General features: G+C 33.3%; 4 protein-coding genes and 1 long non-coding RNA gene across 9 annotated transcripts; 1 reads left to right on the top strand and 4 right to left on the bottom strand.

The window, feature by feature from the left end:
- Positions 1-11547: 11547 nt before the first annotated feature.
- On the bottom strand, positions 11548-12932 carry LOC133691791 (transcription factor TRY-like). 3 transcript variants are annotated; one of them, XM_062112382.1, is made up of 4 exons: positions 12739-12932; positions 12353-12476; positions 11876-11990; positions 11548-11740 (listed from the first exon to the last, which is right to left on the bottom strand). In XM_062112382.1, exons 1-4 carry the CDS (start codon positions 12791-12793, stop codon positions 11729-11731), a joined length of 306 nt encoding a protein of 101 aa, XP_061968366.1. In that variant the 5' UTR covers positions 12794-12932; the 3' UTR covers positions 11548-11728. The 3 variants fall into 3 exon arrangements, with proteins under 3 accessions (XP_061968366.1, XP_061968365.1, XP_061968368.1); XM_062112381.1 differs by having other exon boundaries at positions 11548-11990; positions 12739-12929; XM_062112384.1 differs by having other exon boundaries at positions 11548-11990; positions 12353-12440; positions 12739-12928.
- A 10119-nt stretch (positions 12933-23051) lies between these two features.
- Positions 23052-24862, bottom strand: LOC133690804 (uncharacterized). Of its 3 annotated transcripts, none has more exons than XR_009841506.1 (3): positions 24576-24862; positions 24351-24433; positions 23052-23492 (listed from the first exon to the last, which is right to left on the bottom strand). It is a non-coding gene; the product is annotated as an uncharacterized LOC133690804 (long non-coding RNA). The 3 variants fall into 3 exon arrangements; XR_009841505.1 differs by having other exon boundaries at positions 24530-24862; XR_009841504.1 differs by having other exon boundaries at positions 24351-24862.
- A 749-nt stretch (positions 24863-25611) lies between these two features.
- Positions 25612-29658, bottom strand: LOC133692393 (rhodanese-like domain-containing protein 4, chloroplastic). The gene is made up of 8 exons (XM_062113291.1): positions 28836-29658; positions 27937-28039; positions 27747-27833; positions 27277-27351; positions 27072-27146; positions 26506-26586; positions 26212-26412; positions 25612-26071 (listed from the first exon to the last, which is right to left on the bottom strand). Exons 1-8 carry the CDS (start codon positions 29474-29476, stop codon positions 26024-26026), a joined length of 1311 nt encoding a protein of 436 aa, XP_061969275.1. The 5' UTR covers positions 29477-29658; the 3' UTR covers positions 25612-26023.
- Positions 29659-39310: 9652 nt separating this feature from the next.
- Positions 39311-41533, top strand: LOC133690461 (protein WHAT'S THIS FACTOR 1 homolog, chloroplastic-like). Its single transcript, XM_062110680.1, has one exon. It carries the CDS (start codon positions 39542-39544, stop codon positions 41138-41140), a length of 1599 nt encoding a protein of 532 aa, XP_061966664.1. The 5' UTR covers positions 39311-39541; the 3' UTR covers positions 41141-41533.
- Positions 41534-58574: 17041 nt separating this feature from the next.
- LOC133692328 (abscisic acid receptor PYL9-like) lies at positions 58575-61391 on the bottom strand. Its single transcript, XM_062113191.1, has 3 exons — positions 61065-61391; positions 60493-60708; positions 58575-59307 (listed from the first exon to the last, which is right to left on the bottom strand). The coding sequence occupies exons 1-3, from the start codon at positions 61188-61190 to the stop codon at positions 59089-59091; spliced, it is 561 nt and encodes a 186-aa protein (XP_061969175.1). The 5' UTR covers positions 61191-61391; the 3' UTR covers positions 58575-59088.
- Positions 61392-72089: the final 10698 nt, after the last annotated feature.

A 72089-nucleotide genomic window follows, 5' to 3' on the forward strand; every position in this document is an offset into this window, starting at 1 on the left:
ATTTTTAATAGATTCTAGGAAAAATATGATTGAAAAGAAAAGGCTTGTTGTGAAGGGCAAAGTGATTGCTAAAAAAACTCAATGTCAAATTCTTTATTTAAGCCTATTCCACCAAGTTTGAGAACATAAATGAGGTAGTAAAGGAGGAGCTTATTTGCAGTTGTCTTGAAGGGTCAATCTGATTAACAATTTTGAGTAATAGTGGGTTGATATTTGTGCTATAAAATATGTTTATGTTATTTTTTCATGTATAAAGAAGTAGATGGTGAACAATTATTCATTCATGAGGATTTTATCAACCTCAAAATTCAATGAATTGTTAGGAATTAGTTCTGGACGTTAGTCTTGAATTATTTCAACTCCATTGAATGTTTTCATATTCCTTGGTTAACTTAATGAATCATCAGAAATTAATTCTAATTGATTCCACATCCCTAACCTCCCGTACAAAATAAGAGGTGGAGGGAATTCATTCTTTAAAGTAGAAATGGGAGTAAAAAAGAAGAAAATAAATAGAAAATTTATGCTCTGTCTTATTTACTTTTGTGCTCTTCTTTCTATAACTTAGGTTTTGTTGTTGTAGAAAGAGAAACTAAGTAAGCTTTCTAGTATGAGATATTATTGTTGAAATTGTAGGAGACAAGTTGCACTAAGAAAAAACATTTGCAACATTAAAAGTCAAATATAGCTTGAAAGACAAAAAAATTAAAAAATTCAATATTTGATACCAACTTTCTGCCATATTGTCTTGTCTTTTGACTCGAAATTCTACTATTAGCATTTTATATAATTGTACTTATTTTTTTGATCTTATTCATATTTTTATATTATCTTATAAATATATGATTGATTTTTATTTAAAAAAATAAAATTCAATACTAGCTATATGAGCCCATTTTATCCAAAACGACACAGAACAATATTTTTAATTAAAAAACAGGCAATGATATTTGAAATAATATAAAAAGTTATTTTATAAATTTTATCTATTTTAAAAATGGCAAATTAATGTAGAAAATTTCGCATGATTTGCATACTCAAAGAAACAAGTGTGAACAATTTTACCAAGTTGCCATTATTGCACAAATGGAAAGTCCTGACCAATTTACGGGGCAGGACTTTCCATGAAGCTACTAAGATACAGCCCCGAAAGCAGGACTGAAAGGGAGTGAAGGATGTGTAGGTGTGAACGATTGAATAAATCAACCAAGCGTAGAGAAATTGTTTCCCCTCGGTTTTCAACATTTCGAGTGGACTTACGTAGCATAAATTTAATAATTCTTTGATTTTCTTGTCAATCATTATAGCAGCAGTGCAATGTTCTGAGGAAGCACGAATTCTAGAACGAAAAGGTCACGATCCCGCCGGCCAATGCATGACTTCTCGGCTTCAAATTATTAAAAAAAAAAACTCCATTTTGAACTTGACACTTGACCACATGGAACCAAGGCCACAATCTTCCAGGAAGATGGATCATCACTTCAAATTATATCCACCGGCCGGAAATGGATAAAAGCATTTTATTCAGGTAGAACTGGTCCGGCGGTACTCATTTAACTAAGACGTTGTTGTAAGAAAAAATCATTATTTATACCAAATCATACCCTTTGTAGCCATATCATGTACTCATGGAACATAACTTTCATCTCACATAATTTGTTCTGGAATGTTCAAAACACTTGTCCACTTTCTATTAGTCAAACCATCAATTACTTGATTTTTTTTTACCACACCTCTAACTAAAACTTCAACTGTTTTTATTTAGATATTCTATAATATTATTTGTACGTACAGGATATTCTGACCCGCCCCCCTCCCCCTCCTCTTCCTAGTTCAACCATTTAGCTTTAAATGTGATTATTTTAGTATTATACAATGTGTATGTGTTCTAGATTTAACGGGTTAATTTAATTAATTATAGCTTTTTTAATTGGTAATTTTTTTAATTTTATTATTCAATATTAGATTAATTAGAAATTAGATTTTATAATTTATCTTATATTAACTTCTATTAGATTACCTCAGTCTCTTGACCATAGTCACAAGTTTTACAAGGTAACCTGATTTTACTCATGTCGTTTTATTATATTTTTTTTTGTTGATTCTTTTTTTAATCTCATTGTTCAACAATGGTTTGATTGGAAATTGTACTTCATAATTTGTTTCAATTTGTTTTATATAGAGTTATCCTAGTCTTATGTCCCGAGTTACGGGTTTGGAAGAGTAACTTAAGTTGTCATGGGTTATTTTTTTAGGTTATCCCGGTCTTTTAACTTGAATCATGGGTTTAGCAGGTTAACCTGAATTAACTATCCGATCATTTTTTGTGTCTTTTTTAATTGATTTTGTTTTTCAATTTCATCCATCAATATTAGATTGATTGTATAATTGGACATCATAATTTATTTTGATTTACTTTTGTAAGGGGTTACCCTAATGTCATGACTCGAGTTTTGAATTTGACATGTTAGCTCAAGTTGACTTAGGTTTTTTTATCTTTTTTTTAATTATTATTTTTCAAATTCATTATTCAATATTGGGTTGATTGAGAATTGAACTTTATAATTTGTTTTGAATTGTCTTATATGGAGTTATTATAGTCTTATAATCCAGGTCATAAATTTAAAAAGTTAACCAAAGTTGACCCGGGTTAATTCAATAAATAGTCGTTTCAGTATTTAATAAAAACAATTATCTTGAATTTTTTTTTTGTTTAGCAACTATGTTTTTACTAATTATTTGGATTATATTTAAATTTGTCAAGCCAAACACGGGACATCAAGTAACATCAACCTCTATATTAATTTTTTTATTATTAGAAAACACATTAGCAATGGTTGAATATCTTTTTATGTTAAAATAAAAATTGATTCAGCCCGCAGCATAGCATAAATCAACGATCTAGTCATCGTGAAATCAACTCTAAAAAACCACTAAAATAATCTTTTCAACATCTCAAACAATATTGATATCAAAAAAATCATTTTTAAAATCAAATCAAACTTAAAAATTAAGTTTCTAGTTTTCAATTTGAAATTTTAAAATCTTAAAATAATCAATTCCGGTGATGGATGGGTTTAAAATTGGTACAAATGAACCCGTATTGATTAAAAATTTCATTTGATGGTGGTATCATCACTAATATTGGCTTTAAACCTAATAGAAGGGGCCCTGATCATAGTTCGAGTATTAAAAAGAAACAGAGGGTATCAATTAAAAAAAAAAGTGTAAAAATACATTACAATTTTTTTTCATGAAACAAATGAAAATAAAAAATATAAAAATTGAGTTTATTTGCATAGTTATAAAACTCAACTAAGCTCGACAATCAAAGTAATAACCTGTTGACTTGAAGTCTGGTTTATTGAATTAACATGGTGACTTGTCAACTTAAAATTTAACACGAGTCAGTTTCATATCGAACTGTTATTTTTTTTATTCAAATGATATTATTTTGATTTTTTAAATTAAAATAATATTATTTTAATTGTTTTTTTAATTAAAAGCTCAAATGAACTCACTGATCAACAAGAATCGACCTGTGATACTGATCCCAAGCCAAGTAGCATCTTGTAGTTATGCCTATTTGCATGAAAGATTTTCATTTTTAGGTTAACACACGTGTGGAATCAAAACTGGTCGAAAAAATCTGTAAATTGTAAAACAAGAAACACCAGCTTCTTACTCTTGTTATATTAACAAACTCAGCAATGTCATACTTTATCAATTTAGAGTATGTTTGTTTTATATTTTTAAAATAAAATTAGTATTTTTAGATCGTTTTGATATATTGATATTAAAAATAGATTTTTATAAAAAAATATTAATTTAATATATTTATATTAAAAAAATTTAAAAATAAAAATTATTACAATATCAAGAAGCTTTCATTCAATAATTTAAAGGTATTCCATGATGTGTTGCAATATTGCCTTAAAAAGTAAAAGACATTAAAAAGAAAAAAGAGTAAGAACCGTGTCAGGAGGCCGGGTCCATATAACCTTGAATTGGAAAATGATGGGTTCTAGTGGTCAGTGACTCAGAAAATATTCAAAACGTGGGTCTCGTGGATGCGTCTCCGCAATAGAGGCTGTTCACATTAATAATTGACTCGTTAAAACTTGAATCAAAATATCTCAGCCACCCTCTCCGACGACCCTTCCTTGACGTTCGGCATCTCGCTGCTCTGTAAAAATCCTGTGGTTCATCACGAGCTGCTCCAGATGCTATGATGGAATACTGTTAATTTTAAAATTGATGCAGTTATTAGACTCAGTTTTTTTTTTCAAGAATATTTTAAAAATTTTAATTTTAATTTTTTTATATTTTTAAATTATTTTATACATTGATATTAAAAATAAATATTATAAAATAAAAAATATTATTTTAATTTATTTTAAATAAAAAAACACTTTAAAAAATAATATTATTATTTTTTCTCAATGAAAATATTGTGTTCGCACAAGACCCAAATAATTAGCATTGAGGCATTTTGGTCTTGCATCACCTTGGACACATAGAGTACGATCAAATTCAATTATATACAAACACGTTTTGATCTATTCATTACTGAAACAAATTAATTAAATTATAAAAATAAAAAATCTTAATTGTTAATTAAACAATTATCAGTTGGGTATTTTATGCAAGCTACTATTTGAAGTAGAAAAGTTTAGGCCCTGGGCAGGGAGTGTAGCCCTTTTATCTCTAAATCTCCGCGTGGATCCATTGCTAGTCTCTTGCGACATGATTCCAATTTTCAGCATTTTCAAATAACAATTTCGCTAAAAAAAAAGAAAAGGAAACGAAAAAACCAAGCATATAATATTCAACTCTAGTTGGGTTGTGACAATGTTATAAAAATCACAGGGAATATTTTAGAATGAATTATTTTTAAAAATTCTCATACATCATTTATGGTGAATTCAATGACCTCCACTTCAAGACTACGTAATCTTTTCCTTGGGCAAATCTCTCTCCTGGGGAAAATAAAACTCTTCTGGGATAAATACATGCACAAAGTCCCTCGGGAGTGTTGATGGGAAACCCTCTGAAGATCAAGTCAATACTAGAAATATTTATGTAAAGAACGACATTAATGAAGTTATTAAAGAGCTTTTATGAATGTATAGAAAAGGTTGGAGAAGAAGGTCTAAAGGTTAGGAGAAGAAGCTGAGAATCCATCCTTTTCTTATCTTCTTTTATATCACCTAATTTGAACTACCTCATGTAACGTATGAGGGGTAGAAAAGTAATTTTGTATGATTAAGATAATATTATTTTACTGCTCGTACCATCACATCTAATTAATGTAAGCATGAACTGCTTGTTCGTATTTAATGAGATTATAATGGGTATCATAATTATTAACCCAGGCTCAGGGTATGGGAGGTTCAATGTAGAATGACCATTCAATCACGTACCCAATTTGAGGGACATTAGGCTCAATTCACGCCCTGAGCCTAGGAGGAATCAGGCCCAACTCTTGACTGTACCCAGGAATGGTTAGGAACTATTGTGCTACTGCCCAACAAAAAGCTGGGTGTGGTTGCGTCCTTAACCTATCACGGGGTTGGCCGCGGACGCGCCCCAGCCCAACACGGGACTAGGCGCAGACGAGCCCTCGCCCAACGTGGGGTGGGCGCGAACGAGCCCTTCCCCAACGTGGGGTTGGGCACGGACAGGCTCAAGCCCGACACGGGATTGGGCGCGAACGTGCCCTCGCCCAACGGGGGGGTTGGGCGCGGTCATGCCCCTTCCTAACTTAGAATTGGGCACCGAGAAAGACATAATCTCATCTTGGGTTATGACTTTCATGTGTTGTCTTTTAAATGGGGTCAATTTGTAAAAACCATTACTCATCAGGTTGAAACGATTATTTGATATGGTATCAGAGTCTTGCTAAAGAAGCAGTCATGAGTTCAAATCTCATCACTCTCATTTTATTTGATAAAAATTAAGTATAATGTAGTGTGAGTTTGTACAAATTTCAAGCCCAGAAGATTTTCACTTAAAATGTGTATTGGAGAATAATATAAATCATAATTTAAAGTCTCACTATCCTATTTTCGCACAACAGGGTTATGAAAATCCATGCGAAGCAACTAGTCGTATTGTATGCGCCATATTGAGGTTCCATGAGCGATACTTCCTAATACTATTTTGAAGTTGTTGTTCAAATTTCTTATGATATGCAACTAAAACAAAGTTTTTGCTAATAGTAAAAACAGAGCTTTGAATGTAGGAGTTGTTTTTATTTTACTTGAGAGGTTTGAAATAGCTACTCCCGTTATTGAATTAAATTGATTCTTTGATATAAAATTCATTATATATGAAAAATTTGTATAACTTTTTTTAACGACACGTGGGGGCAAAGACAGAAAATTTAATGAAATTTTTTTCTATCTTTTTCCTTGTAAATTTTTTATATTCCAATTCATGCCTTGCAAATCAACCCTAACTATTAATTTTGCATAGATTATTTTTTAGTATTGAATTTGATTATATAAAAAAAGTAAGAAATATAAAATTAAAAATCATTAAAAAATAAAAGATAAAGAAAAAAAATTGTTGAAGGAACCAGGCTATATCATCGGTACATTAAATCACTAAATAAAAGCTCTTATCATAATACATTCATTGTTATTAAAATTAAACCATTTTATAATCAGAATAGAGATATGATGATTTGAATTTTTAAATTTATAACATTTAAATTTGATTTTTGTGTTAATTTATTATTTATAAATAATTTTTGTGCTTAGATTTGTGTATGGGAGGCTTCAAGAATTGTTTAGATGTATATTTTTTTATGAAAAATGAAATTTTCTTGCAAGTTTTAACATTATAATTGTCGGCTCGCCAAAATCTAAGAAGATTGCCCGAGTTTTTTTTTTTAAGAGAGTTGGCGAAGACTATGCAAGAATGACGTGATGTGTCATCCATTTATGAATTCTTTGAAGAAAAAAATAAGCGAGCCTACACCTAAGCGTAGGTCGCCTGGACATAGTGCACGTGTGTGTGTGTATATATATATTTGAGTTTTGAGTTTGTAATTAATTTTATTTATTTATATTATGCATATAGTAAAATATAGCAGAATTCTTTTTTATGTGTTTTTATGAATGTTTTCATGTTATTTTTATATTTTATTAAATCAATAGATTTTTTTCTTATACTATCATGTTATTAAATAAATATAATTTTTCATGTTATTTTATTCATATAATATCAAATTATCAAATCAAAATGGAAGAAAATTAATTAATAAGAACAAAGTATAAATTTATATATGTATTTTTTGATAATTAGATTGAATGAAAAAATTAGCTTAAGTGAGAAAATATTAGAACTAGTGAAGAATATATATATAATAAGTAAAATGTAAATAAAATTAAAAACAAAACCTTATCATCACATTATACTATACTTTAAAAGGGGTGAGAAATTTTTTATTTTCGCACAACAGGGTTATGAATATCCATGCGAAGCAACTAGTCGTATTGTATGCGCCAATTGTAATTTAGCTAATATGCCCGTGGGTATTGAGGTTCCATAAACTATACTTCCTAATACTATATTTGAAGTTGTTGTTCAAATTTCTTATGATATGCAACTAAAACATTCTTGCTAATAGTAAAAACAGAGCTTTGAATGTAGGAGTTGTTTTTATTTTACTTGAGAGGTTTGAAATAGCTATTCTCGTTATTGAATCAAATTGATTCTTTGATATAAAATTCATTTTTTTGTCTTTAACCCTTAGACAAATATATGAAAAATTTAAAATTTATGTAACTTTTTTAACAGCACACGTGGGGGCAAAGACAGAAAATTTAATGAAATTTTTTTCTATCTTTTTCCTTGTAAATTTTTTATATTCCAATTCATGCCTTGCAAATCAACCCTAACTATTAATTTTGTATAGATTATTTTTTAGTATTGAATTTGATTATATAAAAAAGATAAGAAATATAAAATTAAAAATCATTAAAAAATAAAAGATAAAGAAAAACAATTGTTGAAGGAACCAGGCTATATCATCGGTGCATTAAATTACTAAATAAAAGCTCTTATAATAATACATTCATTGTTATTAAAATTAAACCATTTCATAATCAGAATAGAGATATGATGATTTGAATTTTTAAATTTATAACATTTAAATTTGATTTTTGTGTTAATTTATTATTTATAAATGATTTTTGTGCTTAGATTTGTGTATGGGAGGCTTCAAGAATTGTTTAGATGTATATTTTTTTTATGAAAAATGAAATTTTCTTGCAAGTTTTAACATTATAGTTGTCGGCTCGTCAAAATCTAAGAAGATTGCCCGAGTTTTTTTTTTTAAGAGAGTTGGCGAAGAATGACGTGATGTGTCATCCATTTATGAATTCTTTGAAGAAAAAAATAAGCGAGCCTACACCTAAGCGTAGGTCGCCTGGACATAGTGCACGTGTGTGTGTGCGCATTTGAGTTTTGAGTTTGTAAGTAATTTTATTTATTTATATTATGCATATAGTAAAATATAGCAGAATTCTTTTTTATGTGTTTTTATGAATGTTTTCATGTTATTTTTATATTTTATTAAATCAATAGATTTTTTTCTTATACTATCATGTTATTAAATAAATAGAATTTTTCATGTTATTTTATTCATATAATATCAAATTATCAAATCAAAATGGAAGAAAATTAATTAATAAGAACAAAGTATAAATTTATATATGTATTTTTTGATAATTAGATTGAATGAAAAAATTAGCTTAAGTGAGAAAATATTAGAACTAGTGAAGAATATATATAATAAGTAAAATGTAAATAAAATTAAAAACAAAACCTTATCATCACATTATACTATACTTTAAAAGGGATGAGAAATATATAATGTATATAAAACTCATTGCATTGTGAACCACGCTATAACATAGAATTTTTTATTTTTATTTTTTTTTTGTGCTGGGGGCCATATAACTAGTTCTGCCGCTAAGGAGACAAGGAGCTGATCACTGTAATAAATGGACCTGAAAGGGATGGTCGTCAATCTCGTAACAGTGCTTTTTTGGATGGGCTCTTGGGCTTCAGACTTATGGGCTGGTCGTTTTTCCATATCCAACAAGAAAAATACACTTTCTCAAACCTTCTGTTCTAGCAGCTGTATTCATTATTCAATGGTTCATCGATATATATTTTTGTCAAATTCATTACATGAGTTATAAAATTAAAATAATTTTAAAAAATAAAATAAAAAACTAGTGATAAAAAAAATTATTGCAATAAATGGTGTTCTAGCATATTTGCAAGACAAGTAAAACTAATATTTTTTATAAAAGAATAATATAATAACACTTTGTTTAGCACTATTATTGAAGCCTATAAAAAATTCAAGTGCTAAAAATAATATATATTTTTTAGCTCCTCGTTTGGCATCTCACATCAGAGAGTCGAGCAGTGGCTTTTGACGCAATCTCAAAGCTACACGGGCATTCTGTTTGCCGTACATTCCTTGAGCTGGCACAGCACCATAACCAAGGACTGCGGATATGGATCTATTTTGTTTTTGGGCTCGAAGACAAATATATAATGACGTGTGGTTCATTATCTATCATGTTCAGTTTTGGCCGCCGCTACAAGGAGGAGAATTTCTGTCCCTCTGTTCTTGGTATCTTTCAACGTGATCCCTTTTATCTTTTTTTTCCCCCAACATTAATAACATCATTCTACTCTTGTCCCACTAATAATTTAGGATATAGTTGTTTTTTAAAATGATTTTTATTTAAAAATATATTAAAATAATTTTTTTTATTTTTTAAGAATTATTTTTTATACCAGCACATTAAAATTATCTGAAAATATAAAAACAAACAAGCTCTTAAACTCTCTACCATGATGATCCTAAGAAATTGAGATGATGTAAGTTTAATCACCCATAATATTTTAAATATAGCTTTGAAAAAAGACGAATTTACATGAACACCTTCTGAATTATCGATCATTTATATGGAAAAGATGAAGACGGGTACCAGAGAAAAGAAAGAGTGACGCAAACCATGTACACGTAGCCCTCAACTACCACTCCAACAATGGAGGTTGGAAGGAATTTATGCCAATATGATATTTTGCGTTGGTGGGGTCCTTCTTGACGGGAAAGTATGGCAAAGGGCTTTTAAGATCTCAATGCTGATGTTCTTGGTTTCAAATTTGATTTAATGTTGTTTAATATTAGATTTTGGTTTTCATGCTGTTATATGGGAATTGTTTGAGTTCTGGAATCTTAAGTTCGAGAGGGACATTATGGTCTTTACAATAAAAAAATAATAAAAAAAAAATTTTGAATTCACTTTCGTCTCTATGCAATTATTTCCTTTGGACTTTTTAAAAAAGAATTGACCACTCAAGTGAATTATGTTTCTAAAAGTCAAAAGGAGTAACTTGTACTTAAAGGAATTAAATTATAATAAACAAAAACCTGGAAATAAGAGGGGAAATTATTGTACTTTCCTTAAAAAAATTAAAAACTATGTTTTCTCCCCTTTTTTTTCTTCTTTTTTCTTTTAATTAAATCTTTTCATATTATATTTATTAAAAACTAAATTTCATAATTTTTTTATTTTATTTTTTATGAGGTTAGTAATCTGATTTGACGAGTTAAACTATTTTTTCTTTTCTAGTTGATTTTTTAAAAAATTTTATCATTTAATATTAGGTTAATTGAAAATTAGGTTTCGTAATTTGTTTTGGTTTGCTTTCTACAAGGTTATTCCCTTCTTATGACTATTGTTACGAGTTTAGTAAGTCAACCTATATTATCTCAAGTTGTTTTTTAATTAATTTTCTTTTAATTTTATTTTTTAACACTAAAATATTGATTGGAAAATAGATTTTTTAATTTGTTTCAATTGGATTTTCCTGATCTCATAATCCAAGTAGCGAGTTTGACAAATTAATCTAAAATAATTTGAGTTTTTATTTATTTATTTAAATTTTTTTAATTTCATCATTTAATAATAAACTTTTTAGAAATCAAGTTACATAAATTAAGAATATATTATCATCCGCCAACATGGTTACAACATTACAGCATATATATTTATCAACCCATTAAAAATACATGTCCAAATTCAGTAAATTTATCCTATCAATTTGTGATGTTTTATACCTAAACAGTCTAAAGTCCTAAATATTTTTTATTTAATAGAAAGCATCAGAATTAATTTTCGTTATTCAAAATTAATTATGACAGTTCTAGTTTCGGCTAGGGGCTATCATTAGTAATTGGAATAAACAAGCATATTTTTTCAATAACATTCTACTTTCAAGGATAAATGATCGAGTTCTTGACAAGAATATTTATATTTTTCGTCTGGATTTTTTCAACAAGTAAATCATATTTACTTTATTATTATATTTAAAAAATTAAATTTAGTTTAATACTTTATGTTTTAAAGGAAGAAGGAAATCCGAAACCCAAAATGAGAATATTTTTGGCGAGGCAGGAGATTTGGTTCCTCACCATCCCCGCCCTCTACAGAACAGAAAGATATCAACAAATGGACAAGAAATTTATATTTCTTTATTGTGAAATTATAAAAAATAAAATCCTCGATCTTAAATTCTGGGGAACAGCTTGCGGTTTCCTACATATGATTTTGGGTACAATCATGGAATAGCTGTTCAAATGTTCATAATCAAAATTAGGGCCGATAGGCGAGGGAAATCACGATCACTGTCACTATGACATATACTGCATATATAAGAAGTCCATTAATGGCAGAAAAGAACATGATAAAGGGAGGGAGGGAGGGAGGGAGAGAGAGAGGGGCACAGGTACATTTCCAAACAAATTGATACAACCTAATCAAGAGGTATTAGGAATTACATCTCTTTTTTGTTCCTTTCGTCGACTGGCAAACCCTTCACAGTGTCTCATAATCCAATATCTCTCTATTTCCTCAGCTTTGCGGCCTGGAATTCGACCTGCGATCAAAGCCCACCTGTAATAAATCATGAATAAGAGAATTCCGATTAATCTTACAAAATGGAGAATAATACTCTTCTTTCTTTTTCTGTGAACACATGCACCCAAAGCAGCAGCTAGCCAACCTAAAAATTCTTTTACTCGGTTTCTTTTGTGGTTTGTGTTTCGGAATATAATAAAATTATTAAGCATTTTGGGACCATGTTTACATTATATAAATAGAAATTTAAACTATGACTGGATCGGATCCATCACACACGCCACACAGGGCCCATCGATTAATTGAAGAAGAAGAAGAAGAAGAAGAACTTTCCGGTTTGCATTGCGAGAAAGAGAGGGTAAGTTTCTTGATATACACTCTTAAAAAGGATGCTTTACCTGTCTCCGACCAGCTTATACATTCTGTAAATGAGATCTTCTTCTTGTTCTGACATGTTGATGAATTCCCATTCAATGCTGCTTACCTCTACCAAATCACCACACAGAAAGAGCTGTGAAGTAGCTAGAAAGAAAACGAGAAACTGTAAAGAGAAACCATTGGCATCGCAAGAAAGGGGGAGACAAGGGATCGAGAACTCAGAAAAAAAGTTAAACACGAAACGTACGTAAGAGGGAAAGGAAGAAAACGATCTTAATCTTTGAGAAGGTAAAAGAGAATCCATAAAGGGAATTATTGCTTGGTTGAAGCAGCAAAAAGAGGAAGGAAAGAAACTCATTGGATTTGAAACACCATAACAAGTATAATTAAAGCGTAGGAAGCTCACCTTGATCAGAGCAATGAGGAGTTGTCTTGGCTTCCTTCTTGCGACGTCTATCCATTTTTTTTTATTTTTTTTTTTGCCCCTGAGCAGTTTCAGTGAGGAAAAAAATACAGGGAACGAGCTGAGACAGGGGGGGTTAATTAATAAAGAGAAAGGCAACCCAACCCAACAGGATTTTCGAGCGTGAAACGGTGAAAGTGAAAGAGCCGACAGTGTATTAACAGTTTTTTAGCAAGACATATATATATATATATATATATATATATATATATATATATGTTAAATTTAATATCCTTTCCTTTGGGAGTAGGAGCTTTCATTTTTAAAAATATATTTGTTTTAAAAAAGTTTTAATATTTCTTTTAGAATATTAATTTTGCTATTTTTTTTTTATAAAAAAACTTACCAATAAGCAAAAATAGTGGATAAGATACAACAAGAAACTCTGTAGTTAAATGAATCCAGCATGTTTTGAAAAGACCAATTTGTGCGAGGAAAGCGCGACGCTGTCCCTTTCATGAGTGGTATAATTGTCTTTTCAGCAAAAGGAGAGCTCGAAACACAGGAACTTGGACCTCGGTACAATTTGTATTTTATTGGTAGGACCTGTGGTTTGTTCATCTCCCTCTATCCACGCAACACAAGAGCGCATTTAGCCCATGATGTTTTGGTAGTGTGATTTATAATATTTTTTAAAATATAATAAAAAAAATATTTTTTTAATTTTTAACATTGTCATATTAAAATTATAAATAATTTCTAAAAAAATTATCAATACTTTTTCAAAGAAAATATATTTTTTAAAAAATACCTAAAAATACAAGCTATTGTATTCTTAACAGCCAATCAATACTAAATTTAACATTGTCAGCTCGGTTGGGTTGGGTTGGGTTGGGTTTCCTTTTATTAATTAACCCCCTCTGTCTCAGCTAGTCCCTTGATCTTTTTTTCTCATTATTTTTTCCTCACTGAAACATAACACAATTTGCTTCTTGGTACGTTGTTGCATTTCATGAAAAATACAACAGTCAACCTTATTGCTATTTCAAAATGAATTGTACAAATTATGAAGAAGAGAGAAGAAAAAAGAGAGTGAAAAAAATATAAAGAAAAAATATCTTAAACATGTAGAAACTTTGATTATAAAACTAGCGGAATTATAAAAAAGATCTCGATAAAATAAATACAACTACATCAAAAAATATCATATACGGTGATCAAAATAAGCTACACTTGTTGACCATAGATGACAAGTGGCTCACTTGCCTACGGTGACCAGTGTGATCCCCTCCGATCATAGTTGATTATCTTATTTGATATTGTTATATTCGTCTTATCGATATCTTTTTAATAATACTAGTGTCGCAATTAAAGCTTTGGTATGCCTTTATGATTTTTTTTCTTCTTTTATTTCTTCACAAATTATAACGAGGAGAGATTAGAAAAAAAATAAGGACTCTGAAAGCATATAAAAATTCTAATTACAACATCACTAATATTATCAAAAATATCTTAACAAAATAAATTTAACAATATTAAAAAGATAATTAATAGTTATTAGAGTAGAGTAGAGACTACACTTACCATCAAAGACAAAATAAGCTACACTTGTGTGTGTGTGTGTGTGTGTGTGTGTGTGAGAGAGAGAGAGAGAGAGAGAGAGAGAGAGAGAGAGATCCTTCCTTTTAGGCTGCAACACAAGGAATGGTGGCATACTCAGGAAGAAAAAAAATTTAAAATCACCAAGTTATTCTATTGTTTATTTAGAGTTGTATTGTTAAGGAGTTTTTATTGTATTTGAAGATGGTTTTTAAATTACATTTGAATTAATAAATTTTTTTATTAAATTTCATGTTTTTTCAAAAAAAAAATTGAATGATTCTAATTTTTCAATTCAAATAGAACCTATGTCATATTATCAAACATAAATTTGAGTAGTTTACTGTTGGTTTTTAATGTTGCTGGCTAGTTTTTCATTCTGTAGATATTTTCACCATAATAATCACAAATGACTTTTCAAAGTGACAAATTTACACATCTTATGGTATTATTTGTATAAATGTTTGTAAATGCTGAGCATGCAACATGTCCGACCATAAATTTAAGGCAAGTCTAACTTCCTCCTATTTCATTGAGAAAATAAATAAATAAATAAAGCGCTGCTAAAAAAAAAATTAAGGCATGTGTAAATTGCATAAGAGCAGGTTTCATTCTTAAGAAGTATATCAAATAAAATCATGGGAGTAGAGCGTTTTGATTTTATGATTTGGCACTGAAATGACAGTGAATGAACTGCAATAAAATCCTGCAATATATGCCAATATGGAAGTAAAATCCATGAAAAGAATATAATTCATAGAATTTACAACTCAACTTCCAAATCAAGTTTTAAAATTATGATAATATCCACTTTTATTCTTATATTAACTCGGGTCAACTCTTATGATCCATGACCTGCGTTTTGTCTCGGATCGACCCCCGAGTTGAGTTTTAACTATTATAAAAATTATTTTTATTCTTACATGTCTTAGTTGGATACTTTTGGAATTAAAAGTTTTTTACAATGATATTTTAGAAATAAAAAAATAAATATTGTCTTTTAAGTCATGTCTTTTTTTTTATCTCATGTTTTGAAAGTACAGAAATTCATTCTAAAATTATCCCATAGATAAATTTATTTTTATGTATCTATCTTTGTCTTACTATTATTATTTCTTACTATTATTATCCCTCAGTCAAACATATTTTTGTCTTACTATCTTCATTCCTTCTATTCCAGGACAGTAACCAAACGCCGTCTTAGTTTGCACAAACTTTAAATTACTAATATCCAAGTGAATTAAACTTAGAGGTTCATTACTTTTTTCAATTGAATGAAAAAAAAATTCCTATGAATTTTGATTCTAAACAAACCTCACAGTTATGATTTTTCATACTAGGTAATAAATTAAGATTTATTAATCTTTATATAGAATTATAATTCTCATGATTAAACCTTACATGCTACGTATCACAAGTCTTAAGCAGAAAAAAGAATAGACATTATTATTATTATTATTATTATTATTATCATCATCATCATCATCATCTATTGTTATAATAATCATGTATTAATTGCTGTGTTGGTGACCGAGGAGGACTAGAAAACATAATAATATAGACAATAATATAAACAAAAAATTAATATGTTCATTTTAAAAACTTCATCAACAAAGTGATTAACCTCTTTGACACTGGCTTCAATAATCATACCATTTATTGGATTACTTTGTTGAGCTCTATTTATGTAATCATTGGTTGGGTACATTGTCTTGTTGCATACATGTTTAGTTGCATTAGTGTAAACACACTACTATACAAAATTTTTAATCAGGCTAACTTCATAAATAACAATAAACATGTTCATTTTTTAAATTTCACTAGCGAGGTGATCAACCTAGTTGATATTAACTTTAATAATTATACCATTTCTTGTATTAATTTGTTGAGCTCTAATTCGGCAAACCTTGGATGGATTCCTTGTCTTGTTGCAAATAAAACACTTGTTATTAAATGTTCTGACAATACTTTTTCCTTTCTTATTAAGCATTTTATTTAGGAACTTCACCACTTGTTTCATAAAGTTTGCTTTGGGGACTATATTAAAAAAGTTGGCTCTTCACTGGGATAACTTATTGTCTTTTTCTACCCTTAGCCTCAATATGAGGTTTTTAACTCATATTCTTGGTATTATGCTTAAGGTAATCTTTGAATTTTTTCCAAGATGATGATAATTTCTTAATAATTATAACCATTTAAAAGTATTTACTTATAAATATATCTTTAGCGTAGATATCATGCAAGGTGAGTTGAAACACTTGAACTTGACTTATAACAATCTTGGAGTCAATTATCTTAAAATCTAAAATTTTATCAACTATGAACCTTTTCATACCAGCAATTTTAACCTTGAACTTTTTATCCAAAATTTTTCAAAGTAAATTTGTTTTCTTGATTGAATTATACATATCATTTTATGTATTATCGGATCTAATCATGATATAGTTCTTACATACAAAATCACTATGATTCCATATATCCTAACCTACCATAACAATGAAATTATATTTATTATATGACAAATTTGAAGTTTGTTCTGTGATGAACTTTCTCGAGTTTGACATGATTTTAATTGGAAAAACCTAATTCTAATTGAAGACTAAAATGACACTGTTTTACATTAAGTGAAATGATGCATTTTGTTCATGACAAACAAGTTTTGAAAATCCAAACAAAAAGACATCATTTTGTTCATGAATCTGCAGAATTTCTAGGCAAAACAGGATCAGACATCATTTTGTTCATGAATCTGCAGAATTTCTAGGCAAAACAGGATCAGCCGACTCCCATGTGATCCTTGGACTTTAATTGATGATCCTAATTGATTCTCTTGATAGCATATAATGCAAGGAAAGTAATCCACTTCAAATTTCAAGCCGAACACACCCACACACACACTCAATCAACATCTTTTCCGGGCCATAATTCAGCCTTTCCATTATTGTTAAAGCCAACCTTTTGTGGGGAACTGTACATCCAACTATAAAACAAAAGCACAGAAGGCAGCTTTGGCTATTGCAGGTTTTATATTCACGAAGCTCTTAGCTTTTTGGGCGAAGGAAGGAATCCAAGTGACCCCTCAAGACAAAAGGACATCGATTTATCAGTGCTACCACAAGTATAATAACCTCTTTTACTCCATCCCTTTCACACCCTCTTATGGCTACTGCCTCTTCGTTAATCACATGCATGTTATGGGTCTTGGTGCTTGTTTCTCTTAACATGTAATGAAGGCAAGGCAGCCTCGTTTCCTCTTTTTTTTTTTATGCATATAATCTGCTGCTAAAACAAGAAACCCGCCCTATACCTTTCGTGTCGAGAAAAGCGAACCTTGCTCCCTGTTTCCTTTCTCTACAGAGAAAAGTGTGACCCGTGCTTGTCTGTTTGCACGTCACCTTGTGCGTTCCCTTTTATAAGGTTGTGATAGTTGCAATGGCAGGAGGTCGTATAAAGCTAAACCTCTCATTTTCTATCCCTTTTCATTCAACAAACAGGCATGGGCTTGTGTTTTGGGGCTGTAATGATTACCTGGTTGGGGTCAAGTCTTCCTTGATAAATGTTGATAAGTTTGGTCTACGGTATGACAAGCTTGGGCTATTTTGTATTGGGTTGTACTCATGGCTTTGATGGGTTTGGGTTAAGCACACTCATGTTAAAAAAAAAAAAAAGAGGTTTATCTAATGTAATAGGTGCTTACAATCGTAGGTAGGATTCGCGTGTCGGGGAAATATATATTATATCAATATAAAAGATGAAATTATTGGGTGTTTTTTTTTAAATATTTTTTATTTTATTTTTTAAAAAATTAATTTTTTTATGTTTAATTTTTTTATGTTTTGGATTGTTTTAATTAACTGATGTCAAAAATAAAAAAAATCATTATAATACATTTTAAAATAATAATAATCTGATGTAAAGAGAGAAATTAAAAGGAAAGTTATTTCAAAACGATGAAATGACTCTTGTCTTTATAGTGTCGAATGACCATCAACTAATATTCTATCGTTATTTGCCTTGAAAGTGCAATGATTCCTTAAAAAATCACGGCCTAGTTAGGTGAGGTTGGTGACATAGGGGTGCCTATCAAATTGGATGTGTGTGCTCCCCCGAGGAGAAGATGGCCCACTACATTTCTTTTTTTTTTTCTACAAAAACATTGAATCTAATAATTTAATAAACATAATATTTATTAAATATTGTTATTTTAATATTTATGATTATCTTATTATGTTTAAAAATAATAATATTTCAGTAAATATAATGATTTTAAATTGGGGCAATAAAAAAATATGTTATTTTATGAAAAGCTTTTTAGAGCGTGTTTGACAGTGTGGTTGCAGGTGCTTTTCAAATAGCTTTTCGTGTCGAAATGCATGCCAATGATGTTTTTTTATTTTTTAAAAATTATTTTTGACATCAACACATCAAAACGATCCAAAAAATACAAACTGCACTCAATTTTAACAAAAAAAAAATTTAAATTTTAACAAAACACAGGTAGAAACACAATACCAAACGTTCCCTTAATGTTGTAGCATTTGTTGTTAAAGCTGGTGTTTCCAGCATTATTACACTAAGCTTACTTACAGCACATTCGGCAAGTATTGATAAGAACATAGGTAGACCACCCACCACCAGAGCAATCATTCACTGAAATCATACGATTCTGACAATTGAACCGCAACAAGACAAGACAAGACAGGTGATTATTTCATTGAAAACATAAATTTCGTGCTGGTCCAGTGATCATCGATCTCAGCCTCTCGGGCATTGCATTTATTTATTTATTTTTTATTAATAATATATTCAAATACTAATCTCAACAAATTTAATAAGCTCTAAAATTAATAATGATATAAATATTTAATTATTTTTGAAGTTTATAAGATTTTAACTAGAAATTAAATCTAAAATCTAATTAATTGAGCTATTATTCTTGTGGATTTAATTTTTCAATTTAAACAAATATAGAAATTAAACTTTTGCATGAAGCCATGCAATCAAAGCAGTATTTTTAACGTCATGGAAAATGTTATTTAAAATGTTTTTATTTATAAAGAAATAAAAATAATGCTATTATTATTATTTAATATTTATTTTTAGTATTATCATATCAAAATAGTTTAAAAATATAAAAATAAATTAATTTAAAAAATAAATTCAAAAACAAGAATGAATTCCAAACAAAAATGATTAAAAAGAAAAATATATTGTAATATCTAGAATGATTGAATAAGGAAAAAAGGTCAAGGGTATTTTTAGTAACTATCTTTCATTTTTCAATTTTAGTTTTCAATTTTATTTTTAGTTTTTATTTTCTAATAAAAAATAAAAAATCTCGTTCATATATTATAGTTTCATAATATTTTTCATGAAATTGAAGAATATGTTCATTTTCTAATTACAATCATAAGGATTAAATTGAATAAACTCAAACTTTAAAATTAAATTAAAACCTTCCATCTTCAACTTTAGAGTAACAAACCTGCTTAAAGTGCATCTATTTGCAGAAATCAAGATCACCTAAACAGATAACCTTCATTTTCAACATGATTTCATTAAATTCTTATACAATCAAATTAGTGACAATGTAAATTTTTATCCACGTCTTCAAAACATAATAAATTTCATGTTAAGAACATAAGAAAAAAATAAAGAATTAACCATATAAAAGGGTAAATAAATGGGAATTAACCATATAAGAGGAGATAGTTTATTTTTTAAATTTCTTTTTGCAAAGCTCAATATAAAATAAATGTGAAAGCACTTTTCTATTGAAAAAATACAGGTGAAAATTTGAAGAAAATAAAAATGTTCTCCCAAGTAAAGAACAAAAGTGAAAAATGGAAAAACATACTTTTCAAATTTTCTTATTAGAAATTTTTGAATATGGACAAGAAACTCTTTTTCTGTCTTTCTTTTCATGTTTTTCTGAAAATTAGAACATATCTTCAATACTATGATGTCGTCAAAATAATGTTCTGTCTTCGTGCCCCTCTCAAGGGTCAGTTCTAAAAGGCAAAGCAATTTTTTACATGTTATTCTTGAAGACAAGGTTCAGTGGCCTGGCAAAAAGTAACTTCGATACGCGTTGTGCTTGAATCTAAAGAAATGTTGATCAAAAAAAAAAAATTAGGATTGAATGATAAATTAAAAATAAAAAACTTATACAAGAGGATCAAAATCAAAATTAGAAATCAAAATATAAGGATTGGAATTGAAATACAACAATAAAAAGGGTCAAACCTTGATTTTTAGGGGAAGAAAGAAAAAAGAAGAAAAAAAGGCTCATCGACAATAAATTGAACTACCATCAGAGACACGCGTCACATCAAAAGAAAAAAAACACAACAACGTGTCGAACAACATGGTGGAAATGTATTTTTAGATGTTAGGAGGCGTCGCACGTGTCGTCTAAAATGTGTGAGCGCCTCCCACGTGCCTCTTGGTGTTATACATGTGCACACATCTCTTTTTTAAGCAAAATATAGAATTAATCTTAAGCTGACTCTGTGATTATAAAAAAAATCATTGTAAAAAGGTGAAAATGCCCATTGACTCCAGGTTTTTTATTTTTTATTTTAAGGGTATTTTCATTCTTCACTTTGTACTTTAATTGTTTATATTTTTTTATTTGGTCAAATACCAAATTGCCTCTCAACTTAAATTAAAATAACAAAAAAATATTGTAAAAATATAAAAATATCATTTGATGCCAAGTTTAATTCTTTTATTTTCAAGAGTATTTGGGTTATTTTACTGTGCAATCATGATAGAAGAATACTTATTTTTCCCAACTCTACTTGATAATGATAAATGGATCATGTGAAAAGATTTCGATGCCCCAAAAAACTTGTGTTAAGTTTTTTGGATAAAGGGGTAAAAACACAATTATACTATTCCATTAAAGAGTAAGAATGAGTCTAGTGCTACAATATTTTTTCAAAAAATTTAGCTCTTTTTAATTAATGTTGATAAATTCTCTATCCTCTTAAAATTTTCTAAAAAAGAATAAATATAATAAGCTAATCAAATTTATAATTATCACAAATTACCATTTAGCTATTCATAGTCAAGAAAATGACAAAAATTAACTATAAAAAGAATATAAATATACAAGAAAAAACGCTACATAACCAATATAATTCGGTTATCACATTTAAATTAGAAATAGTATTAGGTTTAGGATTAGAATTAGAAAAACAACTAGAAGAGCTAGATGTTCATTCTTATTTGTCTTTTCTCGATCATTTTTATTTGTTTTTTTTTCGGTCATTTCAATTTTTTTGAAGAAATAACATAGTTTATAAAATATTTAGGAAGTAGCACAATTTAGAATCACATATGACAGATGTGAATCGTATCACTTGCAACTCTCTTAAATTGTTAAATGACTTGCAAAATATTACAAAGAGAAAAGAGAAGAAAAAAAGAGATATTAGAGACACACTAAAGCTCCGATGATAACAATATCAGTATCATTAGAAAGATCTTGACGAGATGAATACAAGGACACCATGGAAGGCACCAACGGTGATCAGAGTGGGTCACATGAGTCGCTTAAAGGTAGCAAGGCTTACTTGTCTTTGGGCTGGTCGTGTAGCCCACTTCGATAATTGTTGGTGGCCTCTCATGGTGTTGTTAGATTAATCTTGTTGAGATTTCTCTAATGATACATGTAATGTCGTTATCAGATATTTCATGTGCTACCATATTTTTTTTCTCTCCTCTATCTTCACAAATTACAAGGAGGAGAGAGGCAGAGAGAAAAAACAAACAAAGAAAGAAAAACCCTAAGGCACATTGATGATGAAACCAATGGTGTCATAAAAAAATCTCAACAAAAAAATTCCAACGACACCCTAGAAAGGTCAATAACAATGAGTAGATTAGGCTACATAAGCCGCTTAAAGGCAACCGATCCCCTACCACCTTTAGGCAGCTCCTGTGATCCACTTTAGTGTCTCTTAACTACTTTTTTTGATGTCGTTAGATTTATTTTGTCAAGATCTTTTTAAGGTTATCAGTAGTGTTATTATTAGAGTTTCGGTGTGCCTCCGAAATCTCTTTTTTTCTCACTCCTCTCTCATAATTGAATTTTTTTACCAACCATGTAACAATTTAAGAGAGTCAGATTCCATATTTTAAATTATGCTACATCTCTAAATATTTGATGAGATGCTATTTCCTTTATTTTTTTTTAAAATGTGCTAAGGTAAAAAAAAGAAGAAGAAAACTCTATTATATCAACGGTGAATTTTATAGTTCGTTAGGTTTGACCACATATGCCTGTCAAGAAAAAGAAAGATTTCACTCAACAAATCACTGGAAGATGGAATGGCACCTGGAAACAAGTCTCCATGTGCAATCGTACCGAATCATAATCAAATCTGTCGGTCACATGGATTCAATTCTATTCTCGAAATTTGAAGCTCGAATTCCTGGTCAGTTCCCATTTTCAAAAGTCAAGCAGATTTTTTCGTAATGGTTGTTTCCATTTGAACTCATCACCATTCACCGAAGAAACTCGAGGACATGTTCGTGGTCATTCACTCAAGAGGGAAAGAAGAAGAAAAAAACATAAAAATTTAACCCAATAACTTAACGCGTGACGTCTATCTAATATGTTCCAATTTTCACATCAAATAAGCAATGCAAACAGATTAAAATTGCAAAACATATACGCGTCCAAGACGACAACGCACGGCAGCCATTAGTCCCCCTTCAAAACAAGCATTTTCAATAATAATAATAATAAAACCTGACAGTAGCGGGAGTAAATATGGGTGCTGGACATGCTTACAGTAAAATAAATGGCCATTTCTAACCGTAGTATGATTTGTGGATTCCAAGGAAACTTTGACATGGGATCTACCTTCTCTATAATCTAAAATATCATGGACCACAAATTTTCTGTGTTCGTAAATTTCTAGACGCTGCCACATTGCAAGTGGAGTGAAATGGATCGAGACTGCTTCTTGCTTGCTAATTGCATACCAGTACACCTGCTAAACAGCTAGAAAGCGATGGCTGCCAAAGAACAACCGCATAATTACATAACAAGTTGGTTACAATAAGTGATGCTCTTTTACTGTCATACTCTCACCAAGGTTGTCCCTTCCCTCCAAGCCGCTGAGCCAGCTCAAAATCCCTTTTCACTGAGGGAATAAGGCAAATAAAAGTTCTTTACTGAATAGCTAATATAAAATTCAAAAGCAAGATTGAATGAAATATGAATTGGACAAAACATTATAGGCATGGTGCTATGGCATCATCAATAGGAAGATGTATAGTACTGATGAATCCAAATAATTGTGCACAATGAGAACACTGCAGCAAAGCACTTTTGAACATCCCGATTGTTATCCATTTGTATGTACTTTCAAATGCAATAAAAAAGGGTGCATCATCGCTGGCATAAGGAAAGGAAAACAAAAGGCATGGTCTTCTGAGTAAAACAGCCAATAATTACTGCAGAAGAACTTCTGAAAATGCATTTAGAGTAGAAGCTGAGAGATCAGTAAAGAAGTTCTGTAAATGTATGTAGAAGCTGAGAGAACAGTTCCATCGATGTCAAGGTTATGTAGGCGTGCAATCTATTAGAAATATCTTGTATAGTCTATGGTTTGTTAATGTCTATTTTAATGTTTCATCAAGACTGATTTCCTCGAAGTCACAAGTCAGTCTAGATAACTTGAGCATGTTCACACAATCCTAGATATTTATTTTCTGAAATGTCATTGATCTGCAAATCATATTAGCGATCATACAAGCAAAACAACAGCATAAGTTTTGGAGTGCATTTACACTGAAAATCAATGAACAGTATTTAGTGATATCTAAGACCACACTTGATTAGAAAATCCACCAAAATAAATAAATGAAAGTGCAAAATTTTCCCAAAGAATTTGAAGGAAAGACAAAGGGTCATGATCATAATAAATGTACTTGTATAAAATCTAACTCGACGGGAAAGCATGTAATTATAATAGGTGCATCAAGTCTCACTCACTTACTTAATGTAACGCGTTTTGCATGAATTGCACAGAGCATGCCATCTTCAAAGTTCAAACAGATGAGCCAAAAAATCCTCTGCTGTCTGCACAAGTAACAAAACAATAACTGGCACGCATCAAGATCTATTACCACAAATTTCCTAATCCTATAAAAAGTTGAACCATAGCAGAGTAATTACTATCTAGAAGTTACAGTTTTGAATAAATATCGGTGCTTGTAACAACCGCGTGACTGAAATATTATGGTGCTGTCCTGTTATAGCTGGTTTGGGAGGACTGGTTAGTGATAGCAGTGGAGTCTGGAGAGGTGGCCTCACGGAGCTATTGGGTGGTGCTCTGCTGCCAAAACTGTGATTGGGTGGTGATCATTCAACATGTTCTTCTTGAAGGTAGCATGCCTGCTGATTATTAAGCATACTTTAGTCTGGATGGTAACTCTACTGTTTCTTTTGTTTTTGATGACTTTTCTCATAGCAATGGAGTGTTATGGACCTCTGGTCCCGTTTCTTATAAAAAACTACATGACTGAACTGAACAAGACTAGAGGTGATGACAACACTAAGAACACAACTTAATTGAATTAACTTAAAGGTTTTAATGAAATATTATGTTTAAAACCTTTTTGAATATTAAAAATTAAATTTTAAATAGAATTTAATTTCTAAAAATACTATAAAAGTAAATCAAAGATTAACCCTTCTAATTTTCAATTATTTTTCTTTTAAAATATTAATATTAATTAAAAGTAACTTTTTTAAAATATCTATGTTCTCATTGTTTTTTTAGAAACCTTAAAAAAATAAAAAAATGAAAATAATAAATATAATATATAAAATAAATTGAATTAAATTAAATTTTATCTTGTCAAACATGTGAATTCAATTTATTAACCACTATAATTAAATTTAATTACAATAGAGAATTGATACAAAATAATTTATAAAAAAATATTAAATAAATATCAATTTAATAATTTTCAAGATAAATACATGGAGTACACAACATCAGACACAATATCAGACAAAGATAAACGAAACGGGTATTAAATCACTTATTCAAATTGCTTGGTTCTGTTTGATTTGAGTTTTGAATGATTGGTTTGTTCATTTGAAAAAACAATTTCGTTTCTGCGAACTTGCTCTTGCTATTTTATTTATTTTTTTTAAAAAAAACATTGTTGTCTGCAAGGTCACTCAAATTGGACCGTTGCACACAAACACGAGCAAAAAAGAAAACTGCCTAGCAATCAAAAGAAAAATAATTGAGAAATGCTAATCTTATACAATAATGATCATCATGTGCTAGCTCGTGAATCCCATAAATACAAAACAATGGTTGGTTGAATGTGTTCTTGAAGGTGAATTTAAAGAAAAATAACTTTTTAATAAGACAGCCATTACTCAAAACAGTTAGAACAGAGACACTATCAGATCAGGTTGGCTGTAGCAGCATATCACGAAGCAGCCATCCATTACATGTCTGATTTTCTTTCCTTCCCCCACTTTTTTTTTCTTATGGTTCATCAAACCTAGTTTTTTTCTTCGATTCAAATCGTCTTGTAGACTCGAACATGTTATGTACGAGGAGCATTGTCTGCACAGCTCGCAAAGTAACTCCAGATATTCCCGGTAAAAAACAGCTTCTGTTGCAGAACAAGACATTAAGACCTGGACTTAAGGTTTAGATGGGGTTGGTGATGTTGGAGGCTTGAGATCCGGATACTGCAATACAAGAAAGGCAGTCATATGTTCAGCGCTTACACTAGTAGAAAACTTTATACCATATGCAACCACCTTGTGTGCTGTAATCTGGAAGAAAAATCATGCTGGAAATAAACAAGGGTGATGAAAGTGAGAATTACATAAGGATACGGAGAAAGCGGCCTTGAAAATCCAGAAACTGATACAGCTTTAGCTTCTGTTATGGGTACTGAATTTATCTGGGAAGCAGCTTCTGCTTTCTGCACAGTACTATCAGCAACAGCAGGTTCTGGACTTGCTTCTGTGGGTGCAGGAAGGGCCTTGGTAGTCACTGGTACTGGTAGAAGAGCCCTCCCTATATCCTGAATTGACCAGGTAATTGAGAAAAAGATTTTTCTTCCATCGCTAAACAATTCCATATTTTTAGAAGGATACAAACATATACAAAATGTTACCTTCAATTCATCCCCTAACTCTTTAGGTGCAATCTTGGTGGTCAAGAATTCATCAACTTGTTCCAGAGTTTGCTTACGGTCCTGCCATTGGAAGCAAAAAATAAAATGTGAAAGTGAACCTTCAAGTTTCCAGTTTAAGGACCTGAGTGTTATGGCCTAAGTTATGGAACTTCCTAGTCTGGATGCTGGGTCACACTCACACGAGGGCATTGAAATACCATCACACTCAAACAAGGGAAGGCCCAGTCTGAGTGGTTTTTCAGAATCAGAATATATTTTCACTTTTATAGGAGAACATATTATAACGACATGTGTGGTAGCATGTCTTTAACTGTTTAGGGCACAGAGCTTGCTTCTGCAGACATTATGTTTTAAATTTCGAAGCAAGCTTTTTTTATTTTTCTGATGATTAAGAAAGTGTTTTTCCCCTTTCACCTCTTGTTTGCAGGCAGAAAGGTCCATCGAAACTTCAACCAGGAGCCCATGCAACAGAATGAAATCATATCATCTCCAATCACAAAATTAAATAAAATAGAATTTTATCTAGAATGGTAACAGAGACTTGCCTCAGCAAACAGGAGTTTCTTACTCACAAACTGAATTAGAGCAGCTGAGCCTAATACTTGGAGTATTGTTTCCATCTGGAAAATACAATGAAACAGTCAATCTCGCATCTCTCACAACAAAATCCCTTTTAGTGAAAGTAAAATGAAAGGAATTATAAATAAAGACATGAAATAAAAATAATACACAAAACCTTCACAACCCAACCTCTGAGAATGCCAGTACACCTAAGCCAGCAGCTGCTGAAAGTGCAAAGGTGACAGGCAAGGCATCGGAGCCCTCCTGCAAAATAATCATTGAGATTACCATGCTGAAGTGCTTGTTTATAAAATCATAAATATATGGCCACAGCTCTACGACTTTATATATAAGAACTCAGTAATAGCAATCCTTGAGTGCCATAATTCTGAGATTCAAACCAAGAATAGAAATGAAAGCAGTGAGTGGGCCAGGGTTGCCCTGCGCCATGCCCCCACATAAATCGTTCCCCTACTAGATTAGTGTGAGGGATGAAATAACTGGAACAGGAAGAAATAATTGGTTCATCACGAAACCTACAATAAATATCATTGGTTCAAAGTTATATGAAACAAGAAAGGATAAGCCTTCCATTCGTAAAGGCCCCTTAAGAAGTTAGATTTTCGATTAAAAGGAAAAAGAAGAAGAAGGAAACATACTCCAAATGCACCACTGATAGTGTCTGATAGATCGCTAAGATCAAGACTCAATGCTTTCTTTGGTGGTATCCAGGGAAGCCCACTACTCTGCAAAATACATTTCTCAAAGCTTGTATTTATGTATTTATGTTCCATAAGGTAAGAAAGGGATTGAACACGAATTAAAAGTGAAAGAAAAAAAAGCAAATACCATCCATCCGCGGGGTCCCTCTGCTCCATCTTTGATTGCATAAGCTGCTTTGAATCCATTTACAGTGACCAACTCCGCAACCAATTCAGAGTTGCCATCAAATCTGGCTTTCATTGTAAATTTAGGAACGTTAGCTTCAAACTTTAGCTTTGGATAACAAAGAACGAATTAGAACTCTAATTATTATCGTTTAAGAAATGGCACCGCAAAGGAGAAAAGGGGTTTTGGAGGGTTAAGAAATTGTAAAAGGTAGTGATACTAATTTCCTTATTTTTCCTCATTAGATTTTGTAGTAAACAGCATGTCCCTGTAATTCAATGAGTTGTGGGTCCTTGATAAGGGCTATAATATATAAGATTTTAACTTTATGAATGATTTCTACATCTGAGTCATCAAGCCTGGGCGGTTCCGTATAGTATATGATGCAGCGAGCACCATCTGTTAGCTATTTTGACTGCTTTTCCTGGTTCTTCCAGCTCCAAACAGCAAAGATACAGCTCCAAATGAAGATTAACATTTGTGCCAAACCCAATCAAAGATGACGTACTTGTTACTATAGCATGTTTGAAATTGCAAATGGAACTTTCACAGATGCCAGTTAGCCAATTTAAAGCAGTCACTAAAACAAGGTTCTCGATCTCAGTCAGTCCTTTGAATTCATTAAGAAAATGGACACAACTGAGGAGATCTAGTTCTTTAATTGATTTTCAACAGGCTAAGAATATAGAATCTAAAACCAGTCCGTGCAGAGACAAATTGCATAGAACCACTATTGATTGCCCCATTTAGGTTTTCTATATCAAAGATTTTCCTGTTATCTTAGCTGATAACCCTGACATTAATGAAAATAAGAGATGAAATCTTCATGAAAAATATAATAATTGGATTCACTATCTTACTTGTCTAGAATGAACAATGTGGTGTTCTCTGGTTCCTTAAACTTCAAAGACAGCTTCTTCAAGAAACCTGGCTTATCTTCACTTTTATAAACAATTGACGCTGGCTTCTTGCTCAAACCGCTGATATCAGGACTGCCCACTTGTCGAAACTCCACTGTTGCTCTTATATCAAGTAACTGAGCCTTTGTGTCATCACCCAATGCTGCATAAGCCTTTTTTGCAGACTCAACACCCCATGACTTAGGCTTGTTTAGCACCAGAGACAGAATCAGAGGAACTGCCAAAACTGTAACACCACCTGCTATAATTGTTGGGTTTTCTGATCCAAATTTGATGACACTATCTAGGATCCCATTAACATCAAAATCAGATGAGAAGGGACTCGCAGGTTTTTCTAGTGCTTCTTCATATGTTAAAGCTCTAGCTAGCCCAGTACTAAAAACTGAAGATAGTAGCACTACACCACCATGTAAAGTCCTTGATAGACATTCTTGTGCAGCTGACCGGCTCGCGCTTAAAGAGCCAGAATGAGAGAATTTGAGTGGTGAAACTGTAGGGAGCGATAAAGATTTTCTGGTTTCTGCTCTTCTCTCACAAAGAACAGATAATGGTGTCAAGCTTGCAGCATTGAGGGCCTTCATGGCATAGTTCTCTGTCACGGACAAATTATGTTCTCTTACCGAACTGAAGCAGAAGCTTGAACCACCATAAGAGTGGAGTTTTATACTGATATTGTTTGTTTTAGGATGATTGGATGGAAGGTAAAGCAGAGGATGGAAAGCCTGTCTTCAGTGAATGCGAGTTGCTGCTGGTGCGCTTTGAGTGGGGGGGGGGGGGGGGGTGGGGGTGGTGCTGGCGTGGCATGGGGAATGGATATCTTTGCCACTCATTGCATGACACGTGGAAGTGAGATGAGGAGTTGGTGATCATATGGCTTGATGACTTTCATGGAAAGAGATTTTGTGGCTGATATTAAAGAGGAAGTTTATGGAAGCTACATATATTGTACTGAACTTTTCCTACAGTACAGCGCTACAGTCTACAGACATAAAGAGGTAAGTTTTTGACATAAACATGGACAGAAGGATTAGGCTCGGCTAAAAAATTGGTAACAAAATTAGTTAATACTTTACAGCCATGTTTTCGAAGCTTCAAGACTGTTTTTAAAACATAAAATTATGTATGTGGTGGGATTACAATGGATTAAAAAAAGAAGTTCTAATAGTATGGTGGTGCTTAAAATGTAGTAATATTCCATCCAATGTGTGGTAATAATGCAAGGTAGGCAGAAAGCCGTTCCACATTCCATGAAGTACAGTCTTGTGCTCTGGTATTCATCATTTTTTATGGCATAACTCAATTCACATATTGACAATATTAAAATATGAGATACTTATTTAAAGGTAGGAGCAACTGCTTCAAATCTATATATATGTATTAGCGGAAACGAGAATAAACTTTGCAAGAAAGAGAGCTGGATCACCCAATCTTTATGCTTTGAAATTCCAAGATCAATGATGAAAATTATGTCTTTTCCATTCAGAAAGAACTCTATAAACTGATGCTGACATAGCCAAAATTTGTTACAGTTAAGATGAAACAAGTAAAACGTTCTCACAATATGCGGCCCTTGACCTGCTCAAAAGCACCCACAAGCTCACTTAATTTTCTCTTAACTCACTACCTGTAACATACGCACTTGCACAAGCACTCATAAGGTGAAGCGCACAGATTTTGAAACATAACTATATGGAGCCAAGTTTAATTATTTATACTAGTTCAAGGCCAGTTGTAAAACACTTCCTTTTTTTCGCATGTCTAGTTGGTATGAAGAAGCTGTATAAATTTTGTTCAAAGAAGACTCCATATTGGCTAAACTTGTCTTCATGGTTGGATTTAAACAACACCACAGCTGGCCTAGTATAATTCTTGGCTTGCTTGAGAAAGCAAATTTAAATGTCAAGTCAGCGTTCAGCGTTGAATTACCCTCAACAACAACTCCTATTGTCATTCCAAGTCACGAGTAGAACTCCATAAACTTCCTCCATTGAGTTCCTTAGGGCTCGGTGCATACACCAGGCACTTTGCCCTCCGTATCAATATAAATGTCAAAGTCCTTGTAAAACCTTCTATCTTGCAAGTGATAATGCAATTCACCAAGCTTCTTTCATGCATGGAATACATGATTTTCTGCTAAACAAATAGCTGATTGACTGTTGCAGCATAAGTTTTTGAGAGAAAGAGTGTTTCCAGGAGCATTAGAACAGTAAGAAATTGGTACGGGGAAAAAAAAGCAAATCTGGATTTGCTTCCTCAAGCCGACTATGTATTATACAAGGACAGCTATGGTGTTATCAGGACCGGTTGTTCAATTTCCCTCGCATAGCATGAGAATGCATTTTGACCAGGAGTTGTGCACATCTTCATACACAGAAGTTGCTTGCCACCTACTTGGGAAAATGGCCATTTGCGACTCCCATAAAATGAGTGACATATAAGCGTGTTCCATATATAGTGTGGTATTCGTAGTGAAAGGAGACAAAGCTAAGTTAGCTTATTTAGCTTACCTATCTATCTATCTATCTATCTATCTATTATCTATATAGATAGATAGATAGATAATTTAAGTGTTTGTTTTGGTGACTCCACCCCTTGTCTTTCTAAACACAAGATACACCCCACATTAACAAATTTAAGGAAACCAGCAGATCCTGTAATATTGTTGGTTTGTCCAGACCCAGTCCAGTAAGGCTTGTGTAATAAGATGTGTATGAATCCTTCACCCTCCCAGTATTAGTTAGTGGAGACAAACAATGTCCCACCATATGCAAGTGGGAATACCTAATCTCCCACTTGGCACATGGTGGAGGACACAAACGGTGGGCATAAATCAAGGCATGATTTATGCCCCTTCACTCCCATCTTGTATACATATAAGCTCAGTGAAGAGCTGCGAGTGAGTGTGTGAAAAACACAGAGAGAACAGAAGAGAAGTGAGAGCAGCAGAGAGAGCTTGAGTGAGTAGAGTTGAGTTGAGAAGAGTTTTCTCCTCCTCCTTTGTTTGTATTGTTTCTTTGAAGTGATTAATACAAACCAGTAGCTCCGTGGAGTAGGCACGTTGCCGAACCACGTAAATTGATGTGTGTTTGAGTTCTGGAATTTCCCAACAACTGGTATCAGAGCTTGTTCTTGAAAAAGAGGGTGTTTGATCCAAACTCAAAAATCAAAGTTCTCAAAACGTGTTTTTGACATTACCATCGCGTAGAGGAAGAAGAAACGAATTCACTGGTGAAAACCCGGCAAAGAACCGACGTCCTGCATGCCCGCACGCGCCAACACGCGCCGACGACAGCACTGTCCACGCGCGACCAGTCGCGCCACGCTCTCCACGCGTCGTATTCACCCGATTGTCTGCAACTGAACCGGGTTGACCCGCCACGTCATCAGCCACGCCAGCAATCATGCACAGTCATCAGCCACGTCATCAGACCAGTCAGCAGACACGTCATCACCTGCCACGTCAGCAGAAATTACGCGTGCATTTTGCCACGTCAGCAAAAGTGGGTCCCGGTTGGCCTACGTGGATGCCACGTCATCTGGACACGTCAGCAAACGTGAGTTTTGATCCAGTGCTTCGCAGACACTATTCTGGCCTGACACGCGGCTTCTTCTGCACCGTCCGTTGATCCAAAACTTTGATTGTTAAGATCTGAGCCATCCGAAGTCCGATTTGGGTGATCTCAGTGTCCTTTCCAATATTTTTGGCCGTTCCGGACACATCTGTAAGGTCAGATTTGACAAATTCAAATCGAAGACACATTAAATATGGCAGATGAAATAAAGGCTGCGGGAATTGAAAATTTTGATGGATCAGATTTTGGATATTGGAAAATGCAAATTGAAGACTATTTATATGGGAAGAAACTTCATCTTCCTCTGTTGGGGAGCAAACCAGAAAATATGCCAGAAGAAGATTGGTTGCTTCTTGATAGACAAGTTTTGGGTATTATCCGGTTATCTTTATCAAGAAGAGTTGCTCACAATGTTACAAAAGAAAGATCCACTGCAAGACTGATGGAAGCCCTGTCTGGGATGTATGAGAAGCCCTCAGCAAATAACAAAGTGCACCTGATGAAGAAGTTGTTCAACTTGAAGATGACAGAAAGCACCTCTGTTACACAGCATCTCAACAACTTCAATACTATCACAAATCAATTGTCATCTGTAGAGATTGAGTTTGATGATGAGATCCGTGCACTCATTTTACTAGCTTCACTTCCAAGCAGTTGGGAAGGTATGAGGACAGCCGTGAGCAACTCAGCTGGAAAATCCAAACTGAAATATGATGATATCCGAGACTTGATTTTAGCTGAAGAAGTGCGAAGGAAAGACTCAGGTGAAAGTTCAAGTTTAGGATCAGCTCTCAACATTAACACTCGGGGGAGGAGACAGGATAGAGGTTTATCCAGAGGCAGATCCAAATCAAGATACAGAAGTAAAAGCAAGTTCGGACCCAGAAAGCAGGTTGAATGTTGGAATTGTGGCAAACCTGGTCATTTCATGAGGAATTGCACAAAACCAAAAAAACCTGAAGCTGACTCTGCAAACGCTACCACAGATGAGGTGCAAGACACTTTGATTCTTGCTGTACAAAGTCCAATTGATGATTGGATTCTTGATTCTGGTGCTTCATTCCACTGTACACCACACCATGAGATGATGCAAAACTATGTTGCTGGAGATCACGGTGTAGTCTATCTGGCTGATGGACAACCAATGAAGATTGTGGGTATAGGAGAAGTGCAGATCAAGACAATGAATGGATCTACATGGAACTTGCAAAATGTAAGGCATGTTCCTGGACTAAAGAAGAAGCTGATCTCAGTCGGACAACTTGATGAGAGTGGTCATTCAATCCTTTTTTCTGGAGGTATGTGGAAGGTATCAAAGGGAGCAATGGTTTTGGCTCGTGGAAAGAAAACCGGCACCCTGTATATGACCACAAGATTTGCAGACATTATTGCCTATACTGAAGCAGAAGATCAAGCACAGCTATGGCACTGTAGACTCGGCCATATGAGTCAAAAGGGGATGAAGATACTTCAGTCGAAGGGAAAACTGCCAGAGCTTAAAAATGTTGATTTAGACATTTGTGAAAGCTGTGTTCTTGGAAAACAGAAGAAGCTTAGTTTCTTAAAGGTTGGCAGGGCCTTAAGACCAAGAAAGCTAGAACTAGTGCACACAGATTTATGGGGACCGTCTCCAGTGGCATCTCTTGGAGGTTCTCGGTATTACGTAACTTTCATTGATGATTTCAGCAGAAAGGTATGGGTCTACTTTCTGAAAAATAAATCTGATGTGTTCGAAACATTCAAGAAGTGGAAGGCTATGGTTGAGAATGAATCAGGTTTAAAGTTGAAATGCTTAAGATCTGATAATGGAGGAGAATACATTGATGGAGGTTTCAAGGAGTATTGCGCTGTTAATGGTATCAGAATGGAAAAGACCATTCCAGGCACACCACAACAGAATGGCATTGCTGAAAGAATGAACCGGACCATCAATGAACGAGCTAGAAGCATGAGGCTGTATTCAGGGCTACCTCAAACATTCTGGGCTGACGCAGTTCATACTGCAGTTTACTTGATCAACCGTGGACCATCAGTTCCTTTGGAGTTCAGATTGCCCGAGGAAGTATGGAGAGGAAAAGAGGTACAACTTTCTCATTTAAAGGTCTTTGGGTGTGTTTCCTATGTGCATATAGATTCTGATGCTCGCAACAAGCTAGATGCCAAATCCAAGAAATGTTTCTTCATTGGCTATGGAGATGAAGAATTTGGATTTCGGTTCTGGGATGATCAGAACAGAAAGATTATCAAAAGCAGGAATGTGATCTTCAATGAGAAAGTTTTCTACAAAGACAGATCAAGTGTAGAAACAGATATGGCTGATTCAGATACAAGTCCACAAAAATCTGAATTCATAAGATTAGAAGGCCTTCCCGATGTTACCGAGCAGAAAAAAACTCAAGAGTCTTTACAAGAAGATTCAAGCACATCTGTACCCACCACTACACAAGAAGATGCAGAGCCAAGTGAACCAATTGTTTATGTTCGCAGGTCTTCAAGGACTGTAAAGCCCCCACAACGGTTCACACTTCTACTGAATTATATTTTGCTGACAGATGGTGGTGAGCCGCTAAGCTATGAAGAATCCTTACAAGATGGAAACTCAAGCAAGTGAGAATTAGCCATGAAGGATGAGATGAGTTCGTTGCTGAAGAACAAGACTTGGGAGCTAACCACACTGCCTGAAGGAAAGAAGGCTTTGCAAAACAAATGGGTCTACAGAGTAAAGACTGAGCATGACGGAAGCAAACGGTTCAAGGCAAGACTTGTTGTAAAAGGGTTTCAACAAAAGAAAGGGATTGACTACTCTGAGATATTTTCTCCAGTTGTGAAGCTTACAACAATCAGAGTTGTTCTGGGGATAGTAGCAGCAGAGAATTTACATCTTGAACAATTAGATGTAAAAACAGCCTTTCTTCATGGAGAATTGGAGGAAGACATTTACATGCAACAACCAGAGGGGTTTGAAATACAAGGAAAGGAGAAACAAGTCTGCAAGCTAAAGAAAAGCTTATACGGCTTGAAGCAAGCTCCAAGACAGTGGTACAAGAAGTTTGATAACTTCATGTGTAGTTCGGGATACACAAGATGTCAGGCTGATCATTGTTGCTATGTCAAACATTTTGACAACTCCTATATCATTCTACTATTATATGTGGATGATATGTTGATTGCAGGATCTAGCATTGAGGAGATTGACAAGCTGAAACAACAATTGTCAAAACAGTTTGAAATGAAGGATCTGGGAGCTGCTAAACAAATACTTGGCATGAGAATCATCAGAGATAAAGATAAAGGCATACTAAAGCTCTCACAAACAGAGTATGTCAAGAAGGTTCTCAGCAGGTTTAGTATGGATAATGCTAAACCAGTAAGTACACCTCTAGGGAATCATTTCAAGCTCAGCAAAGACCAGTCACCACAAACTGAGCTAGAATGTGGATACATGGATAAGATTCCATACGCCTCAGCTATCGGCTCTTTGATGTATGTTATGGTCTGTACCAGACCAGACATTGCCCATGCAGTGGGAGTTGTAAGCCGATATATGAGCAATCCTGGAAAGCAGCATTGGGAGGCGGTGAAATGGATCATGAGATACTTAAAAGGTTCATTAGAGACATGTCTCACCTTCACAGCTGGTGGTTTGAAACTTGAAGGTTTTGTAGACGCTGATCTAGCAGGAGATGTTGATAGCCGAAAGAGCACTACAGGATATGTATATACTCTAGGAGGTACTGCTGTTTCCTAGAGTTCTACCTTGCAAAAGATCGTCGCTCTTTCAACAACAGAAGCTGAATATGTTGTAGTCTCAGAATCTGCAAAAGAGATCGTATGGCTGCAGAGTTTTCTGAAAGAATTGGGCAAGATGAATGGAAAGGGTACTTTGTATAGCGACAGTCAGAGTGCAATCTTCCTTGCCAAGAATCCAGCATTTCACTCTAGGACTAAGCATATTCAGATCAAATATCACTTCATCCGACAATTGCTAGACGATGAGCAACTGATGCTAGAAAAGGTCTGTGGAAGCAAGAATCCAGCTGACATGTTAACCAAAGGAGTTACACTCGATAAACTGAAGTTGTGTAAAACTTCAGTTGGTCTTCAAGGATAAAAGATGATTTCATTGTTTGTCTCCAAGTGGGAGATTGTTAGTTAGTGGAGACAAACAATGTCCCACCATATGCAAATGGGAATACCTAATCTCCCACTTGGCACATGGTGGAGGACACAAACGGTGGGCATAAATCAAGGCATGATTTATGCCCCTTCACTCCCATCTTGTATACATATAAGCTCAGTGAAGAGCTGCGAGTGAGTGTGTGAAAAACACAGAGAGAACAAAAGAGAAGTGAGAGTAGCAGAGAGAGCTTGAGTGAGTAGAGTTGAGTTGAGAAGAGTTTTCTCCTCCTTCTTTGTTTGTATTGTTTCTTTGAAGTGATTAATACAAACCAGTAGCTCCGTGGAGTAGGCACGTTGCCGAACCACGTAAATTGATGTGTGTTTGAGTTCTGGAATTTCCCAACACCCAGGAGTTGGAATCTCTTATTGTCTTGGACAACATGGATGGGCCATTCTGTAGTTTAAAGATGCCGAGCTGGGAAGATAAAAGGAGAAGAAAGCCTAGGCTGCTAGCCAAGTGCTTGTTGGTGTCTTGTCCAAAGTTATTGAAATCAAACTAGAATATCTCCAGAATGAATCACCAAAAGAAAGAAAGAAAAACAAGTGAAGGGGATAAATGAAAGAAAGATGAAAAGTACCTTCAGAAAGCATGAAATCATTTCCGCAAAAATTGATGCCCAGAAATATCTTATGGGCCAGGGTAAGAGCACCCCTTTTGCCTGTGAGCATCTGCAGAGTGAAATGGATTCACTTCAAAGGTGCATTTGGACCTGGGTTGTGAGGGCTTGAGAAGTCATGGTTCATTAATGAGAAACTATCTACAGCATCACTCAAGCTCTGAAGATCCTCTGGACTGAAGTCATGAGGTTGGAGCTTCTCTAAATATGGTGGACAAATAATGTAGGCCTACTGTAAATGTTGCTTCCCATTCCGTGATGAGCTTACAGAACGCATTGCATGCCCAAGTTGTTTAATAAACTGCAGCGCCTTGCAGGCCCGGACACAATCCTCAAAATCCCGCCACAGTGTGTTGATGGTTTCATCTACTAGCAAATGGATTGCGGATACTTGGATTGTAAGCATAAAATCAGGAAAAAACTACATGTTTTTGAAGTCAAAAATTTATACGAAACCTTTGATCGCACATTGAAGCAAGAAAATCATGAATTAGCAATTTTCCTTTCCTTTTTTTTTTTTCTTGATATGAACTAAACAGTTTTCTCCTCATCAGTTTGGTTTATAAATAAGGCACTGAAAAATTTAACATGGAGTACGATACATAGAACACAATATTTTGGTAGGTTTCAATAAAAATCAGATCCTAACAAAAATTGAGCTATAAAAGAAGCCTTATACAAGTCAACAGTTACCTTATTCCTCATTCAGGATCATGCAAGACACCATAAGCTGCCCACCTTGACCAGGGCTCAAGCACATTGCCGTCATATTCCATTTCCCTACAAATAGAGAAGAATCAACAGGCAACCAGAACTAAAGTAAAGCCAAATGGATGGTTTTCTTGACCTAAGAATGGTCAGAAGTACTAAAATTTTGAACACCTGAGGATCCATACGCAGACAAGTAAAAATTGCCCATTCGTAGTTTACACAAGATTTTCTAAAAAATATAGACTTCAAGTGATCAGTGTTTGGACTACCTGAAAATATTTTTTAAATTTAAACAATATGCAGAACTGGTTAGTTTAAAATACTCATGCACGTTTCTGAATTTGCTTTATTATAATCTAGTGACTGTCTCGTCCAATTTATTGATGCCCAACTCCACATGATTTCAGATAGCATCACTTGGATCAATTATCAGATAGCTACTGGATTACATTTTCTTAAGAAAAAAATCCAAACAATTCCCTATTACAAAAGCAGAGAAGAGTAAATGAAACATAAAGTGGTTTGGGCTTACCAGAGCATCTCCATTCCTTCTAAGCTCCGAAATCCATCCCATATCAGCATTATGTCTCCCCTCCAGAACTAACCCAGCACCTTGACTGGGCAACACAAAACAAAAGGAACGAATTATAACATACCAATCAAAATTACAAAAAAGAAGAAGTTATATTTGCTGTAAATGCAGAAATCAGAAAATACACAGCTCTTCAAATCATACAAAACAGGCGATAAATGCGTAAACTTATTGGTAAACAGCTTCGCCATTTCATATCCCTTGGAGTTTCTAGAAACTATCATCATAACACTCTGGTTAACTAATTCACTAAATAAAGAAGGAAAAATGGAATGCCATTGGGATATACGCAGCATATACCTTGGAGACTGTAATGTAGGCCAATACAGGATATTTGCCTTCATTCTTCGAAACTTTTGTATTTTCCTACGACGATATTTCGATTTTAAACAAAATAACTATTTGCAGCAAATGATTAGTTAGCGATTAACAGCAACCGCAAGATACTTACGTCGAGGATTTCTTGGTGATGCACGTCGGTTTTAACGACTCCGTCTTCTTCAAACTGTACTGATTGAAACACTCACAGTCACTGCGGCTGGGGCTGCACTTGCCCATGGCCATGGCCAGTCCATAACCACCCAACCAACCAACTTCACTCTCGTGTGGAAATGAAACGAGTTGCCTTTTTATATGTATCTGGGCTTTAGAAGAGGCTCTAGTTAGGCCCAAGTGACATTTTTGTCCTTCTATTTTTGCACAGGTACATGCAGTTAAGAGGAAATAGATAAATTTTTTTTTATTATTACTATATATCTGATCTGAATTCTGAATGCAATCAAAGAAAAGGAAAGGGCTTTTGCTCTTTGGAGATAAACCCCAGAGTGCGAGTGTGTCTTCCTCTGCTATTTTCAGCTCAAACGCTACGAACGACCATCTTGTCTTGATTAAAGAAGGTAACTTTTATCCTCTTGCTTCTATTCGCCTACCTCTCTCTGTTATATCTTGTTCCTCTAAAATTGCCTAAGCTTAAATATGGAGCCTAAGCTCATGTTCTCCTCATCCATTGCTTCGCTATCTACTTCTTTACCCTTTTTTCTCTCACAAAAGTCTTCTTATTTCCTCGAAAGACCCAAACTTTCTGTCAGAACCAATCTCTCTGTTTCACCTTTTCAACTAGAAAATTCGCAGTTTTTAGGTAATGGTTTGGTTTTTGAAGAGAGAAACGGGTCTTTTAGTAGCAAGTTCAGAAAAACCCGTCTCCCATTTGAGCCCGTTAGAGCTGCTGGTGTCAAGTGGAGAAAGGAGCGTCCTTTTGATAATGTTATTGACAGGGACAAGAAGTTGAAATTAGTTATGAAGATAAGGAAGATTTTGGTTAATCAACCCAATAGAATTATGTTACTTAGGGAATTGGGTAAGTTTAGAAGAGAATTGGGTCTTACGAAGAAGCGTCGATTTATTGCTTTGTTGAAGAAATTCCCTGCGGTGTTTGAGATTGTGGAAGAAGGGGTTTATTCATTGCAATTCAGATTGACGCCCGAGGCTGAAAGGCTGTATCTAGAGGAATTGAAGGTTAGGAATGAGATGGAGGATCTGTTGGTTCTGAAGTTGAGGAAATTATTGATGATGTCAATGGATAAGCGGATTTTGTTGGAGAAAATAGCCCATTTGAAGACTGATTTTGGGTTACCTTTTGAATTTCGGGATACGATTTGTCATAGATATCCACAATACTTTAGAGTTGTTGCAACTGGAAGGGGTCCTGCATTAGAATTAACTCATTGGGATCCTGAGCTTGCAGTATCAGCCGCTGAATTAGCTGACGAGGAAAATCGAGCCAAAGAGCTGCAAGAGAAAGATTTGATAATTGATAGACCACTAAAGTTTAACAGAGTGAAGCTGCCTAAGGGCTTACAGCTTTCCAAGAGTGAAATGAGAAGGGTTTGCCAGTTCAGAGACATACCTTACATATCTCCTTATTCAGACTTTTCCCATCTGAGATCAGGTTCGAAGGAGAAGGAAAAACATGCTTGTGGGGTTGTTCATGAGATTTTAAGTCTCACAGTTGAGAAGCGGATCCTTGTTGATCATCTTACTCATTTTCGAGAGGAGTTCAGATTCTCTCAGCAGCTGAGGGGGATGCTAATAAGACATCCTGATTTGTTTTACGTGTCTTTGAAAGGGGATAGGGATTCAGTTTTCCTTAGGGAAGCATATTGTGATTCTCATTTGGTAGAGAAGGACCGGCTTTTGCTCATCAAAGAGAAGCTTCGTTCTCTAGTTATGGTTCCTAGATTCCCTCGGAGAGGTGCTCCGAAGACAGATTCTGTAGGTGGAGAAGATGGAACTTCGGGGCATGAAGACGGAATTATTAAGGAGGCTGAAGATTGGTCTGATATTGATAGTTACTTGAGTGGTGATGAGCTCAATGATGATGAAGATGATGATTATGAAGATGATTGGAGTGATGAAGATGATGATATGCCCCCAGATTTTGAAGATGATGATGATGATGGAACTGTGAGAATTCGTTTGAGCAAATCAATCAAGCAGACAGATACTGTAACAAATGACAAAGAGAAGGTGCTCACTCCTGTGTTTCCTGATGGCCGGCCAAGAGAGCTTTGGTGAATGAGATTCAAATCTGCCATATGCATCATTAGCTGTGCCCTGGTGTAGGGTCACTGCTCCAAGAGGCTATCATCATAGCATTGCTACAGTAAGTGTGAGTTTTCTGGATGAAGAACATAGATTTCACAAGGTTATTCAAAAGTATGGGTCCAGACCATGTTCTCGAGTTTGAAGTCTCAGGAAGTACCTTGCAAATGGAGACATGCAGCAATAGCATGTGCCTTCTTCTCTTCAAACTTGTGCAAAACTTAGAGTTATGGCTTCTGAACTTCTGAAACCATTAAAAGAAAACTTTTTTGCATGGATAATAGGTCTTTGTATCTTGTTTTCAATATGTAGTAGTTTATGCCTTCTGTTAATATAATTAACCTAATAGCCTTTTCAAATTATAAACATAGATCTTTTTGGAATGTTATATTTCTGTTTAAATCGTTAAGCTGATTTTCTCATTAATCATGGAAGCACCCTCTAATAGTGAATATTGATACTGAAATCTGTGAGGTCCTCATATGTAGCTGACTAAAGCCAAAATTACGTGGTGGGTTGATGGCTTCTAACTTCCATTTCCGAAATATTATTTAGCTTTCGTTCTGCAATAAGTTCTATCAGCTGTCTATATGTATATATGGCGATGCTTTTGTTAAAATAACCTGCCAGCTGCAACTTGTTTGCAGATTGAGACCACAACATTGGATATCTATTTTAGGGCTTGACAATAACTCTATATTCAGATTCATGAACTAATTCATTGTATTCATCATGGATAATCTTGACAGTAACTCTATGTTCAAACTCGTTTCTTCCACGCAATGAGATACTAGTTTCTATTGTAGTGATACATTTATTCAGAACCGTCATCAAACCCTGTTGCCAGCTCTTGGGCATCACCAGACTCCCTCTTTCAGATCAATTAGAGTAGATAATAAATGGTAGTAGATGCTAAAAGTCCTCCCAGTGAAAGCTACCAAGCCCTCCTTTTCCATTTTATAAATCACAATAAAAATTCTTCTTCCTGTTAGAAATTTCTTACCCTATTATTTTACTTCCTCATTTTTGTCGCGTATATGTGAATGCTTTTTGACTAGATTTTCAACTTTCAATCTTGTGTAAAGATGAGTTGAGACTATCCAGGCTGGAGTATGTGAATAGTAGAACATCTAGATTCGGATGCCCTTGTACACCAAATCTCAAATTCTGCATCATTTTTACATCCAGAAAATTCTCCATGTCGTTTTAATTTGTTTATCAGAGACCTTGTGTTTTATAAAATTCAAGCATTCCAAGATAATATATATCTTTAACTAAATCAATGTAATAAAGCAACAAAAAAGAATAATCTTCAGCATCATTTTATCAGATTATATTGAGCATCACTATCATGCTTTGTCGAAATCACATCACTTGTTCTGCAAAATTGATACTACAGGTGCATATAGCCATGGACGTTAGGGTTAGGGTTATATCGGTGATAAAAGATAGAAAACAGGGTTGGTGGCTGCATGTAATAAGCTTAAACATATATAATCAGTTTTTACTCCTACAACACCTTCTTTCATTGTTTATCTTTCCAGTCAGTTTCAGGTCTTAAGGTCTGACAGCGAGATGTGCCGGACTGTTGACATGATAGGTATCCTTCCAAGAAAAAGAAAAGGTATGGGGTGAGATGTGGCGGAGTGTGAAGTTTTTTCTTCTTCTTGTGCTATGCAGCTGTGAAGACTCTTGAACCTGGGGTACACTATTTTGGAACGCAAGGGGAAATTTTAATAGTTTTAAGAAGTTTTACGCTAAATAACTTTTTTTTCCTCTATTGAACTGGTACAGTACTAGAGAGCCTTCTGATCAGGAGATCAATGAAATTGGCAAACTGCAAGGAAAATTTTATAGTGATAAGTAAGTGTAGTGGATTTATTTCAAAGAAAGAGATAAACACAAAAAAACAATTAAAATTTATAATTTAATAAAAATAATAAAAATATCTCTATTTAAATTTTACTCTTCTATTTGTATTTTTCTTTGGATAAGTCAGAAAATACATAATGGGATTATACTTTCTCATAAAAACATTACTATATAAATGTCTGATTACGACAGAGACTATTACATATCCTGACTTTTGATATGTTCGCTGCTAGGATAGAGAGATTATAGGAATTGTTCTCGCGTGGACTTAATGAGATAATGGATATGGTTGAGAATCTTGAGATGCCTAGAGCTACTTTATTATTTGTCTAGGGGGACTGAAATTAATGGCTCTTCACAGCCAGTGGGTTTGAGAAAAAACCCCTCTTGGAATCAAAAGGCCACTAAATCACGTATCACATAGTGGAGTCCCCGCAAATTCTTCTGTTGTCTCATACACACACTTCCATTTGTCTGGCTTGTGAGAAGGTAATTGGCTCAGCTGCTCAAGTAAGGTTTTTTGAGTCTATTTAAGGAGGGTCTGCTCCTTCTTGATTAAGGCAGGACATAAGAAAGCATAGGTTCTCTCCATGCGCAGATCTTCAAGGCACTGGCTGTTCACTCCCCCTCAAGGGCTTCCTGTTTGCCCAATCTGGTAATGATGGTTTTGTGTTTTAAGACAAAACATATACCACCAAGTATCGAGGCAGGCTGGGGGCTCTTTTGGGGGTTTAAACAGGTTCTGTCTTGCTTACAAAGGCTCTCCGTAGTCTCAGGATGGCAATCGTTGCTCGCTCTCCCTCAGGTCTTCCAACGCAGTAAGCAGGTACGTGCATGTCAGCATATTCTCGCTGCAGGCTCAGGTCTTTGGTGAGAGTAGTGATCAAAAGCTGTCATGGATTTGGCAGACAAGAAAAAACAAATATCACCTGTAAATTCTTTGCTGGTAATTAATTAATCCTACCTGCAGGTATCTCCTCTTGCAAGATTTATTGGATTAAAAAAAAAAGAGTTTTTCGTTTCATTTTAGTGGCTGGATATATAGAAATCACTCAAGCGTATAATAATAGTTCATGTTGTGAAATAGCTAGAAACGATTTTTGTCACTTCATCCATTAATCTTAATTAGTTCTAGAAACGAAAACATCGAGAGGAAATCATTAACTAGTAAGATTTCGTATCAACAAAACAGAAAGGCATTTCAAGGAAACAAATTGGTCTTTGTGATCCTTTCATGGGATATCGAGAAGAGCTTCTGTTTTTAATATTTCTCTTGATATATGAAATAAACGTGCAAGAAAAGACCATCAACAGAAAATTAGTCTTTGCTAAATTGTAGAAAATATGTATGGTTGTCGTTCAAGCACCGATCAAGGATTTTTCCTATTGACGTTGGATTTTTCCAGTTAATCAAGGATCAATCTTAACTAGCTTGCAGTTAACTAAGATCTATGTCTTCGCTTCTCCAACAGTTATTCTTCGAAAGAGCCACGCACAACAGACTTGCTCCTTTGCACCCAAGAAAGCTTTCCGTCCTCTTCAAGGTAGTGAAACTGAAAAATACTCTTAAAACCAATAAAGGCAAACAACATTTCTTAATAAACGCAGAAACCCCTCCTGAGGCATGCCTCGAAGGGCGAATCTAAGACGCGAATTAATCTGGGCTACGCCTTCAGACGTGACATATAGCTTGCGACTTCTAAGCCTTATCCCGGTGCCTATATATCCGACTGATCATCCCATGGTAAGTCCTTATTTAGTTTGCCTAACTGTTATCTCCTTTTACGGGCGGATATGATTGACTCTAGGCCAGCTTACTCCCAAAAGCAGATGGGATGTGACCCGCCGGTGCTTAGGGGCCAGCAACTGCTTGTTCCTCTTGGGTCGGAGATGGTGCTACAGGAGGTGTTGTGGTGTCAGCGTGCAGGTGCTCAGGTGCAGTAGGCTGGCTTGGAAAGAAATACTCCCTCCTAATGTTTCTAAGTGTGGGTTTCTATTGTGTAGTAAATTAAGCCATATGGATATTTATAATATCATTTGGAACTTGGAACTTAATATGAATAGTTATACTATTTGATGAACAATCATATTATTTCATCAACAATCATATTGTTTGATGAACAACCATAGTGTTTCATCAATAGTCATAATGTTTGATGAACAATCATATTGTTTTATCAATAGTCATATTGTTTGATGAACAGTCATACTGTTTCATCGTTATATTTCAAGTCTATAAAAGCATGTTACTATACAGAAAAGAAAGTACAACAAAAACACATATTCTTTTCTTAGTCTTATCTTCCTATTCTTTTAGAGGTTTAGAGGGCTTAGTTGTATTCTGGATGTGTTGTCTCTGTGTGGGACAAATGAACACCTTAAAGATAGTGTTTTCACGCCTCTAAGCCAACTCCATATTTGTTTCCATCCTAAATTTTCCTAACAATTTTAAGGTGTTTATTTTGATGGAGACAAATATGAATTCTAGCGTCAAAGTTGTTAAGGATGTCAAAATTCAACTAGATCGGTTTGATGGTACGAATTACACAAGATGGATGGACAAGATGATATTCCTGCTTACTTCATTAAAGATTTACTACATTCTTGATCCGAATCTATCTGCACTACCTGAACCACAAGAAGATGAATCTGCCACTATTAAAACTGCAAGAGTAAAACGTGAAGAAGATGAAGTGCTTTGTCGAGGGCATATACTGAATACTCTGACCAGTCGACTTTAGGACATCTTCTCAAAATTAAAGTCGCTAAAAGAAATTTGGGCTGCCTTGGAGACACACTACAAGCAGGAAAAATCAGGTTCTGATCGTTTTCTTGCTTTAAAATTTTTTGAGTATGAGATTACTGATAATAAGCCAATCGTGGATCAAGTCCATGAAATTCAAATGCTGATATCAAAACTTAGTGATTTGGATATCAAAGTTCCTGATTCACTTCAAGTGGGGGCTGTTTTATCAAAACTTCCTCCATCCTGGAATGAATATAGGAAGAAGATGTTGCATTCTACATACAATTATACCTTTGAATAGTTTCAAACACACTTGCAAATTGAGGTTCAATCTCGTATGCGTGAATTGCAAGCAACAAATTCTAAAGTGAATTTGGTTACTGAAACTGGTTTGACAATGACTCAAAACAATCTGAAAGTGCAAAAGAAAGAAAACAAATTCAAGAAGAAACAATATGCTAATAAGAAGCATAGAGTTTGTTTCCATTGTGGAAATAAAGGGCACTATATAAAAGAGTGCAGATTCAAGAATTTCAACAAGAAAGATGGTTCTTTCAAAGTGAATATGGTTGAAAAAGACAAAGTCATGGAGTTAGTTGCCATGGTTTCAAACATTCAAATTGGAATGATTACCGAATTAAATATGACAACTAATATTGTAAAGACTTCAGATTGGTGGCTGGATTCTGGTGCAACAGTTCATGTTTGCAACAACAAAGCATGGTTCAAGACTTATGAAGAATTGAAAAAACCTGAAGAGGTCTTGATGGGCAACCATAATTCTGCCAAAGTTTTGGGAAAAGGAACTATTGAGTTGTACTTTACTTCTGGACAAAAATTGTCTTTACTCAATGTGTTTCATGTTCCTGAAATTAGGAAAAACCTTATATCTGCTAGTCTCTTGAGCAAGAAAGGGTTCAAGATTGTTTTGGAGTCTGATAAGGTTATTGTAACTAAGAGTGGGATGTTTGTGGGAAAGGGTTATTCATGTGATGACATGTTTAAGTTCAGTATTAATGAAATCAATGTTATTTCTGCTTATATGATTGAATCCACTTCTCTTCTTTGGCATGCAAGATTAGGACATCTAAATTATAGATATTTGAAATATATGTGTAAGCATGATTATATTTCATATCAACACAATAATAAAGACAAATGTGAAGTATGTTTTCAAGCAAAGATGACAAAAAAGCCTTTTCCTAAAGTAGAAAGAAATTCTCAATTACTTGAGTTGGTCCATTCTGATATATGTGAAATAAATGGTATGTTAACAAGGGGTGGGAAAAGATATTTCATAACTTTCATTGATGATTATTCTTGTTTTACCTATGTTTACTTGTTAAGAACTAAAGATGAAACCTTTGGAAAATTCAAGGAATTCAAGAAAATGGTAGAAAATCAAAAGGAAAGGCAAATTAAAGTTCTTAGAAGTGATAGAGGTGGAGAATGCTTTTCTAAGAAGTTTTCTACATTTTATGAGGAAAATGGAATAATCCATCAAATGACAGCACCCTATACACCACAACATAATGGACTTGCTGAAAGGAAAAATAGGACCTTAGTGGATATGGTCAATGCCATTTTTTTGAATGCTAAATTACCAAATAATTTATGGGGTGAAGCCTTACTTACTGCATGTCACATTCATAATAGAGTACTATCTAAAAAATCAAATGTTTCTCCCTATGAAGCATGGAATGGTAGAAAACCAAATCTGAATTATTTTAAAGTGTGGGGGTGTGTAGCTTTTTATAAAAGTCCTGATCCTTAAAGAACAAAATTAGGACCCAGAGATCTTAAGAGTGTTTTTGTTGGTTATGCATAAAATTCAAAGGCTTATAGACTTTTGGATTTAGAAACTAATGTAATTGTTGAATCTATACATGTTGAATTTATCGAATATAAATTCATAAATGATTCAAATGTGTAAGAATCAAATTTAAAAGTAATGACTCCTAGCTCAACGTTAAGTGAACAACATAAAAACCTAGAAGTAATAGGTTCAAGTGAACCTAGAAGAAGTCAAAGAGTTAGAAAGGAAAAACACATAGATACAGATTTTATCTCTACTGATTCAATTGTATTTTTAGTGGAAGGTGATAGAAATACAATATTAAAAAAGACACCTATGATCCTAAATATAGAAGATGATCCAAAGACATTTGGTCAAGCTATGTCTTCTAGAGATGTTACTTTTTGGAAAGAAGCGGTAAATGATGAAATTGATTCAATATTGTCTAACAATACTTGGATCCTAGTAGATTTACCTCCAGGTTTTAAGCCAATAGGATGTAAATGGGTGTTTAAAAGAAAATACAATACCGATGGTTCTATACAAACCTTCAAGGCAAGATTGGTTGCCAAAGGTTTTACTCAAAAGGAGGGTGTTGATTATTTTGATACTTATTCTCTAGTGGCAAGAATTACATCAATTAGAGTTTTATTTGCATTAGCATCAATTTATAAATTGTATGTTCATCAAATGGATGTAAAGACAGCTTTTCTAAATGGAGATTTAAAGGAAGAAGTGTATATGAAGCAACCTAAGGGTTTTATACTTCCTGGAAATGAAGAAAAAGTCTGTAAATTGATAAAGTTCTTATATGGTTTAAAACAAGCTCCGAAACAATGGCATGAAAAGTTTGACAAAGCAATTTTGTTGAATGGTTTTCATCACAATGGTGCTGATAAGTGTATGTATTTCAAATTTACAAAAGATTTTGGTGTGATTATTTGTCTCTATGTAGATGACATGTTAATATTTAGCACCAATATTATTGGAATAGTTGAAACCAAAAGGTATCTCACTTCTATCTTTAAAATGAAAGATTTTGGTGAAGTAGATACAATTTTAGGAATCAAAGTTAAGAAACATAGTAGTGGCTATGTACTTAATCAATCATATTATATTGAGAAAATGCTCAATAAGTTTAAGCATCTCAATATAAAGGAGGCCAATACCCCATTTGACTCTAGCATGAAGTTAAATGATTATTGTGATAAAGCAGTAGCACAACTAGAATATGCTAGTGCCATTAGAAGTCTTATGTATACTATGCATTGTACAAGACCAGATATAGCTTTTGCTATATGCAAGTTATCAAGATATACAAGTAAGCCGAATACAGATCATTGGAAGGCTATTACAAGAGTCTTTGGTCACCTAAAAAGAACGATTGATTTAGGCTTGTTTTATTCTGATTTTCCAGCTGTGATGGAAGGATATAGTGATGCAAGTTGGATGACTAGTTTAAGTGATAATAAGTCCATATCAGGATGGATTTTCTCACTTGGAGGAGGTGCAATATCTTGGGCATCTAAGAAACAAACATGCATCTCTCATTCTACTATGGAATCAGAATTTATTGCTATAGCTGCTGCAGGTAAAGAAGCAGAATGGCTAAAAAATATGTTGTTTGATATTAAGTTGTGGCCACAACCTATGTCAACCATTTCTTTATACTGCGATAGTGAAGCAACTATGTCTCGAGCTTATAGTAACATTTACAATGGTAAATCAAGACATATAAGCATTCGACATGGATATATTCGAGAGTTGATTACAAATGGTGTAATCACCATTGTCTATGTGAAGTCTGTGAATAATTTAGCGGATCCGCTCATAAAAGGACTATCTAGAGACATAGTACGAAAAACAACTAATGGAATGGGGTTAAAACCCGTTATTAAAGATACCAGTAATAGGAACCCAACTTCGGATTAGCAAAAAGCTTATCTCTTAGTTTAAAGGGTAATAACAAGTTACTGTTTTGTATCTGTTGGACACTGATAATTAATTTGAGTCCCTATTCTGATAGTATTCAGTGTGTTTTATTACGAAAAGTAGGATGAGCGTGGGCTCTTAATGGAATTTAAAGTTCGTGTCTAATGTAATAGAGACATGTATAATTCCACCTATATGAATATAAAAGTGGTGCCGCTTTTGACAAGAGTTAGGGTTTTCTCTTGTAAATATTCAAGAAAAAAAAATTATGATTTTAGCACATGGCCATAATAGTGCTAAACAGTTGTAAACCTCTTTAAGAGTTTGGATAGTATTATGTGTGTAGTATCTTTTATTCTACAACTAAAAGTTTTGGTTTAATCTGCGGACACCAATAACTTTAGTAGGATTCAAGTTCTAACACTAATTGAAGGTTTAAATTGCAAAATACCTTCTTGTAAGCATAATTCTATCAAATGAAAAGACCTTCATTACAAACTAGTGGGGGATTGTTGGTGTAGTTTGTAAATGAATAAAGAAAAGATGTTTATCCCACATTGGAAAGAAACACTCCCTCCTAATATTTCTAACTGTGGGTTTCTATTGTGTAGTAAATTAAGCCATGATGGATATTTATAATATCATTTGGAACTTGGAACTTAATATGAATAGTTATACTATTTGATGAACAATCATATTATTTCATCAACAATCATATTGTTTGATGAACAACCATAGTGTTTCATCAATAGTCATAATGTTTGATGAACAATCATATTGTTTTATCAATAGTCATATTGTTTGATGAACAATCATACTGTTTCATCGTTATATTTCAAGTCTATAAAAGCATGTTACTATACAGAAAAGAAAGTACAACAAAAACACATATTCTTTTCTTAGTCTTATCTTTCTATTCTTTTAGAGGTTTAGAGGGCTTAGTTATATCCTGAAGGTGTTGTCTCTGTGTGGGACAAATAAACACCTTAAAGATAGTGTTTTCACGCCTCTAAACCAACTTCATATTTGTTTCTATCCTAAATTTTCTTAACAGTTAGCGTGCAGGTGCTCAGGTGCAGTAGGCTGGCTAGTGAATAAGCAAGGAAGTCAAATGCTTCTTGTAATTTCAAGCTTTGCCGTCACTGACTTTTCTCCTCTCTCCCTTTGGCCGTGAAACCTATCTTCTTGCGTTGTGCTAGAAGAAAGAGAGAGTCGCTGATAATAAACATTTCATACGAAAATACACTTTTTTATTTTTATTTGTTTAAATCTCAAGACCTGGCTTTCTTTGAAAAAGGATAGAATGAATCAAAAGAAAGGTGTGCTGCGGGAACAAATGGTCGTGGAACCTGCAGATCGATCCACCGGCGTCCATGTCCAGCAGTAGCCCTCCGAGGTAGTGATCAAGCCAAGTAACGCGGTCTTCGAAACAACCTAAAACAAAAAGAAAATAACAATAATTAACAAAGGAAGGAAAACAAAAGACATCCATAATATAGAAGAAAAACAAAGCCATGTGAGAAAAACAAAGCAAACATATGGTTTTAATTTTGGATATTTTAATATTTCCTGTTAAAGTGAAAATATTTTAGTAGTTCTGATCAGGAACCATCAAACGAATTGAAGTAGATAGAGCATTTAGCATGCGTGTGTCCTCTCACTGCCCAAAGCTATTTTTTCTTTACCCTCTTCCGAGTCAGGCGCTTGAAGAATAGGCTGTGCGTTATGTACATTTGGAGAATCATTCTTTAGAAAAATGCTATGAAAAATCTTCGCTGAAGCACTTCCCTTGCCCTAGCGACTAATCAGTTGTTGTATCAATCCCGCTTCTTCTAGGCCTGACCTTTCATTGGATAAGTCTACTGTAGTAGCTCTTTCTCAGTTTCGCGGTTGTGGACAAAGTCATTAAAAAAAATCATCATTTTATGGCTCTCAAAAAAGTCGAGAAATTAAATACTTCAGACAGAATTTCGGTTTTCCATGGCTATTCTTGGGTTGGTGGAGAATGTAGATCTTTGTCTAGCCTAGACTAGATTATTCTGGGACACTTCAATGCAAATCAGTAAATGTAGAAAGATAAAATAATATAAAAAAAAATGAAATGAAATTGCTAGGAGTGTATATCTAGACATAATGGCTACAAAAAGTAAAGTCTGACCTCACTTTAGCCGAATGCTTTGGCTTTTGTGTTGTTTGGCATGGTATGCATCCTTGCATGATAATAACTGGGCTTTCTAGAGCTATGTATTTTCCGGTGCCTTTATACACTCATGTTTTAAACTTTCTTCATAAAAAACGAGACATATGATCATAGATAATACACACACACACACACACACACACACGTTGTTCTTGGCTAATCATTGTGACTACCGTTAGGTGTTGTGGCATGTCTTTGTATAGAAAAAAGTTATCTAAATAAAATTATGGGGAAAAAAAAAATTTGTATGCACAGCTAATTGGAACCGAAAAAATACATATAAGGATATGTTAGAATAAAATTGAACAGACTAATATCTGTTTAGATAGGTTAAAATTACCAACCATGGCCCAAACAGCTGGATATTTTTTTTTTAGTTTTATCAACCACCTCAATAGCAGATTGAGGTAGGACACAGAGGTTGTTTATTGGAGAACTTTTGTGAAGATGTCAGCAGTTCCAGATTTGTTTTTTTGTTGTCTTGGATGTGATTCTCAAGGGAATCAGGTTGGTACTTGTAAAACAGTACAAATCCTGAAATCCTGACGAAGCAACTGGTAGCCTGTCTGTCTACACAAAAATAAAAAAGATCTGAATCCGACCCACAAACTGGAAGAGGGCGATTTTCAGGGCTCTCTCTCTCCTTGCTATAAGATAGCAAATAGCCAATTGTTTGAACTCATTGTATGTCAATTTCGAGCTTACCCCAGATGAAACAAAACAATAATCGACTGCGTATATAGAACACGTATGCTCATTCGTTTACGACAGTTGTAAGAGAGCAAATGCGCGGCCATCTTCATTTTAACGCATGGAAATCACAACGCTTCCTCTATCCAATTGCAGTCCAAATGGGAGAACAGAGAGGAGAAGCATACTTTACAAGCTATTCCTGCCTGCTTTCCACTTGAACTATCTCCTCTTTCCAATTCCAACTTCACGAAGCTAGGAGGTGATTGGCAATTTGCCATTATAACTAAATTAAATGGGGAGTTGTGACTTCATCACCTCCAAATTTTGCCTCTGCCATTCATAGCCATGGTAACAGTTCTAAATATATTCTTTGCCTGGCAGCATTGTTAGACACAGAATCATCTGTAAAAGCATACTCTCCTCCTTTATCTCGGGGCTTGAGACCAGCTATGGTACGCACAAGAATCCACACCACACGGGCGGAGTTGCATGCATACAAACACCAACAAGAATCAATAGAAGCAAGCACGCAGGAACGCACGACAAAAAAAATTAGAGAATCAAGCACAAAGGCAATATTTATGTTACTTTTCAAATTATTTTTTATCTAAAAAGCAAATTGAATATGCTGCTATAAAAATATTTTTAAGATATTATTTTAACAAGGTGCTTTGTCATAAAAAAATCATTTAATATTAGGATAAAGAGAATAACTTATCCAATAAAATATACTAAGGTTGGCCCAACAAGCAAAAGTCATCGGGAGAAAAACATGGAGACAAATACCGAGAAAACAGATAAGGATAGGATCGAATCAAAACCAAACAGCAGCTTGCGGAACCCTCCCTCATGCATCACCTTCCAAAATAAAAAAAAAAAAAAATACAGAAATACAAAAGAGGAAAGGCACCACAAAGTTTATGAATCACTGGAAAAACAGGACCTAAAAATAGCACACCGATCATAGTTGCACATCTTGAAACAAGATTTATCACCATTATGATCTACAGAATCACTCTCCTGACATCTCTGCTCTGAAAGAAAGAAATAACCCAAGTCTCTGCCACCAGGTTGCTGCAGCGAAATGGAATAAAAGGCAAATTATATATCACCTGCACGTCTAGCAAGCTGCTTGAAAAAGGAGACAGGTCGCCACACTGTTATTTGTCAAAAAGACCAAGATGCACACAATCAAACAGACCCATAATTGCAGGGGAAGTTGAAAAGGAGGTATAAATCCAGCTTTGTGGTCTCCCAAAAAGGGCAAACAACATGAAGTCTTATAATTTCCTGTCGCATGATAAAAAAATTCAAGAAAACTGAATTTAAAGGACAAGCATATCGAATAGAACCAGGAAATGGAATTTGTTCTAAATTCCTGCCCCTGAACCAAAACAAACTTTAAAACATTGCTCTAGCAAAAACGTAACAGCCGAAGCATCTCGTTTCACCAGAGTCCTAGACAGAACACATGAAATAAACAATAGAACTTGCAACCATCATCTAACAGGTCATGTTAAAAGGATTAATTGCACAGGATAGGAAAACACTCTCAGACACGAAACAAAAAAACAAGCCAAATCTAGTACCAAACCATACTGCAACCATGAAGCAGCTGTATTGCCATCGCTAACAATATGAAATAACTTCTTTCCAGCCAAGTGCGATAACCTGGTCCAAGGAAAACTCTGCTACAAGGCCGGACTTCATAATAATAGAAAGGCCTACCAAGTTGACACGTCCAAATGGAAACAAAGGGCTAGGATAGTGCAAAACTCCCTGTGGCAAAAACAGTATAAAAGCATTATCTTCTGCTTCGAGAAGAGTCTGACAAACACATAACCAAAGATTAGATTCTAATAGCACTTAAAAATAAAAAATAACAACGTGAGACGGAAAGAGAACAGAATTCCCAGCTATAAGAAGTAACCCCAAAAAAAAACCCATTTGTCATCTCTTTTAGACAATACATCTACAAGAAACTTATGCAAGATGATATTCCTGATGTGTGCGAACCAAAATTGAAACCTCACAATGTTAATTTTATTGAAACCTGAAAACATAACTGCTTGATGAGCGACAGAAGAAAGCCAGAGATGCATAACATACACCGAACCTCATTTGAAAATACCAACCGCCAGTTACAAGCTCAGCAAGTCAGCCAAAAACCAACTTATATATGAAGCAGATCTCAGAAAAAAGTTTAAAGCTTGATCGCATGCCAGAATTAGCTAAATGCTTCAGATGATGGATAAATTCATTGTACAGGACTCCATAATCAACTCGTGCACAAATCCAAAATAAACATACAACAGAATCGGTCAAATAGAAGTTGACGAACCGCCACGAAAGTCTTAGCTCTTCCAATGCAGGAAATCATTAAGCTATCCATCCAAGACATGCAGAAATGCTCACAGCATGCTACAGACAAGTAACCATTCCAGGAACAAGAATGTAAGTTTGTATCTTAAAACAAGGGGGAGATCAAATCAGATTGCCTTCACAGCAATTCTGCCTTTTTCCATCCATTCAAGGGTACGACCTTGACATGCACAAATAGAAACCACTACAAAGGAGATAAAAAGAATAATTACTAAATTAACCACTGGTTTTAACTTGATTTGTTTGAAATATGTCTTTCAGATCCAAGAACCTATGAAGCGACAGAGGGAATGAAGAGACTAAAAAAAGGTGGTACAGACTCCTCAAACATCTGCAGTACTTCTGTTAGGTGTACAGGGAAAGGTGAGAAACTGAAATAGAAGATTTTCATATCTTTCTAGAAACAGAAAATTCAAGTTGACACATGCTCCAGTTAGAAGATTATCGAATACACTCATCCCTTGTCTAGGAATTCTGTGCACAAAAGAAGCTCCGAGGACCTACCAATTACATATGCAGTTTTTTGGGTCTCCCAGCACTTGCAACCATAAAACAGAAATGAAACCAGAAGATAGACAGGCCAACCTGGCATAAAGTAAGGTATGAATTCAGTCCAGGGACAAGCTTATACTGCCATTAACTGCATAGATGGAAGAGCAAGCCAAACGACAAAATATAATGACCTTGACATCTCTGAGAGTTAACACAAACACAGACATAGATTTTAAAACAAAAAATCCCTGGTTTGTTTTAGTCTATATATTCCATAAAAACACAAAAGAACCCTGGAAAAGCACACAACAAAGATCAAAATATACTTTCTAAGGAGTAAAACTTGCAGGTTCTCGATCATGACAAAGAAGAAGTTGAAGGGCCACCTATTATATTCCACATTCATGAGACATCTGATGAAAACATCCAGCAGATGTAAGATAAAAACATTAAAAGGAAGGTCTCGTATGAAAGATAGAAAAAAGCATAGAAAAAGTTGAAATCCGAGTAATGGGAAACAGCCACCCACCCCCTACCCCCAGAAAACTTGTTATTCAGATCATTCAACTCTAGACCACTAAACCCAAAATAGACAAGTTCCAATGAAGTTCTGTAAAAAGAAATTTGGAAGTTCAACAATCATAAGATAACTGAAAATCCCTAGATGATCTCATATCTGACAATTGGTCACGTGAATATGACTGAAAAGTGTAAAATCAACTAGTAAGGCTCTATAACATCAATGAAGTATGGAAAGTGTATCAGAGATGCACGATCAAGTTCTTTACAGAAGAAATGCAGAGGAAACATCACAAAGGACTAGCAAGAAAAGAGGCAACAGTAAAAAAAACTCTCTTACAGAAAAGCAAAACGATAAGTGATCCTAGTCCCTCAAAGAAGGAACATCGGAAAGCCTTCACATAGGACTCGAAGATTCAGGCAACAATCCGTCAGAAGAACCACTTCCACAGATAAGCAAACCATAAGTCAAATCTGTTTTTGTGTATCTTTTCTGTTACACTTCACCATCTTGCAAATACAGGTATACATCACCTTTGCCACATTACATATTTGTAATGTAAGTAGAACAGGCTTTCAAATCTTTTTCTGTGTATCTTTTCTGTTACACCTCACCATCTTGCAAATACAGGTATACATCACCTTTGCCATATTACATATTTGTAATGTACGTAGAACAGGCTTCGAATATGATGAAGTCACTCACTCTAAAGTTCTAGAGTGACTTTTCAAGATAAATTAGAATGCTGACCATGTTATCCAATAAAAGTACACTAGGCTGCCTCAAGCATGAAGTCCTGACCACAGAAATTAATTAGAAAATGGAAAGGACGAGGATCACCACCTGAATTTTTCTAGCTGAAACAGTCCCTTATCCCTTGTGCATCAGCAAGCAACGAGTCCGGAAGGCTGGCAGATCCAACAACAAGCCTACAGTAACACTCATGAAGAAATTGTGATAGATGAAGACAGTAGCCAGAATATCATGATCTTTAACAACTACAAGAAAACACTATTTTCTAGGATTCGCCAAGGAGTAGCACAGAATGTACATGCACTACTTGAACACTCCCAGCCCTTATAAATCAAGTCAGTGACATTCCAGCAAGAAGAACTCCCAGGTTGTGCATGCCAACAAACATAGCAAGACGAAACAAAGTGTCAACAAAAGGAAAAGCTTAAAACCGCCCTGGTTATTTTTTGAATCTTTGATCCATTAGTTCCTCAGAACACTGAAAAAGAGACTGGAGAAACACAATCAACCTCTGATGAGAGTCTACACAGTTTCCATGTGTTGGGCATGGTCTCAATTATGAAGTAGAAAGTTCACCTGCTTGTGTTGCTTGTACACGGGTCATCATTAATTAAAAGCAGCAAATATAAAACCGACCTTAGCTTGATTTTGCAATATTTACTCGTTAAAAAAAGCGTTGTATTTTGAGCATCAGTAACAATGACAAGCTTCGTTAAATTATTATAACTTTAGCTTTCAACGCTGAAATTCAACCCATTTGAGCATCACCTCTATATAACAAATCTTTAATGAGATTTTTACACAGCTGAAACTTGAAATAAAATGAGGATTTTGTTTCAACTGGGTCTTATGTCATGTGCAGAAAAAATATTGAGTCAGAGGACATGTCTGCAATATCACATAACTCAAAGAAAATGAAATTTCACACACTGGATGAAGAAAAATAGTAAACTACGTTCAAAGCCTAGATCAACCCCTGTCAGTTAACTGAAACTCAATTAATAACTCCAAGTCGTTACTGAATCGTAAGCACTGAATTGGAAACCATAAACTTTGTGTTTGCGGGTGGAACCTCCCAAAAATAGTTATAGCTAGAAACAATTCATGCTCCTGTACCAAATAAATGACTACTTGAGCTGGAATTCTGAGTATAAAGACTCCATTGATATGTAAAAATCAGGTCTAATCCTTGAGGATACGGTAATGCATCTAAGAAATTATTCCATCGAACAGATTTCTCTTAAAGCCAGGAATAACGACATGGACTAAATGTTATGTCCAAGCCAAGAAACTTACTCCATAATCTTGACAAATAGTGGTACTTGAGACAAGATTCGAGATTTTTAAACCACGAAACGCTAGGTTTTTATTTTAATTATAGGTGTAAACAAGTCCCTAGTAGGAATAAGATGGAGAGAAATAATAGAAAATGAGCTTCAATATATAGATCTTTAAGGCTACTGTATACCACCAGTAACTAATACCAGAATAAACGATATTCACTAAACCAAGAACAATTCCTCGAGTAAAAGCTTCAAGTGACACTTAATAGGTAACAGTCTTGATATCCTTTAGGAGCTAACTTCGGACCAAACTACCAAATAAAATGCATCCAAAGCCAAAATATCTAAAATTCCACCTTCACCGTGTCCCATACCATCGCAAGGAAAACTATAACTAAAACCCTCTTTATACAGCATGAACTTAAAACCATATGCTTCGACATGCTGCTTTAAAGGTTGGACGAAATATTTTTCCAGAATATTTTTTCTTTTTTCGATATATATTGTTATTATTTCTTATTAATTATTAATTAATAGTATTATTAATCTAATTATAATAAAGATTAAGAGTAATGAATTTCTTTATTCCTGTTCCTGAAGTAGAAAACGTTCCATCCATCTGTTCCTGAATGGATGGCTTCTTTCAAATGGGCTTCCGTTGAAGACAAAAATAAATCAAACCCATATGAAGTTTTACCATGAGCAGATGGGTATCTATTGAACTGTAGGGGAGAATATGTAAAAGAAATAGTGCCCTGAATGCAAAATAAATATGTTCGAAGAAGAGACAGCAGCTAACTACTACTACAAGTTCGTCCCTATTATAAAATCCTACACCTGCAAGCTTCAACTGCAACATGAAACCCTATCCAAAAGGAACCGACTGTGTCTTGCAAGAGTATTTACAGACATGACCAGTAGTGTGTTTATATACCACCATGCATCGAGTACAAACAACTCGGGAAAACAGTTGATTCTTTCCCATTCATTGGATGTTTAAGGAAACTTGACTAAGAACCTAGGGACTATACTGGGGAAACTCCCGCATCAATGTTGAGGACTAATGCAACGGGAACAGCAGACAGGTAGGGCCTCGAATCTCGATGAGGAGGAAATGCACAGCCATTGAATTCAAAACTTCTCATCCTAAAATGTACTCCTACCAACCTATATGATGCTTCGGGAAACTAGACAAGTCAAACGGCATAACTCCAGCTTATCATCCTTCATATGCATCTCTAGGACCTCACTACTCAGAATTGATTGATGGGCTCAACCAGGTCCTGCACAGCCATTCTCTCAGAAACATCTGCCAGAGATTTGAGATTGCACCTTATCAGGGCCTTGACAAAGTAGCATGTCTCATCCTTGGTGTTCCCATCAGGCACATCTACAATAAATGATTCGATGACTAAAGTCCCAGGCCTCCCATCAATAATCTCAGGGTGGACAGTCATGATGGATGAGTAGTTCTGCAAAATAAACCAGGGGGGAATCAGAAGAAGGAAGAATCCAGGATGCTTTTAGTGAGAGGCATCTTTATCTGAGTACTAAAAGGAATGCTTTGGTTACTCTGGACACAAGTAGCCCAAAGACTGATAATTCAACCAAGTATCCAACTGCAAAATACCATAGTTAGAGGCAGATTCCAAATGTCTTTTCATTATGTGCATATGCGCACTTTGAATATATATATATATATATATATATATATATATATATATATATATATATATATGGATGTTAAATAAAGGTTCATTCCATTTCACCAAGAAAAAGTGGCTTGTCCCTTTGGAGCAAACTTTATTTCCTCAGAATTGAAAAGGCTACAATCCCCAAAAACATTCTCTATTTCGTTTTCAGCATCGTTCAACTAAACAAGATTCCAATTTCTCTTCCTCCAAACATATTGAGAGAGACCAATTCACATATATAATTTGGACACTAAACAGTAAAGGGATAAAAAGGAGGCAAAAAACTTTAGCTCTCACGTGCTACTGTGATACACAACCACTATATGTGACTCTAAGTGACTTGTGATATCATGGCCCTAAAATAAAGTTACCTACCAAGCAAAATGTTGAAGGAGAAAACACTAGAACATACCAAACCCACCAAAAGATGCCCCTTTGGCCACACAAATCTAATGTGATTGAAAGAGCAGAAATGATGGGGGAAAAAGATACAATACAATTGCAGCAAACTTACCACATCAACAGAAGATAGTATCTCGTGCTGTCCACGTTTCTTGGAACTAGGTGCTACGTTCCATGACCAATACTTGGAAACAAAATTCCAATTTTCATAAAAAAGGAAAACACAGCAAATCCCCCTTGGGGAAATGCTATTAAGAATCAAAACAGAAAATCTCTTCATCACAAATGGAAAGAACAGCAACACACACAGAGATGTAGAGATGATTTTATTGAAATCTATCCACTTTTCAGCAGCTTTTCAGACGTTTCGATCCATTCAAAACACAGCATTTAACATGCCATAAACTTGTGATAACCGCGTATCTATTTATTATAAGCACGCGTAAAAGAACATAAATACAGTTGAAGGTACTAAAATCTATAACACTGCAAGAAACAACACGACCCAAACCCCAACAGCTTATAATAGAAGGTCAAGAAGAAAGATAAATTTATTTATACCTTGAGCCTATGATCACCACCAACAATCTTGACCCCAAGGATGTGCTCTTCATCATCAAGAAGTTCAAGCCTCTCGGTACTAGTAGTTGCAGGAAGTCCAGATTTAACATTCACTTCCCTAACACTTCCAATCCCAAGCTCTCCATTCATAACGCACCTGCTCACAAATGGCTTATACCTCTGTGGCTGATCAAATCGCCTCACCAGTGACCAAACCTGATCCAAATAAACAAAAAAAAAAATTATTCATCAAACAAAATCAAACCAGATTTTCTATCAGTAAGAATCCGTTTATGCACGCAGAGCACACACAACAAGATATCGAAAAGAAATAAAAATAAAGCCCCATTCTTTATATTGGTTTATTAAAAATGAACGAGAAAACAAATAGCAGAGAGAACCCCATTACGAGAAAAGGCAGAAATAAAGCAAAACCAGCCGAAATCGAGTAAAAATTATCAGATTTGACACAGAACAAGGAAGTCAAACACCTTAAAAAAGAAGTCAAACAAATCAACGAGCACAAAATCAACCAATCAACGTCCAAAACAGAGTATCAAAAATAAACTCACAAGGTGAGCAGGAGCTTTGATGTGCTTAACAAGAGCAGAAGTGCACTGGTTCTCCGTAGGCTCGTGTTGATGGTGTCTCCGTATGTATTGAACCTCTGCTGCACTGTACGCATCACCACTGTTCATTCTTTTTATCAGATGATTATCGATATAGTTTGTGTCGTCTATCTCTCTCTCTTTGTCTGAAAAGGAAATATGATCCTTTTAAAGATAAGATTAGATGGAGGAGAAGAGAAGAGGGGTTCGTATTTGGATTTGAAGAAGGAAGGAAGGAAGGAAGGATAACCTTTCACTCGCTCGCTCGGTTTGGCTGTTTGTTTTATTTTAGCTTAGCAGGGTGTCTAGAAAGTCCATCAACCCACCGACAATCTTCTATTTTATATAGTTTTCACTAAAAAGCCCAGCCTAAGCTATGGGCCCATCTTACTCCACTAGACAAGATTCCTATATAATAATAATATCTTTTTTTAAATAAATAAATAAAACAGAGAGAGAGAGATTGTGTGCGGTGACAGTCCATTGTTGTTTTGTTCATTGAATATTGATAATGATTTTTTTTAGGTGGTTAGGTATTTAGCGTGTAATGTGACCATCACTAGGCCTAATGGGTTTACTTTAAAGTCAAACTATGTGGAGTGGGAGAGATGTTGTGAATTACAATGACGGTTTTGACCATTGAAGACTTTGGTACTGTGTTCTTGTTGTTGTTTATTAAAAACAAAATTTTAATTTTTATATTAACAGATCAAAATAATAAAAAATACTAAATCGATTATTTTTTAAAAAAATGAAACACACGAAAAAAAGGTTATTCTACTTTTAAACACTCATTTTTTTTAGATTAAAGTATAAATATATAAAAAATTATTTTATATCCATTCAACATGTGCAATTAAAGTATAAATTTTGTTCGAATGTGTATTAATTTCACCTCTCCCGTTTTAAATTGAAATCAACATTTGATTTTTTTTATTTTCTTTTACTAAAAACTTGGGAAAATCGGGTCAGTTAGAAAAAATACGACTAACATATGGTGGACCTAATTAATAAGATTGGTAATTGCATCACCCAATCAAGAAAGTGTATATATATATATACTTGAAGGACTAATATATATATATATATATATATATATATATATATATATATATATATATATATATATATACACATGAAGTTTGCCTAAAAAATAGTGTCAGGAAAAAAAATAGCGTTTGATATTATTTGATATTGTGGTAGTGATCATTTAAAAATATATTAAAAAATAATTTTTATTTAATTTTTAAAATTTATTTTCAATATTAACACATCAAAACAATTTAAAAAAATTAAAAAAATTATTATTTTTTACAAATAGAGTTTAATTTGTGTTTCCAAACGCTACCGTAATATTATTGCTTATCATGGAAAACTGTCTTCTTTCTCTACTCTCTTTCTGATAAATAAATCATTAGTCTGGTATCATTCTTTCATTCTTATTTTCTAAGGTGAGATTATAATTGAAATATATTCATAGAAGCAATAATAATTAATAAATACTCTCTCTCTCTCTCACACACACACACAACACCACACTTTCATGTAAATAAATAAATATATTTGTTTTCTATATAGTTTCAGATTTGAATTCTGTAGTTACTAAGATGATGGTCACTGAAGACTTATATAGTTATTAATTTTAAAATTTATTTAAATTAATTGAGGTATACACAAGTTATAAATAAATCCACTTTTATATGAAAATAAAAATAAACATAAAAATAACAATAACAATAAATAATTGTTCTGGGAGCCACAACCACTTGCTAATATAAAATAACATAAAAAAAAATAATAACATAAAAGTGTGGAACTACGCATGCATGCCAACCTGCTTTCTTTGGGATCATGGTTTGCATATTGTCAGCAAGTTGCAATAAATATTATTTGGGAGTCCTGTAGTAATACTTTTTATAGTATTTTTTTATTTAAAAATATATTAAAATAATATTTTTTTTATTTTTTAAAAAATTATTTTTGATATAGTAAATTAAAATATCTGAAAAAAAATAATTTAAAATAAATAAAAAATATTTTAAAACACAGTAACAAATATGCCTATCGCAATAACGGGGAACATTCAACAACCCCACTACCATTCTCCCTTCCTTGGCAAGAAGCCAAATCTTTACCGTAGTTCAAAGACTGGATAAAAGGTGAAGAAAATATCACATCCACGCATGAAAGTTGTATTGTAAGTTAATAGCTTAATTAATCATATTTAAATATATTTTTTAAAATTCATCAGTTTGAGTCTAATAAAATTTAGGGTTACTGAAAGTTTAATTGATCATTAATTTTAGAGTTCATAAAATTAGTTAAGATATATATAAACTCACTCAAACTCACATTAATAATAAAAAAAAAAACTGTAATTCTTCGTATGGTTTTATGTATTTGCTGATGTCAATTCAATTACTGGACCGTCAGGTTTGATAGGGCATTTCCTAGAATGCCCTGGCTTTTTTATAGCTAAAAACAATCGATGCGTATCTATGCGGGTGGGATTCGGTGAACATCGTCCAACCATATGATCAGTCATTCTGATGGCAAGATTTGTAATTTTTTTAATGCTTTTATCTAATGATTTTTTTTAATGATTTAAAATAATATTTTTTTATTTTTAAAAAATTTATTTTTAATATTAATATATCAAAACAATCTAAAAATATTAAAAATAAAAAACTTTCAAAAACAAAGTTAAACTGCAATACCAGCCAAAAAAAAAAAACCTAAAACTTTTGTCAACACCGAATGTATTATATAGACGGAAGCATGTGGGAATAGCTAAGAAGAAATTTAAAAAAAAATAAAAACAAATTGCATAAACGAGAAGAAAACAACAAACAAATTTTCTAACGTGTTCTACTGTAGTTACCGATCAAGAAATATAGCTAAATAAAAATGTGTTCCAACTTTCAAAAAAAAATTAAACTTATTTAGAATAGTAGTAGTAGTTTTGATTTAAAGTGTTTTTTACTTAGAAATATTTTAAAATTATTTTTTTTATTTTAAAAAAATTATTTTTAAAATTAACATATCAAAATGAACTAAAAATATATTAAAAAAAAATTAAAAAAACACAGTTTCAACCGCAATTTCAAACGCACTTATCTCTTATTTCTATGAATTAGTTAATATGAATTCTATCTTTCAATTCTGATCAGCTACACCAAAAATTGTTTAAATATGTATAATTTTTCCTGATTGATAACAATATTCTTTTTATTTTTTAATAATTAACTGACAACATACCTTGTATCTCAAATTAAACTTAGTCTTCAGGATAGATTTTACATGTTAACGTAGCATTAGTATTAGTATCTTCGTATTTGAGTAAGGTATACTGATGGCGAGCTGGAAGAACTTAGAGAGTGTTTGGTTGTGCGTTTCAATCTGTGTTTCGTCAAATTTTAAATATTTTTTTTTACTAAAATTAAGTGTGGTTTGTACTTTTTTGATCGTTTTGATGTACTGATGTTAAAAATGATTTTTAAAAAATAAAAAAATATCATTGGCATGTATTTCGACACGAAAAGCTATTTGAAAAGCAACCGCTATCACCTTACCAAACACACTCTTATAAAGGTATCAAAGATCTGTTCAGGAAAAAAACAAAAAACAAAAGAGGTGTAAAAGATAAGAGGCATAGTGGCCGGTTTGCAAGTAAAGTGATCGTGCGTTTAGTTCAACCTTCATGCCAAGTTCATTGTTCTCCCCAACATTACCATAAAAAGGAATTCCAGACGTAACGTCACTCCACAATTAGAAAAAACTTAATTGAGATAGTTCTCATGTCATTATAAAATATTGCATAACAACACTAAAAAAATCACATTCACAATTAGAGCAATAACTCGAAAATCAAATTAAACAAGATATCATAAAGTGAACATCACATGTTTATATTTAATTAATTAATTTGACAAAGAAAGACAAATAAAAATACCCGAGATAACTCGAGTTATTTTCAAAATCAGTAAAAAATCCTATAGAAAACAAATAAAAAAATAATGGAGCCTAATTTCTAATAAAATAAATGTTAATGATGAAAATGAAAAAAAAGAGAGAGGGGGGGAGCGAACTCAGACAAATAACTTAAACATGTGTTACTCTTTCAAACTCACAACCCATGAAATTCTAGTCCAAAACTCAATCATGAAGTTTAATTCTCAACTAATTCAATGTTAAAGGATGAAACCACAAAAAAATCAATTTAAAAAAGTTAACAAAGTAAAAATAATAACAATAAAAGAATGATGATCAAATTTGAAAAAAAAAATAAAGGATGAAATTATAAGAAAAAATAATTTTAAAAATTATCTCATATAAAAATAAATAGCAATAAAAAAAATAAGGACTAAATATGACCAAAAAAATTAAAGGATGATAAAATTAAAAAAAAATCAATTTTACAAATTATTTTAAATAAAATAAATAGTAATAAAAAGAATATGAAACAAATACGAAAGAAAAACAATTTGAAGGAATGTTTGAAAATTTAAAGGGCTAAGCATTGAAAATCAAGAAGAATGTGAAAAAAATAAATAAAAAAAAAAAAAAAACATCATCGATGTCAATCCAGAGATGCATTAGCCATACACGCTACCGAAGCATAAAGAATTTAATGAGATGATTTTAATATCGCCCCAAAAACCATTATTTGGCTGTTGAGTACCCGCTTATAAGCCACCTACATGGCGTGATAACATCCCACACTTTGATGTCTGCAATTCATATTTTTTAAAGTAATATACAAAAACATAATTGTACAATGGTTAAAGAAATTTTGATTTGAATGACAATTTATTCATTTCAATACGTGTTTAAAAAGTGAAAAACCCTGGACGTCAGTTTAATTTATTTTTTTTTTTTGCTTTAAAGGGTAATTTAATTATTCCAACGTGCTTTCAAAAGTTAAAAAAAACTTATTGGTCATCTATTACCACCCTGATGATAACTAATAGACCATTGTAAAAACATTGTGTTACCCCAATAGCTAGTTCATTTATTTTTTTAGAATAGCTAAATGGTCATTATTATATTGTTCCAATCTATAGCACAGTATGTCTTGGCTTACAATGAAAGAACGAGCCCTGTTAATATTTTTTATTAATCCTAGAAGAATTTATTTTTTGAATGCATTAATCTAGAATGTGTTCTTAAATTTGTACGAATAATATATTTAATCTAAATAATATATTTAATTTTGATTGATAATAAAAGTAATTCATATACTTTTAATTATTGAAAAAAGAAAAAAAAAACTAAATAGATGGTGGTGGTGGGATTCAGATCTCGTGAGGGTTTAAGAATAGCAATTTTGATATTCTATCAGGAAATTATATGTAAGTTTTACAGATTATGCAAGTCAAGCTATGAATGTTACATGAAATTATGATGAAAATAAATCAAGGGAAGGAATGATACTATTATAAAAATAAAAATAAAAATTACTCCGACCCTCATTTAGTTTAGTAATTTTTTATATCCTAAAATTTATATGTTGATAATCCTTTATACCCCATTCATGCATGTAAAAAATTAACAAAAAAATTAAATTATTTATAAAATTATTATTATATTTTATTTAATGATTTAAAACTTAAAATAACAAAAATGAAATGGCATGCCCGCGTATAAAATAAATATACTTGATAGTATTATAATTGCGAACCAGTGCTAAATAAGTAATAGAAACTAAAGGTATAATAGAGCTAATATTCCATGACAAAAAAAAATTATGTTGGTAATAAAAAAAACTTAGAGACTAAATATAATGATTTATAGCAATTCATGTTGTTTTGTGAGGAAAGATACAGTGTTTTTCCCGCATGATTTAGCTTTTTGCTGCATGATTTAGCTTTTCTGTTAATAAAAAAAAATTACAAAGTTAAATTCTCTACCAGCTTAATATTTTAAAAAAATCAACAAAGACAATTTAAAAAAAAAACTCATGAGGGGAAACATTGTAGCAATCCACAGTGTTTTGTGAGGAAAGGTACAGTGTTTTCCCTATTAAAATCGACAAAGATAATTTAAAAAAAATCATAACAGAAAAAACCATGTAGGGAAACAATGTAGCAATCAACAGTGTTTTGTGAGGAAAGCTACAGTGTTTTCCCCATATGATTTAGCTTTATTGTACAAAAATAATTTTAGAAAAAATTATAATAAAAAAAAAACAAAAAAACAAGTGGGGAAACACTACAACAATCTACAGTGTTTTAAAGAAAAACAAATTACAAAGCTAAATTCTCAACCAGCTCAATATTAAAAAATAAAATCAACAAAGAAATTTTTTTTAAAAAAATCGTAACAAAAAAAACATAAAAAAACTGAAAAAAAAACCATGTTGGAAACACTATAGCAATTCACAATATTTTGTGAGAAAAGCTACAGTGCTTCCCCACATAATTTAGTCTTATTTGTAATTATAACTCTTAACCAAATTACTATTAAAAAAATAAAATCGATAAAAATAATTTTAAAAAAATCATAAGAGAAAAAAAAAACCATGTGGGAGACACTGTAGCAATCCACAATATTTTATGAGGAAAGCTACAGTGCTTCCCCACATGATTTAACCTTACTTGTAATTGTTACTCTTAACCAGATTAATATTAAAAAAATAAAATCGACAAAGATAATTTTACTAAAATTATAAGAGAAAAAAAAATTATGTGGGAAGACACTGTAGCAATCCACAGTGTTTTGTGAGGAAAGATACAACGCTTTCCCCACATGATTTAGCTTTATTGTAATTGTAATTCTCAACCAACTCAATATTTAAAAAAAAAAATCGACAAAGACAATTTTTAAAAAAATCATAACAAAAAAAACTATGTAGGGAAACACAATAACAATCCACAATTTTTCAAAGAAAAAAATTACAAAGCTAAATTCTAACCAGCTCAATATTAAAAAAATAAAATCAACAAAGATAATTTTGAAAAAAATCATACAAAAAAGAAAATATAAAAAAAATCATGTGAGGGAACACTATAGCAATCCATAATATTTTAAAGAAAAAAATTATAAAGCTAAATTCTAACCAGCTCAATATTAAAAAAAATAAAATCAACAAAGATAATTTTGGAAAACATCATACAAAATAGAAAACATAAAAAAAACCATGTGGAGAAACACTATAGCAATCTACAATGTTTTCAAGAAAAAAATTACAAATCTAAATTCTCAACTAACTTAATATTAAAAAAATAAAATCGACAAATATAATTTTGAAAAAAATCATAAAAAACAAAAAAAACCATATGGGAAAACATTGTAGCAATCCACAATGTTTTGTGAGAAAAGCCACAGCTATAATTCTCAACCAGCTCAATATTAAAAAAATAAAATCGACAAACAATTTTGAAAAATATTGTAACAAAAAAACTATGTGTGAAAATACTGTAGCAATTCAAAGTATTTAAAAAAATTACAAAACTCAAATTTTAACCAGTTATATATATAAATTAAATATGCTGTCTTGTTAAACACTTTGGTCTTGTTTGAACAAATTTTTAATGTTTTAAAATTTGAAACCCAAACACCATAACAATCCACTTTAACTTTCTTATTATGGAGTTAAAAAAAGTGTTTGAGATTGGTGTAATAATTAATTTTTAAAATATTTTTCATGTAGAAATGTAAAAAAAAATATAATTTTTTTTATTTTTAAAAATTTATTTTTGATATCAACACTTTAAAACAATTTAAAATATAAAAAAATAAATTTTAAATGAAAAAAATAAAATTTAACAAATTTATGTTTGGACCGTATTTCCAAAATGAGAGCGAACCTGGTGACACTATTCACCCTCTAATATCCCCAGGTTTTAAAGAATTGATCTCAAGTTTATTATAGATGATGCAGAATTCATGATTAGTTTGTTTTTTTTTTTTAAAAAAAAGAAGAAGAATAGGGTATGCAGTATTCTTTAGTTCTTGCGAGCTAAAAAATGGAAGGATTATCTGAGAAATTCTGTTTAATAGCGAGTTTAAAAAGGTCCTCCCTATCAACCGAACTATATCAAGCCAATTCCCATATTAAATCCATTGATGTGTCACAAGTAAAACTAGTAAAAACATAATCAAAATCATATCACCCACGCAATTTTACCCACGCCATCAATCTCTCTGATCTCACCATCAATCTCTCCTCTCATCATGACTCCAGATTTCACCTGCATGATTTCATGTTTTCTTTGCTGGTTTGCTTTGGCAGGTAGATTAGGTTTTGATTTTGGTGAGATTTTGTGTTCCTTGAGAGGGGAGAAGAAATTGTATGATTGATGGATTTAGATGATTAATATGCTGTTTGTGTTATATATATATATATAAGGGCAGATTTGTTTTTCACCATGTTTTAAATATTGAATTGATTAAGATATAAACTATAGTTCCTCAGAAAAATTTCATATTTTAAAATTAAATTTCACTTCCCTTCAAATTAAATAGGTTTTTCATTTCTTTAATGATGCATTCATAAATATTATTTTTCTTAGTATCTTAGTTAAGAATTCAAACCTTAAATATGATAATGATGGTAGAGAAAGCAAAAACCCAATCATGAATTAAGCTAACCTTAAATACTTTATTACACTCAATAATTAATTTTTAGACAGAATAATAATTATACTATTGCGATGAATAATGATACGTTTTGAGGAACACAGTGAATTCTCTATGCCAATCATTTTTCTTTTAATATCAAAGACACAAAAACATCAAGGAGTGCTTGAATTTTCGTCACCCAAATAATAATTTCTAATGATGTCTTCTGGGAGGACGAAATAGACAACGCAGTATAGTAAATCGTGGAGAACAATCAAATCGATTCTATCATAAATGCACTACATTCCATTGTGCTGCATCAGATATTACCCAGGCGACGACTACTTCAGCTGTGTTCATTCGTAGCTGAACAATTTGGCTGGCTACCAGCAGTGGCACCTTTTCAAAGACACTTGCAATTGCAACTCGGCAACGATCCTAGCCAGTCAATTTGCTCCGAAGAGAGGCTGAAAGGTCCAGATCCCTTGAGGGTCCAATCGTCTATCTCCCTCGTGTTAATTACGGCCAGCCTGCTACTCCTAGGGAAGACAACAACTGTTCCATGGGTATACATGGAGCAAGACGACTGGTTAATTAATGCGGAGATTTACAAGGACAAAATCATGAAAAAGCAGGACTCATCTTCCCCACTAGCAAAAATCCAGTAGCCAACTATTTAGTGGACGATTCAGAGATGTAGAGTAGTGCCCAAACCCTGCCATCGAATTGGGGACCATGAAAGTGAACTTTTCCACCGTACAGATATATTCTCATTGCTCCATTCCTCTTTGCCAAGGGACTTGGCAGCCAGTGATTCATCGACAGCAATCTTGAAAAGCACAAGCACTTAGCTAGATAACTAGATCTGCAACTGCAGTGAACAATCCAGATTTGGAAAGGGTACTGACAAAGCGTGGAGCAGATTTTAAGAAGTTTTAAATCCATTTATACCTGATTACTGAGCTTTGAAAGTGATAGGTGAAGAAATTAGTTTGCTTCACAGTCCATGAAATCTTGTAAAATAGATCCTTTGTAGTCAATGAATATACATAGAAGGAATGTCTTAATGGGAGAGCCAAAAGTATAAATCTAATTTTTTTAGCTCCTTGATTTTGCAGCTTAAAAAACATGCTTAAATAAAGAGCCAAAATAATTTTTTTTCATCTCCACAAAAAACTAAAAGTATAAATATTAAATATATTAAAGTATAAATAGGTTGTTAAAATAACTTTTTTTTATTTGAGTGCGTGTAAGGAAAAAAACTATATTTACATTACTTAAAAATGAAAACAATATAAAAAGTATTTTAAAGAATGATAAGTATTTTAGAGGTAATTATATGAAATAATAGCCTCTAATTATGAGTTGTTACACTATTAGATATGCAATAATATGGATAAATAGGCTAGATTTTGACATAAACAAGCCTTAATATCATTCCATGAGATCCATGATGGTAAGGAAATCATGTTAACATTAAATGTCAATTATCAATAATATAAAAAGTTGGTACACACAAGCAAACCTGACAATTAGGTTCGAGCATGGGCATCTCTAGCATAACCATGATGTACTTTGGTGGAGTTGGGTTCAGATGTGCCTATCTCGAACCCAACTTGAGTGGTGGCAGAATGAGTCACTTTGGCTCAAGGTGAGACCTTTAAGGCTAACCCAAGATAAAAAAATATTTCTTAACTTTTCACAAACTTCTTAACAAACAAAATACTTCTTTGCCTCCAAGATCAAAAAATTAATGGCATGCTGGACAAGGGTTTTTTCAGTTTTTTATTGTCCATATCCAATGCAAATACGAATTTAACCTTGGATGAGAAAAAAAGAAGAAGGTATATTTATACTTTCACACAAGTATTTTGTATAATTAACATGGTCAAAAGGGTTTTTTGGTATTTTTACATTAACTTTTGAATATTTAAACTAGAAAACTATGGGCGTGCGTTAAACACACACTAGTGCGTGGGTGGCATCTGACTTGGTGGTCAAATCTAGCCTTTTGTCGTCTCCTTGTATGCGCAATTGTGTTCTTTTCCACAAAAAGGGGTGTGTGGCAGAGGATGGTGATTGAATTGTCACCGACTATCATTTTTGTTTTTTTCCCTTTTTTATCTCTCTTGACAACTAAGTATGTAGTTATCTTTTTTTTTTTTATCAATTTCAGTCCTCATTCTTTCCATTTCTTATTTTGTTTTTATTATTTTTATAGAAGTTTTTTTGTTTTGCAATTTAATCCTTTAATTACACTTACTCATATATTTTATTTTTAGTTTCAGTCTTTATGCCTTAATTTTATAGTTTCAGTCCTCATTCTTTTAATTTCTGATTTTGTTCTTATACCTTTTATAATTTCAGTCCTCATTCTTTTAATTTCTTATTTCATTCTTATTCCTTTTAAATAAGCTTTCTTTTTCA

This window comes from Populus nigra, chromosome 4 (assembly GCF_951802175.1).
Source record: "Populus nigra chromosome 4, ddPopNigr1.1, whole genome shotgun sequence".
NCBI lineage: Eukaryota > Viridiplantae > Streptophyta > Magnoliopsida > Malpighiales > Salicaceae > Populus > Populus nigra.

Coding starts and splice junctions, on each gene's coding strand:
- LOC133692328 (XM_062113191.1), bottom strand. CDS start 61,190: ATGAACAGTGGTGATGCGTACAGTGCAGCAGAGGTTCAATACATACGG. Junction 60,709..61,064: donor TCAAAGCTCCTGCTCACCTT/GTGAGTTTATTT, acceptor TATTTGGATCAG/GTTTGGTCACTGGTGAGGCG. Junction 59,308..60,492: donor GTGGTGATCATAGGCTCAAG/GTATAAATAAAT, acceptor TTTATTTTGCAG/AACTACTCATCCATCATGAC.
- LOC133692393 (XM_062113291.1), bottom strand. CDS start 29,476: ATGAAGGCCCTCAATGCTGCAAGCTTGACACCATTATCTGTTCTTTGT. Junction 27,147..27,276: donor GTGTACTGGCATTCTCAGAG/GTTGGGTTGTGA, acceptor TGTATTTTCCAG/ATGGAAACAATACTCCAAGT. Junction 26,413..26,505: donor AGTTAGGGGATGAATTGAAG/GTAACATTTTGT, acceptor TGGTCAATTCAG/GATATAGGGAGGGCTCTTCT.
- LOC133691791 (XM_062112381.1), bottom strand. CDS start 12,793: ATGGATAGACGTCGCAAGAAGGAAGCCAAGACAACTCCTCATTGCTCT. Junction 12,477..12,738: donor TCCTCATTGCTCTGATCAAG/GTGAGCTTCCTA, acceptor TTTTCTTTCTAG/CTACTTCACAGCTCTTTCTG. Junction 11,991..12,352: donor TATAAGCTGGTCGGAGACAG/GTAAAGCATCCT, acceptor GATTTATTACAG/GTGGGCTTTGATCGCAGGTC.
- LOC133690461 (XM_062110680.1), top strand. CDS start 39,542: ATGGAGCCTAAGCTCATGTTCTCCTCATCCATTGCTTCGCTATCTACT.